The sequence below is a fragment of the Arachis hypogaea genome, chromosome 19, assembly GCF_003086295.3.
Source record: "Arachis hypogaea cultivar Tifrunner chromosome 19, arahy.Tifrunner.gnm2.J5K5, whole genome shotgun sequence".
In the NCBI taxonomy this organism is placed as follows: Eukaryota; Viridiplantae; Streptophyta; class Magnoliopsida; order Fabales; family Fabaceae; genus Arachis; species Arachis hypogaea.
Genome location: NC_092054.1, coordinates 17,884,920 through 17,957,008, shown reverse-complemented (window position 1 = coordinate 17,957,008; position 72,089 = coordinate 17,884,920). Strand labels below are relative to the sequence as shown.

The window sequence follows — 72,089 nt, the reverse complement described above, 5'->3', positions numbered from 1 at the left end:
ACTGTTCCACATACATACAAGAGCCTTGCTCTTTTTAGATTTGAGTAAATATTTTTGTGTATATATATATATATAGACTATATTTATTTATTTATCTTATATTAAAATTCTTTTTTTTTTAGTCAACAAAATCGAACTTTGAATTTTTAGGTTATAAAAAATTCTAATGCTATATCATAAAATCATTTTTTTTAATTTTAAATATATATATATATATATATATATATATATATATATATATATATAAAGAAGTATATGAAAGATTGTTTCTAATAATAAAAGTATCCTTATAATTAAAAAGAATGAAAATATCTATCACCTTGGTCAAAATAAGACACTTGGACATGAAAATTCAGCACTTGGATAACAATTTTGTTAGAGAGTGAAGGTGTGAACGTGCAATAATGGTCCATCCCTTGAGATTCAAGAGGGTCTATAAAGAGAAGGGTTGTCCCTATAAGCATGGCTTCGAACTTTATTTGGGAGGTGACCATGGCATTTCAGACTTTGAACAAAAATTAAAGTATGTATGTATGTGCTACTAATACAAAAAGAAAGAAAAGAAAAGCTAGACAGCAATCCCGAGGAACAAAACAAAAGAACCAATTAAGCATGTATGTTTTGTGAATTTAAAGTGAGAAAACTAAACCCTATAGCAACGGCAAATGCTACAAGTTTCGTGTCTCGTCCCACTCATTCAACTTCTCTATCTATCATCTCTAAAAAGAAAAGCAAACCCACATAATAAAGCACCCTCCTCTTGGCTAGGTTTTTGTACTTTTTTTTTTCTTTCCTCACTTACTTAGTCAATTTTTCTCCTGCCTTCCTTTTTTTTTTTTTTTTTTTTTTATGTTTTTGAAGTTGAATGCGATTTGAGAAATCATATTCTTTCTTGTTTTTAGGTATACATTGAACATTTCTAAGTAGGATGGCTTAGCTTTTATAATGACCAATATAGCCAGTATCAAATTGAACAGTCATGTTATTTTTTTTAGGTTTAATTACTTTGCTGGTTTATATAGTTTCGCAAAATTTTCAATTAGGTCTCTATACTTTTTTTTTCTTTTAATTGAGTTCTTGCACCAAAATTTTTTTTTTTAATTGGGTTCTTACATTTTTTTTCTTTTATTTAGCTAGGTCCCTGTACCAATTTTTTTTTAGTTGGGTCTCTATAAAATTAAGCCAATTACTATTAAGAGGGACTTAATTGAAAAAAAAAATTGATACAGGGACCCAATTAAAAAGAAAAAAAGTATAGAGACCTAATTGAAAATTTCACGAAATTATAGAGATTAACAGAGTAATTAAGCCTTTTTTTTTTTATCAATTTAAGTTTTAGGAAAAAATTTTTATGTTTGAATTGTATATAGAGTGAACCTCAAAAGAGGAAAAAAAAATATAAAACAAATTAAAAAAAGTCCATAAAAAAATTAAACAAATTCAAATCAATTCTTACCTTAAAAAAACGGTTAAATATATAATTATTTATATTATTTTTTTTATCAATTTAAATTTTTAGTAAAAATGGTTTCATCATAGCGTGAAAATGAAAAATCCCTACGCTTTAATTTGTAGTAAAAATGGTTTCAACGGAAACTACTTGGAAAGGATGCCTGGGAGTAAGTTTTCATGTATAGAAAGATACTTTGGTACTTAATAAGATTCTGAAAGAGTAACAAATCTATAATCCATAATCTATAATAGTGAAAAAAGTAGTAATGAGGAGTATGAATCTTCTCAATCTCCATAGTGAATTTCTTATTGTCTTATTAAGCTATATCGCACTTAATCTTAAATTTTCAATTTCTATTAATAATTGATGATTTTGGTCATCCGTAAATTAAAGGAAAAATCTCAATTACACTAATTAGAAACTAATTTAATATCCAGTTTCACATTTTAACGATACAAAAGTTTCAGCATCTTCTACAATAATAATCAACAATCATCAACGTGCAACTTTATAATTATCTTATTAATATAGTCATAATCTATCAACCATACTTAACAATTTGTTAGTACCAACACCACATATAGAAACATGCAAAATTAAACATAATCCTTTTTAATCATAATTAACAACGTAAGCCAACTCTATAACTAACTATAACAACCAATGCAAGTTGACAAAACCAATTTCAACTGAATCTCAACTGCTGTGACTGACTATCTTAACTAGCTCCCACTTATATCCATCTATTCAAGATTCATAAAATAATTACTAAGACAATGGGCAGAGAAAGAAAGATTAATAAACGGTGTATTATATAAATTTTGTTATGTATCATTCTTTAGAATCATAGATATATACAAAGAAAATTCTGTACACCTTATCATAATCCTAATAAACTTGTAAATATCATAAAAGATTCTAATTCTAACAGAATAATTTTGTATGATGAGTCACTACTTCTAGAAGAAAGAGAGGTGAGGAGATGTAAAGATGATTTAATCTAGTTGGGCATGATTTTGTTTGAATTGGGTCAATAAAGGTGACTGGTCCAATATGTTTCCGTAAACGGGAGGATGTTATATGTCAAGAATCCCTAATTTGGACAAATTAATGTAAAAAAGTTGAGTAGAAAGAGGCTTTGTGAAGATGTCTGCAAGTTGATCGAAGGAAGGAACAGGAAGTAACTATTCATTACTCCAGCTTGAGCATTTTGACGAACCAAATGATAATCTACCTCTAAATGTTTAGTGCGCTCATGAAAAATTAGATTTGCCGCAATATGTAAAGCACTCTAATTGTCACAAAACAAAAGAGGAGGGCGAGCACAAGGTACATTAAGGAATTTCAGCAAATTGAGAATCTATAAGAGCTCGCAGGTGGTACTAGTAAGAGCGCGATATTCAGCTTCAATAGAAAAACGAGCAACAGTAATTTATTTTTTAGTCTTCCATGATACTAAAGAATCTCCAAGAAGAAACAATAGCCAGTTAAAGACCTACATATATCCGGACAACCGACCCAATCTAAATCGCTAAAACCGCAAATTTGGAGATTAGAACTCTGAGGAAAGAAAAGTTTTTTGCCAAGACTAGTATTAAGATATCGAAGGATACGAACAACTGCTTTGTAATGAGCTTGAGTTGGTGTAGCTAAAAATTGATTTAGCTGTTGAGTTGCATAAGTAATATCCGGGTGAGTAGTGGTTAAGTAAATCAAGCGACTAACTAAGCGAAAATAAACAAAGAGATCTGGAAGAAGATGATTGTTATCTTAAAAAGGTTTAATTGCACTATCCATGGGAACACTAATGGGATTAGCTCCCAAAAGACCAGAATCAGTCAAAAGATCAAAGTAGTATTTATGCTGTGAAAGTGCAATCCCTTTACTAGGGTCAGCCACCTCAATATCAAAAAAATATTTTAAAATTTCAAGATCCTTAATCCTAAAATGAGAGTTTAAGGTTCGCTTAATGGCTGTAATCTCAGAACTGGAATTTCCAGTAACCACAATATCATCAACATATATTAACAAGATACATACTTCTCTGCCCACAACCTTAATGAATAGGCTATAATAAAAAATAGTCTGTTGATATCCACAAAAAAGAAGAAGAATGGAGAGTTTTTTCATACCACATTCAACTAGACTAGCAACTAATACAAAGATTTGTGGAGACGGCAACATTGATTTAGAAGACTGGAAGAGAGGCCCGATGGCAGCTCTATGTATACCAATTCAGATAAATCTCCATCGAGAAAAGCATTATTGACATCTAGCTGCTGAATTGGCCATTGTTTAATAGAGCTAAAGCCAAAACTATGCGGACAGTGGCTGGTTTGACAATAAGTGAAAATGTCTCCAAAATATTCACTTCTTTAGTCTGTGTGGAACCTTGGCCACCAAACGTGCTTTGTATCTTTCAATTGAGCTATCTGGACGACATTTAATTTTATACACCCATCGATAACCTATGAGTTTCACCTTTGGGGGACACTCAACAAGAGACTAAGTTTTATTTAATTCTAACGCAGCAAGCTCTTTCTTCATGACAAGGTGCCAATGAGAAACTTGATTGGCCTCCCGAAACACTTTTTGTTCATGTTCAGAATGCAATGATAAAATGTAAGTTATGTGAACAAAAAATAGTAAAAAAATTGAAAAAACAGAAGAGAGGGGATCCCGACAACTTGAGAATGTAGAGGGTTTGTTGATAAGTAAGAGAAGAATTGCAAACAAAATATGACAAGTGAATCAGAGGCCGAGAAAGGTGCTAGTTACGGCGTGGACGCGTGGTGGTGGATTGGGCGAGGTAGTGATTATAGATAATTTGGATGAGGGGATATAAGATATGGGTTGGGAAAAAGGAGATGAAGAAGGCTGATGATCATGCATGGGAGAAGAAGAAACTTGAATATCATTTGTAGGAAAGATGAGTTGGGGGGTTGTCGCAGAAGGTGTGTTTCTAGGGAATGATGATTGGATGCCATGAGGAGGTGGGGTAAAGTCACCAAAAGAGAATAGAAAAAATTTGTAACATGTCATTAGATAGAGTGAAAAATGTGGTACTGGGAATGAGTGGGTCAAGATGCATGGGGTTTAAGTTAATGGGCAATGAAGGTTGATTATTGTGTGATGGATCAGAATAAAAAATGGGCTTAGAAGGGGTGTGAGGACTAATGGATTCTTTGGATGATGGACTATTTTTGACAAGAGAAAAAATGAGTTCATAAAAATTTATATTTTTGGACACCAAAATTTTTTTTTCTTATAAAAAAAGATGAGAAATATTGTGTTGGTTGGGTTTTTATTGGATCAAAAGGTTAATGACAACAATATCACTCTATATCTAAAGAAAGCGGTGAGAGGTTATGTCTGACAGCCATGAGAGGTGGTTTTGTGAGAGGGGGAGCCTCTCTTCCTCATGGACTATCAAGAAAAAGGGAAGATGTTGATAAAAGGAGCACAAAAAATGTAAGGAAAGGAGGAGCGGAGAAAGATTTCTCTAAAACAATGGCACTGGCACCATGCATTGAAGACTGGATGGAGGAAGAACAGGGACGAGCGAAAATGGATGACAAGCAGGAGACAGAAACAAATGTAGTTCAACCGATTGCTTTCATGCTGTGGGGATCATTCGCAAAAGCAGTTAGAACGGGAGTTGGAGTAATGGAAGAACAAGAGAAAAACATGGAAACTACTAAGGAGGCTAACATGAAAAATAATAAGGAGGATGAAGAAGACAATGAAATGGATGATGATGAGATTACTATCAAGAAAATGCCTAATGACTTATACAATGCGGTCATTGAAGAAGGCAGGATGAGAGATCTGAGAAAAGACTAGTGGGGTTGCCTTATTGTCAAATTATTGGAAAAAATAATTTCACTCCCAATTTTGAAAAGGAGGCTGAAAATCATGTGGGGTAAACAGGGTAGCATTGATGTCATCGATTTGGGAAATGAATTTTTCTGATAAGATTTCATAGCTCTGAAGATTTAGACTATGCCTTCATGGAAGGATCATGGAAGGTGATGGACCACTATCTAACTATCAGACTCTGAAAGCCAGATTTTAATCCAACAGAGGTATCCATAGACAACATAGCAATATGAGTGAGACTTCTAGGTCTTGTTATTAAATACTACGACAATGCAATCCTCAAGCAGTTTGGAAACATCATTGGAAAAACTTCGAAAGCTGATACCAATACAGCAAAGGTGGTTCGTGGAAAGTTTACTTGAGTGTGTGTTAAAGTTTGGCTAAATAAACTGTTGGTCTCTCAATATATAATTAATGGAGTCACTCACATCGTAGAATATGAGGGTATCCATTAGGTCTATTTTAAATGTGCCAGGATAGGACATGAGAAAGGAACTTGTCCAAAGAACAAACATGGAGGCATCGATGGTGGGGAAAGCAGAATAGAGGGAGGCCAAGCTGATGAGCAATAAGAGAAATCCAGAATTGGATAAGGGTAAAAAAGTGATTACTAATGAAGATGAACCGTTTGGTCCTTGGATGCTTGTACTGAGACAATTTCGTGGCAAAAAAGAGAGCAAAACAAAGGAGGGTACTGGTGCGGTATTTGTAACCCACTAACTTACCAGCAAGTGCACTGGGTCGTACCAAGTAATACCTTACGTGAGTAAGGGTCGATCCCACGAGGATTGATGGATTAAGCAACAATAGCATTTGATAGGATTATTTAGACAAACAGAAGATAGCGTTGAAAGTTCAAAAACATTAAAAAGTAAATTCAAAGTTTAAAGATAGGCAAGTAAATAAGTTGGGAATAAAATATGGAGAAAATAGTTAAGGCTTTAGAGTTATCTATTTTTCCGGATTAACTTTTCTTACTAACTATTTTAAACATGTAGGATTTAATTTATGACAACTATATGTGACTAGACCTTAATTCCTTAGACCTTTCTAGTCTCCTCTAAAATTCATCAACAGCCAATTCCTTGGTCAATTAATTCCAATTAGAGGGTGATGATCAATTTCCAGTTTATATGCCACAAAAACTCTAATTACCCAAAAATAAAATGATTATATGTCACGTATCCCGTTAAATCCATAAAATTAAAATTTAGGAGAATATATTTTCAAGTTGTTGTTCAAGTAAAGAGCTTTTCAAAGTTTTACAAGAACTCAAATAGAAAAAGGGTCATACTTCCGTTCTACCCAAATTCATAAAATAAAGAGCGAAAACAGTTTTTAAATTATAAATCCATACATAAATTAAAATAGAAAAAGCAATAAAATTAATCCATAGAAATAGACAGAGCTCCTAACCTTAACAGTGGAGGATTAGTTGCTCATAGTTCAGAGTAGAAAATTAGGATTGTAAATTGGGATGGAATGGGATCCTCCCCAGGACCTCTACAAAGAAAGGAAAGCTTCATCCTTTTATAACTAATCCTAATAAATTTAAAAATCTAATATCTAAAACTAAAAATTAAAATAATATCTTTTTCTAATTTAAGATTTGAATTTAAATTTGAATTAGTTAACAGATCTTCAGTTGATGGGTGGGGACCACTTGTTCTGTCCATTCTGCAGCTTCTAATCTGTGTTTTCTAGGCTGAAAATTGAGTTAAAACAGCCCAGAAATCGCCCCCAGCATTTTTCTGCGTTTTCTGCACGTGGCGCATGTGACGCGTCCGCGTCGTCCACGCGTTCGCATCATTTGTGCAGATTCCAGTCCACGCGTTCGCGTCAGGCACGCGATCGCGTCATTGCGATCTCCTCCATTCCGGGCGGTCGCGTGAGCCATGCGTCCGCGTCGGTATTCGCTGGTCATCTCCTTGGTTTCTTCTCTTTCTCTGCAGAAACTTCATCAAATCCATCCGAATGCTACCTAAAATAAATAAAATTGCACAAAACTCAAAATAGCATCCATAGTGGCTAAAATATAATTAATTCTTAATTAAACTCAACAAATTAGATGCAAATTCACTAGGAAAAGATAGAAAAGATGCTCACGCATCACAACACCAAACTTAAACTGTTGCTTGTCCTCAAGCAACCAAAACTAATATAAGCTTAGGATGTGAATTTGCATGAGAATGAGAGTTCAATTAAGCCCATGTCTCTTCTTATAGTGGGGTTTACAACTGCAATCCTGAACAATTTTGGCATCTCACTTTATCCTTTGAAGTTCAGAATGATTGGCATCCATAAGAACTCAGAATTCAGATAGTGTTATTGATTCTGCTAGTTCAGTATGTTGATTCTTGAACACAGCTACTTTATGAGTCTTGGCCGTGACCCTAAGCATTTTGTTTTCCAGTATTACCACCGGATATATAAATGTCACAGACACATAACTGGGTGAACCTTTTCAAATTGTGACTCAGCTTTGCTAGAGTCCCTAGTTAGAGGTGCCCAGAGTTCTTAAGCACACTCTTTTTGCTTTGGATCACGACTTTAACCGCTCAGTCTCAAGCTTTTCACTTGACACCTTCACGCCACAAGCACATGGTTAGGGATAGCTTGATTTAGCCACTTAGGCCAGAATTTTATTCCTTTGGGCCCTCCTATCCATTAATGCTCAAAGCCTTGGATCCTTTTTATCCTTTGCCTTTTAGTTTAAAGGGTTATTGGCTTTTTCTGCATGCTTTTTATTTTTCTCTTTTTGAATTTTTTTTTTATTTTTTTTCGTAAGCTTCGTAGTTTTCACTGCTTTTTCTTGCTTCAAGAATCAATTTTATGATTTTTTCAGATTATCAGTAACATTTCTCTTTTTTCATTATTCTTTCAAGAACCAACAATTTTAACATTCATAAACTTCACTATAAAAAATATGCACTATTCATGTCATGCATTCAGAATCACAGAAAATACCACCACATTTAAGTAAATAAGACTATTCTTCAATATAGACCCATTTTCTCATGCAATATATCACTCATGTATTTTTTATTTGAATTTAAGCTCAGTGAGTAATACATGAGACATCTTTTTAGAATTAAAGCAATAGGGAGAACTAAACTAGTCCAAGGATTCTAACTAATAAAGGATCATGCAACAAACAAAGAAAAATAGCAGAAAACTGGAACATAACATAGACAAAGAGGGGAGGAATAAAAAATGAAAGGAACTCAACCACCTTAGTTATCCTAGCAGTTGTTTATTCTTCAGGTTGTGCTCCTCAGTGAAGATGATTTGCTCCCTTTTGGTGCCATAGGAATAAACAGAAAACTTCTAAGCGAAGCGTCAACACCAAACTTAAAGGTTTGCTTGTCCTCAAGCAAAGAAGAACTGAAAATAGAAAGAAACAAATATTATACTGAAATAAGAATAAAAGGATAAAAGAATAAGAGAGATTTAGGATTTGGGAGAGAGAATAAAAAAACTAAAAACTGGCGGCGAACTGGTGGAGGTGTGCGGCGCAAGCGGTGCGGACGCGTGAGTCACGTGATCGCGCGATTAGCGCGCTATTGAAGTGACGCGAACGCGTGGGGGATGCGATCGCGTGGATGGTTGATATTGAAAAAAACGACGCGGACGCGTGGGGTACGCGTTCGCGTGACCAAATTTGTGCTTTTCGCACACCTCTTGCCCCAAGCCAGCACAACTCTCTGTCCAAACACTCTTTTACGTCGATTCTGCAGGTCACGCGTTCGCGTGAGTGATGCGGACGCGTAGGGGGCAGTTTTCCCACATGACGCGGGCGCGTCATCAACGTGGTCGCGTGGAACAATTTGTGCCAAAGGCACTATTCCAGCGCCACTCCCTCGCAACTCTCTGTTAAATTTATTTTTTCACACGCACCCACCTGACTGACGCGTACGCATCAGCGACGCGTGCGCGTCGTGTGCTCTTTTTTTTTTTGGAATATAGCTTGAGGTGTTCGGTTCGTGTTATAAAATAGCTGCATGATCAGAACATTAGTAAGAACTTAATAAAAATCAACTAAGTAAAAACTACTACTACGAAAAACAACTAAGAATGAAAAAGAACGATCATACCACGGTGGGTTGTTTCCCACCAAGCACTTTTAGTTAAAGTTCTTAAGTTAGACATGTTGTGAGCTTCTTGTCATGGTGGCTTGTGCTTGTACTGATCCAGGAATCTCCACCAATGTTTGTAATTCCAATGGCTACCGGGATCCCAAACTAGGCGCATAAAGCCTTTGAAGCAAGTGACCAGACCCCAAGAGTGTTGATTGTGAGAATGAATTCCAGGGTCCCAAACCTTGATTTTACACCCGTCTTCTTGTGTATCACCATTGTTTCCACCGGGTGGCAATTGATCTGAATTCTCACAGAGACATCCAAACAACCTTCTAGACCCATTCAATTGAGCTCTACACCAATTCTTGCACTTCAACTTGGAGTATGCAACCATGTTGAACCTTGCTTGACAACTCTTACCACTAACCATCTTCCTCTTACTCTTAATGCCACAAAGAGTTCTAAGTTGACCATCTGTCTCCAGTAGCCCATATTCAAGTGGGAATGTAAAGGTTAAAGATAGAAATTTTACCCACTTGAATGTTGTATTGGATGGTGATAGCTTTGGGAGAGGTCTTGCAAGCTCCACTCCCTTATGTTCTTCTTTGAATTCTTCCACTTCTTTGCAGGCTTCCTCAATTTCAACCTCTTCCTCTTGGTAGCTGTCTTCTAATTCAATCTCTTCTTAATTGCTTACCAAGGGCATGGGAGGTTGTGCATCTTCCTCCTTTATGGGTGTATCTTCCTCCTTTGATTTTGCATCTACCTCTTCTTCCATGTGTGAGGATGGAAAGTTCTCTAGTTCACTGGAGTATGAACTCTGTTGATTGATTTCCTCACTTTCTTCTATAGGATCTTGTATTATATTTCTTGGGAAGGAATTTGCTTGCTCCTCTTCCTGTGACTTGATAATCGACTGCACATGCTTCTCTATATTTTTGACACTTGTCTTTATATCCTGTAAGAATTCTTTCATGAGAAGTTCAAGATCTGATGGTATTTGAAATGAATAAGGAGGAGGTGATGGTTCTTGATAAGTGTAAAAAGAGGATGGTTCTTGATATGGATAGAAAGGTGGTGGTTCTTGGTATGGATATGGAGATGGTGGTTCTTGATAGTTGGAACATGGAGCACTGAAGTTTCTTTGGTTTTGACCTTGCCAACCAAAATTTGGATAGTTCTCCCATTCATAATGATATGAATCACTACTCGGGTGTGAGTAGTAACCCATATGATCTCTCTCTATTATTTTTCCTTAACACAAAACACCAAAAGGGATTAAACGTACCATGTGGTAAATAGAAAAGCAAAGAAGACAGAACAGAATTCTAAAAATTAAAATAAAACGAACTAAGAAACACCAAACTTAATTTCAGAAATTAAAAAATATATTAGTGCTATTGTAAATATATATATAAATATTTTTTTATTTTTTATTTTTTTTTTGAGGTTAAAAATAAAAATAAAATAAAATTAATAAAATATTAAAAGATAAGAAAAATAATGGAAAAAAACGGAATGAAAATAAAAAGAAAATAAAAATAAAAATAGGAAAAAAAATAAAAAAAATGGACGCAGGTTTTGAAAACAAAATTCAAAAGTTAAATGAAGTAGAAAAATTAAAACGGGGGATACGGGGACGAACGAAAAAAAAGGAAAACAAGGGAAATTTTTTTTTTTCGAAAAATAATAAAATAATATTTAAATAAAATTAAAATTAAAACGCCTAATTTAAACAATCAAGCAACTAATAGTTGTCAATCACAGTCAATTCTTGGCAACGGTGCCAAAAACTTGGTGCGGTATTTGTAACCCACTAACTTACCGGCAAGTGCACCGGATCGTACCAAGTAATACCTTACGTGAGTAAGGGTCGATCCCACGAGAATTGATGGATTAAGCAACAATAGCATTTGATAGGATTAGTTAGACAAATAGAAGATAGCGTTGAAAGTTCAAAAACATTAAAAAGTAAATTCAAAGTTTAAAGACAGGCAAGTAAATAAGTTGAGAATAAAATATGGAGAAAATAGTTAAGGCTTCAGAGTTATCTATTTTTCCGGATTAACTTTTCTTACTAACTATTTTAAACATGTAGGATTTAATTTATGACAACTATATGTGACTAGACCCTAATTCCTTAGACCTTTCTAGTCTCCTCTAAAATTCATCAACAGCCAATTTCTTGGTCAATTAATTCCAATTAGAGGGTGATGATCAATTTTCAGTTTATATGCCACAAAAACTCTAATTACCCAAAAATAAAAGGATTATATGTCACGTATCCCGTTAAATCCATATAATTAAAATTTAGGAGAATATATTTTCAAGTTGTTGTTCAAGTAAAGAGTTTTTCAAAGTTTTACAAGAATTCAAATAGAAAAAGGGTCATACTTCCGTTCCACCCAAATTCATAAAATAAAGAGCAAAAACAATTCTTAAATTATAAATCCATACATAAATTAAAATAGAAAAAGCAATAAAATTAATCCATAGAAATAGACAAAGCTCCTAACCTTAACAGTGGAGGATTAGTTCCTCATAGTTCATAGTAGAAACTATGATTGTAAATTGGGATGGAATGGGATCCTCTCCAGGACCTCTACAAAGGAAGGAAAGCTTCATCCTTTTATAACTAATCCTAATAAATTTAAAAATCTAATATCTAAAACTAAAAATTAAAATAATATCTTTTCCTAATTTAAGATTTGAATTTAAATTTAAATTAATTAACAGATCTTCAGTTGATGGGTGTGGACCACTTGTTCTGTCCATTCTGCAGCTTCTAATCTGTGTTTTCTGGGTTGAAAATTGAATTAAAACAGCCCATAAATCACCCCCAGCGTTTTTCTGCATTTTCTGCACGTGGCGCATGTGACGCGTCCGCGTCGTCCACGCATTCGCGTCATTTGTGCAGATTCCAGTCCACGCGTTCGCGTCAGGCACGCGATCGCGTCATTGCGATCTCCTCCATTCCGCGCGGTCGCATGAGCCATGCGTCCGCGTCGGTATTCGTTGGTCATCTCCTTGGTTTCTTCTTTTTCTCTGCAGAAACTTCATCAAATCCATCCGAATGCTACCTAAAATAAATAAAATTGCACAAAACTCAAAATAGCATCCATAGTGGCTAAAATATAATTAATTCTTAATTAAACTCAACAAATTAGATACAAATTCACTAGGAAAAGATAGGAAAGATGCTCACGCATCAGGTACAAATAGTGGAGCAGGAGCAAAAAACATTATTGTTTGTAATACGTCGAGTTTGCTGCTCTAAAAGATCTAACGGGTGAAAAAAATGATATCGCTAATGTGGAGGAATCAAATGAAAAGACACACCAAAACAACCTCTAGACTTCTCAGTCAGCCAAGCCAATCTGACCCCAACCCGATTGTTTCCACTAACCCAACAAATGTTAGCCCAAATGCCATATATAGTGGTACTAACTATAACAGTAACAAAACTAGCCATGTTCCTATTTGGGCCAGCAAACCTAAAGCCCAATCCCAATCCAAAAACCCTTCTACTCTTATCACGAAACAACCTGTCACTAAACCTATGTCTCAATATGAAGCTATGCCCAAGCCCCACCAAAGCCTTTGTACCATATCAAAGGCAAACACCAACTCAATCCTTCACCCAACAGAATTTCAACCCCTTCTTCTCATCTCACCTCCCACCAACCCATCTAAACAACCCCCCATGACACCTGATCCTCCCCATGCTAACCATGTTCACCACTAGGAGAACTGGACAAACCCTTCACTGGATATGGAAACCCAGGATGTGAAAGCTATATTCACCCGCTTGTATGCCAAATTAGAGATATAAGCCTCCTTATCTCCCAATGGTTCAGAAGTGGAATTGAAAAATCAAGATTTTGTTACAGAAAATTCAGAAGAGTTGGTTGCAGCGATGGAGGCTTTTTGAAGAAAACCAGAACTAGGAAAATGATATGGATAAAGCTAGCCCTCTTTAGTCAGAGGAGGAGTTGTTATGTGCTTGAGAGTTGGGCCTTGTCTTTCTAGGCTTGTGATCTTTTTCTTTTCTCTGTTGTAATGATTATTTTTGTCTGGAATATTAGAAGTACTGTGAATAGCGCTACAATTTTCTCATTGATTGATTTTAGAAGAGTTCATAAGCCGAATATTATGCTTCTATTTAAAACTCATTGTAGCGGTGATAGAGCTAGAGAATCAATTAAATAGATTGGTTTTAGACATTCAATAGTGGAGGAGGTAGATGGGTTCTCAAGAGGAATCTAGATCCTTTGGAATGATGATAACCTTTCAATTAATAGGATTGAGTCTCAAAAATAGTTCATTCATTTGGAGGTCATAGAAGGAGATCATAAATAGAATTTAACAGCTGTTTATGCTAGCTCTATTGAAAATGGGAGAAAGGAGTTTCAGGATCAAATGTGTTATATTGCTTCTAACTAATCTATCCCCTGACTCCTAATGGAAGATTTTAATAATACCAAAGATCTAAGGAGAAAAAGGGAGGTGCTCCACTGGATGCCCATGCTTGTAGAAGATTTGAAATAACATTGAGAGTTGTGGCCTGATTAACCTGGGATACTTAGGGATCTAGGTTCACTTGGAAAGGTGGAATCCGAGAGAGTAGAGAAAGAGTCTTTAAATGTCTTGACAGAGGGCTTGCTAATCCAAATTAGAGGTTAGTAAATCTGGAAGTAAAATTGAAAGTTCTTACTCGTATTAACTCAGACCACTACCCTCTTTGTCTTACTACCAACTCTGATAGAGTGGACAGAGGTCATAAATTGTTTCGTTTCGAAGTAATGTGAAAAATTCGCCCATCTTTTAAAAATTTTCTTCTCCAAAACTGGAGAGCCCTTCTCCAATACCCTAACTTACCTCACCAACAGCCTTAAGAGTTGGAATAAATGTGTTTGGTGACATATTCAGGAAAAAAAGAAGAATCATGAATAGACCAAAGGAGATTTAATGTTCGCCATCCTATGGAAGGAACCAATTCTTAGATGAGCTTGAAAAAGAATTTAACAAAGAGTTGGACACTATTTTGGAACAAGAAAAATATTTTTGGCTCCAAAAATCTAGACAACAATGGCTTGCAGATGGAGATAAGAACACAAGATTTTACCATACCTACCTTGATCAGAAGAAGGAAAAATAAGATTTACAAGCTGAGAAATCCTTATGGCAACTCGTGTGAAGACCAAGATCTCCTTAAAAACATGACCTTTGATTTTTTCCAAAATATTTATAAAGAGGAGAGGAACAGACCTGATTTGAGCATACAACATCATTAACCTCCCTTGAATGAAACTCAAAGTAAGTTTCTTATCCCTTCTCCTTCTATGGCGGAGATAAAAGAGGCAGTGTTTGGGATAGGCTCTTTGAAATTTCCGGGATAGGATGGTTTCCTTGCTCTTTTCTTCATGGAAAATTGGAATATTCTGGCTGATGATTTTTGCTCCTTTATCCAGACCCTTTGGCTCTCTCATGATCTCATTAGTGACATCAACCAAACTCTTATTACCTTTATACCAAAGATTTCTCAGCCCGAATTTATCTTCCAGTTTTGTCTAATTACTCTATGTAATGTTGCATATAATTGTATTACAAAAATTGTTGTTGTAAGAATTAAACCACTTTTGCTTGAGAGAATTACCCCCAATCATGACGGTGAAGATCGACTTCAAAAAAGCGTATGATATGTTGAATTAGAATTTTCTCAAGAAGAGTTTGATTGATTTTGGATTCCCCTAGTGTTTTATAGATATCATCATGGCATGTATCTCATCTATTAAATGCAGGGTGCTTTGGAATGGTTGCTAATCTGATGAGTTTGTTCTCCATAAAGGTATAAGACAAGGGGACCCAATCTCCTCTGACCTTTTTGTGATTTCTATTGATAAACTGTCTCAAATGATTAAGCAAAGTGTGGATTTGGAAAGTTGGAAGCCTATGAGGGCGGGCAGAGCAAGACTAGATATCTCCCATCTTCTCTTCGCGGATAACCTGCTCTTTTTTGCTGAAGCATCAGTTGAGCAAATGCATTATATCAATAAAATGTTGGAGTCTTTTAATGAAGCTTCTGGTTTGAAAGTAAGCATTGTTAAAACTTTTATCTTCTTCTCCAAAAATGTTAACTCCAACCTGATAAAGAAAATTTATCGTATTATTGGATATAAAAATATTAACCAGCTTGGCAGATATCTGGTTGCGTTTTTTACAAACAGCAGAAGAGGCAGAGAAGTGTACAAAAACGCTATTGATAGGGTGAAAGGTAAGCTTAAAGGCTGGAAAATAAATTGTTTATCCTTTGCTGGGAGAGTGACTCTTGCTCAGTTAATGATATCTCCAATTCTTAATTTTGATGATATGATGTACTCCCATATCCGAAAAAAAATCTGTAATGAGATAGAAAAAATCCAAAGAAGCTTCATTTGGGGTGAAGAGGGGAGGGGGGGGAGAAAATTGCATGTTATTTGCTGGGAAAACTTTATGCAAATCATAAAACCTAGGAGGTTTAGGTTTCAGAGACCTCCAAATCATGAATGAAGCTTTCTTACAAAAAATTTTTTAGAGAATGCTTCAAGAGGAAAATGCTCTTTGGGTGCAAACCCTCCGAAACAAATATGGCAGAAATTTGGATTTGTTTCACTTAACTTGAATAAAGAAAGGTGACTCGAACTTGTGGAAAGGAATAGTAAAAGCTGCAAAGTTCTGCAGGCAGCATATCTCTTTCTCAATTGAAAATAGACGAAAGGCTAATTTGTGGCAAAATAGGTGAATTATAGGAGAACCAAGCTTCTTGCAGTCCAGAAATAATCTCCATCAAAAGATTGATTTAGAGGCCAAAGTAATAGAAGCTGTGAACATAAATGGAGAGTGGGATTTTAACTTTTTAGCTCGTCACTTACAAGAAATAATTATCAACAAGATAAGAGCTATATCCCTCCTTGTGAGGAGATAGGACAGGACATATGTTGTGAAATCTTTCTCAAGATGGAATATTTATTGTTAAAAGTGCTTATATAGAGTTGAAGGGATTTGGTAAGACCCAGGACCAAATTTGGAATTTGATTTGGAAGTGGAAAGGACCACAAATAATTAAGAGTTTCATGTAGATGGTAGCTCACAAAAAATCGATGACGTCTAAAAGAAGACATAGATTGTTTGGAGCAAGCTCTTCTTATCATATCTGTAGCAATACAGAGGAAAATCTCAGTCATGTCTTTGAGATTGGCAAGCAGTCACCACCTTTTAAGCCAAAATCATAGCCCTCTCTCACCTTTAATCTTTCTTTAGAGCTCCCTTTGATGCATGAATCTGTTGGAATTTAGCATTGGATTTAGTACATTCCAAATAGATGCCATGGCAATTAGTGTTCATGGTAACGTGTTGGTGGATGTGACGATGGAGAAATAGAGATTTTCTCCCCTCCTTTTAAGCGACTGGAAGATGCTTCTATAGTTATATTCTCCTATATCAAGAATGTGGAAGAGACCTGCAAGATCTCTAATCTTTATGGAATGAGATCAACAAGAATTAAAGCTCATATAAGATGGATCCCGCCGCCCCTGGGTTGGGTTAAGGTTAATTCTAATGGTACAATGAGAAACAGTCAAAGGAAGGCGAATTGTGGTGGAATTATTAGAGATAGTTAGAGAAGATAGATTGTAGGTTAAAAAGCTAATTTGGGATGAGTAAATTCCAAAATGGTCCTCCAGATTGGGCCCGTGTACCAATGTTGCCCCTCAGTTTTTAAATGCTCTAAATGCACCCTCCAATTTGAGCTTCGTGCGAAATCCTAATCCTTCCACCCAATTCCGGCATGACTCAGCAGCCGGAGCGCTGAGCTGGCGGTTCCAACGGAGCCACTACCCTTCTCTCTTCTTCCTATCCTCATTTCCTTTTCTCCCTTCCTCAAGCATTGTAGCCCTTTCCTTCTCTCAGTTCACCAGCCTTCAGATCACTACCTCAGATTCTCAGAACCACTACCGCAACCCTTTCTCTTTTTTCTTCCTCTCTTCTTTTCTCTTCTCCTCTGCCCATTGGTCTAAGACTGAACCACCACCGCGAGCCACTATAGCCTCCACCATCTGCGACCACCGCGTCCAACCTCCTCCCTCTACCCTCTCCTTCTCCGTCAGGTCCAGAGATGTCGAGCTTTCTTCTTGGTGAACCACCTCCGTCGGGCCCGAGCTTACTGTCGCCGCCAATCTGCCATCTTCATCACCCTCTTCTACGCACCGAACCCTAGCCCTATCACAACTTCCAGCATCTCCATCGCCACCACCATCACCTCCGGCCTTTACCCAGCGCCGCCACATCTTCCTCCCCCATTTCCTCTTCTCAGCTAAAGAGTCGAGTACCTTCATATTTGTTCCTCATCACCAAACTACTGCTACTGCAATAGTCGCTGCAACCGCTACTCTGTCGGTGTCCTCCCCTTGTCTGCTTCTCCTTGTCATTTCCATCACCCACGATGACTAACCCTCCTCTCCTTCCTCACGTTTCAGTTTGCCTTCTTTCCCTATCTGACCACCCCAACTTCCCCTATTAGTTTAGGTTTATTTAGAATTTAGGTTTAATTTTCACCAGTTTTAGGCTTAGTTTAGTTTGATTTTCTGTTTTAATTGATTTTAGGTGGTTATGATAGGTTAATTTAATTTGTTGGATTCTGATTGTTGCTGAAAGTGTATGAAAATATTCTCCAAGCAACCTTTCAATTCCCCTCCATCACAAAACGACACCGTTTTGATTCATCCACCCCCTCCAATGGACAGAGGAGAAGAGAAAAGAAGAGAGAAAGAAGAAAAGAGAAAGGGTTGCAGCGGTGGTTCTGAGGTAGTGATCTGAAGGCTGGTGAATTGAGAGAAGGAAAGGGCTACAATGCTTGAGGAAGGGAGAAAGGGAAAGGAGAATTGGAAGAAGAGAGAAGGGTAGTGGCTCCGTTGGGAGAAGAGGAGGAACGATGGTGATGGTGGAGGATGATGAAGCCTATGTGGATGTGGAACCGCCAGCTCAGCACTCCGGCTGCTGAGTCATGCCGGAATTGGGTGGAAGGACCAGAATTTCGCACAGAACTCAAATTGGAGGGTGCATTTAGAGCATTTAGAAACCGAGGGGCAACATTGGTGCACGGACCCAATCTGGGGGACCATTTTGGGGATTTACTCAATTTGGGATATTGTACAACCTATAGAGCAGAGCTATGGGAGATTTTCAATGGACTTCGAACTGCTTGGGAGCTAGGCCTAAGAAGGGTTATTATGGAATCGAATTCCAGTGCAGCTATTGCTATGCTCCGCCATAGAGGTAAATTCTTATGTAACCCAGATAGCATTACTAGACATATAGCAAGGTATATAGATAAATGTTGGGAGCTCATGTTTCAGCATACTCATCGAGAAGATAACAGATGCGCAGGTCATCACCTTGCGAGATAAGGCATAATAGCTAGTGCCGGATGTCATTTTATTGATCTTCCTTCTAGTACTCTTAGTTTGATAATTGATTATGATTGTAGAGGGGTTTGTTTATCTCGGAACATAGTTATTTAGTTCTATTTTCTGGATTTAGGTCCCGTTTTTATACCAAGTTTTTTTTATTTAAAACATAAATAATATATCCTTTAAAATTATATTGATAACAAAAAAAAATTTATTTTGTATGCTCTAGAATCAAATATAGAACGATTATTTGTCAAAATAAAAACATAACACAAACAACCAAAAATTCTTAAGTAATTGAAGTTGGATGATTTATTAAACAAAATCTCAAAAAAAGTTTTAAATTTAAAAATTAATAATGGTACTCTATTTATCAAATAAATCGCATGATTAATGACAAAAACAAAAAAATTGAGAGAAATACACTCAACACTAAAAGCTCATATTTATTATTGGTGTCAATCAAATCTCGAATCTGAGTACTCATGTTGCTAGATAAAAATCATTACGACTAGATTAAAGCCTTACATGCAAAGTATTTAAATTTAAAGTAACTGAAAATGAGTCCACTCATATAAACAAGAACAAAATTATATTAAGTATGTAGATTATCTCATATCCTTTTCTTTTCAATAGTATATGTATTTAAAGTAATTTTAACTAGGAGCAACTAAGCACTTCTAACAATAATTATTTCACTTACAACATTTTTATATATGCCAATGTAGTCAAGGTGACCACTATTTCCTCACATAAAGCAAAATTGGACTCAAATATATATATATATATATATATATATATATATATATATATATATATATATATATATATATATATATATATATATATATATATATATATATAATTGAAAGCATTTAGTGTAATAACATCTAGTGTAATAAAAAGAAAAATAAATCAAAACTAAAATAAACATTTGAAGTATATATATTTCAAATATTGTTATTAGAAGCTTCTTTTATGTGCGATGATTTGCTTAAAATTATTTTTTACAATTGTATTTTATGTTATATAAGTAAATATATGAGACATTTTGTGTGGATACTGGATAATACATTATTGATATGAAAAAAATGATCGCATTGAATATGAACATTTTTTATAACATTAAATATTCACAACATAAGATAATATAAGTTCAAAAAAGGCTCACAAAAAATCTTAAACGGATTAAAAGTAACTTAGATATTTACCGTTAATAAATTATCTGATATACAAAGCATAAAGAACCTTAATGCATTCAACATATCTTTTCAGATCATATTGATGGAGTTTGTAACATTCAGTGTTGCAACATTCTTGAATGCATTTTGTCCTCTTTACTAGATGATACGGATAATGTTTTTGGCATTGCATCCTGAACTGTGTCATTGTAGATGAAATATAATCATTCATGAATACAATGTTATAGGATTCAGCAGCATTGGTAGAACAAATAAGCATTTCAATTATCAACATTGTAATTGGAAGTGTCACACTGATCTTAGCCATATGTTTTTCCTTTTTTTTCTTTTTTGTGTTCAAATATTCCGATCCTTAGCTTATTGTTGTTATATACAATATGATTCTAGAACTATGATAATTCTCACTTATTAGTTCGTCTCTTTTCGTTATATTATAAGTTACCGCTTACCAATATAAATAAAATAAAAGCTTTTCATTAAATAAAAGTGTTGTTTTTTAGTTAGATAGTTACTATGATAATTTTTACTTAGTTCGTGTCTTTTCCTTATACTAAAAGTTACCAATTACCAATATAAATAAAATAAAAGCTTTTCAATAAACAAAAGCATTATTTTAACTAGGATAGTTTATTATTCTGGTAAACTTAGATTCCTCGTTAATTCAACGATTTCAAAAGATAGTCATCCTATAGTAATGCTATTATTGGTTGTCGAATAATATTAAAATTAGAGTTATTGAGTTAAAAAATTAACTAACATAATTGATGATGATAAACATTAAATTATTAGGCTAATTACCCAATTAGTTTTAATTGAATTTGGTTAGGTGTTGCAGGCCAAAAAGAAAGAAAGAAGCAGCCCAATAGGATGGAGATCAAACCAGAAATACAAACGGGCTATAACTCACTTAAAGCCCAAATTGATTGAGAAAGGAATTCAAATGGGCTGAACTAGGAAAGAGCCGAACCAAGCCCGATTTGATATCACTTAAGGCTGATCCCTCCATTTTGCTTTCAGTAAAGCAACGTTCACTTTTTCCTATTCAGTCAGAACTCAGAAAGAGAAAGAGAAAGCTTAGTCCCTAAGTTGTTCACCAAAGAAGCAAGAAAGAGAAGGTTAAGCAAAAAGGTTGAAGTCTAATCACCCACATCATCAAGAAGTCAGAAGCTAAAAGGTGATTTCATTTCCTTATACATGTATCATATCTTCTTCTCTTCATCTTCAACGTTCTGCCAATCCATTCTAGGTTACATGGGAAAGATGATCTCTGTTCCTATCTGCTGTGCATCTACGGTCATAAGTGTGTCTTGGGGACCAAGTAGTGTTTCAATGGCCAAGATCTGGGTTTACCATTGAAAATATTTGTTTCTGCTGTCTTGTAGCTTTTGGTCACAAGAGAAGGTCAGAACCAAAGTTCCTAATTTGAGGATTAACTGGAAAAGGTGATGTGGTGAGTTGGTGAAGCACACAGCTCAAAGAGTTGACCTAGGAGAGAGCAACTCAGCAACATGCAAGGAGATACAAAAGAAGATTTTTTGATCATTCAGAAGCTAAGGAGAGATAACTAGTGTTTTGAGGTTCATGTTCTGAGAAGAGTTCTCTGAAGAAGTTCATCTACTTGGACAATGCTTCCTAGTCAAAGGAGCATTCTGTCAGAATGAAGAACTGAATCAGAGGCTAACAAATCTGGTTTATTACATAGCAAAGAGGCTGCTGAAGCATTAATCTCCTTCATGTTTTATAGATTGTAATTTACTTTTCAGTGTTTATTTTTCTATAATTTCTTGACGTAAAAGGCTGAATGAGAGAGCCATTGAAAGAGCCTAAGAGTGGAAAGAAGCAGAGAGATACACATGAGTGAAAAGTCTAGAGTTATTTCAGATTTTTTTAGGTTAAGTCTCTGTCTTGTATCTTGTACCTGTGAGGTAACCCTTTCTAAGTTAGGCACTAAGAGTGAAGAGTTAGGTATTAGCATAGCCAAGTCAAGTTAGGTTAGAACTTGAGTGAGAAAGGATTGTGTCAATCCTGTGGAATTGGTGTATGTAATACTTTAACTATAGTGTAGGTTGCATAGTACAAGGCAACCGAACCAGGATACATGATGGTGTCAGCTTCTCTCTTCCCTGCTCTGTTCTGTTTTCTGATATTCATGAGACAAAAATAAATTGTCTCATAAATTTTTCGCTGCTGAGTTCAAATAGATTCAGATTGATAGTTTGTTTTAAAAGGGTTATTTTAGTAACTTAAAAGAAGGTCATAGATTCAACCCCCTTCTCTAAGCCTTCTACAACCTTCAATTGGTATCAGGAGCTTTGGTCTCAAGAATCAAGCTTCACCGCTTGGAGCAAAGGTCCAATGGCGAATAACTTGAGCACAACCACGGTGGCCTACACTCTAACTGAAGGCCAGTCAAACAATAGGCCTTCCTTTTTCAATGGGAAGAACTATGCCTACTGGAAAGAGAGGATGAGGATCTTCATTTAATCCATTGATTACAACATATGGAAGATTGTTGTAAGTGGTCCCAAGATCCCAACAAAAATAAGTGCTGATGGAGTGGTGACTCCAAAAGAAGAAGCTGAATGGAATGATGACGACAAGAAGAAAATGGAGCTGAATGCTAAAGCCATCAACCTTCTTCACTGTGCTATCAGCTTTGAAGAGTACCGAAAGGTGTCTAGATGCAAGACAGCCAAAAAAATCTGAGAAAAACTCCAGGTTACACACGAAGGCACTAAACAGGTCAAAGAAACGATGATTGATATGCTGCGAAAAGAGTACGAGATGTTTAATATGAAGGATGGAGAAATCATTGATGAAGTATTTGAGAGATTCTCAATCATAATCAACAACCTTGATGCTATGGGTACAAACTACTCAGAACAAACCCTAGTGTGAAAACTCCTTAGAAGCCTCACAAAAGAATGGGAAACCATTGCCACTGTCCTAGCCGAGAGCAATAACCTAAGGCCTATAACCTATGATGAGCTGAGAGGAAAACTCATTGCCTATGAAACCACACACACAAACCCGGACTCAAAGAAAAAGGGAATAGCCCTCAAATAAAAAATAGAATCAAAAGAGAGTGAGTCTAGCGATAGTATTTTAGATGATGAGCTTATATTTTTTGTTAGGAGACTTAGAAGGATGATGAAGAACAAGGGCAAGTACAAGGGTTCAAGCTCAAAGGAACATAAGATGGACTGGAGCAATGTGACTTGTCATAATTACAAGGAGGCTGGACATTTCAAGCAAAACTATCCGAAGCTCAAGAAGGAGGACAAAGGAAAGAAAGATAAGAAGAGAGTGCCATGGCATCTTGGGAGGAGCCTGAAAATGATTCGAATGAAGAAGAAGATTCTGAAGGTGAAGACAAAATCTGCTTTATGGCTGGTAATGATCATCTTGATGAGGTAAATTATTATGACTTGTCCATAGATGATTTACGTGCTATAATTGATGATCTTACACTAAATTCCTCAAAACTGTTGGATAAGTACAATAAATGCATATCTAAAAAAGGTGTTAAAAGCTGAAAATGATTTTTTAAGAGAAAAGGTAAAGAAAACTGAATGTGCTTTAGATATTATTGAAGAAAACAGATTTTTAAAATCTGAACTTGAAAAACTAAAAGGAAAGCACATTGTGGATCCTTCTCAAGAGCTTGTTGCTGAAAATGAAATACTGAATGAAATGATTAAAAAGTTGAATGGTGACTTAGCAAAATTTGCTCAAAGTTCTTGTAACTTGGACAAATTACTTGCAAGTCAAAGACCATTATTTGAAAAATCTGGTTTAGGCTATGTAACCAAGGAAAGTGTAGTTTTTAATAATTCCTCTATGAAATTTGTGGCTTCTTCATCAAATACTAAATCCATATCCAACAAATCTGGTATTGGATATGTTCCCACACTTGAGGAGAAATTTGATGAAGTTTACACCAGTGAAACCGAGCATTCACCAAGAACCGAGGCTACTTCAAACAGGTCAGGTTTGGGATACACTTCGAATAATGAGATTGCTTTCAAAAAGCCACTATTTTACAACAAAACCTCATATTCGAAAAGTCCAAAAGTTTTCAAAAAATTTTGGTTGGAATGCCTTTGCAAAGTGGAACAATTATAACAAAAATCAGTTTGTCAAAAGAAATGCACCTCTTCCAAAAACTAAAAAATTTTAGTCCTTTAATCATTTCAAGCAAAATAAATCACCTCAATTTCAGCAATATGCATCAGATAATCACTGTTTTAATTGCAAGAAATTTAGTCACTCATATCTACAATGCTTCATTGAAAAAAGAATTATATTGTAGGAAACCAAATTTACAACGTTGTGTGTAATTTCAATGCACTTGGGCAACCAAGATGGATTAACTTCAAAGGATCCAAATTAATTTGGATACCTAAGGTTACTTGAAGTTTTTATTGCAAATTTGCCTAGCATCCAAGAACAAAAGGGATATGTGGTACTTGGATAGCAGATGCTCAAGGCACATGACTGGAAGGTTAACTTTCTTCATCAAACTGAACAAGTATGATGGAGGTTTTGTGACCTTTGGAGATGATGGTAAAGGTAAAATAGTGGTTTTTAGAAAAGTAGGTAATAATCTCTCCACTTTCATTGATGATGTCTTTTTGGTAAATGGCTTGAAGCACAACCTTTTGAGTATAAGTCAACTTTGTGATCTAGGATATTTAGTGACTTTCAAAAGACTTGAATGCTGTGTGGTAAATAAAAATACCAATGAAGTACTTTTTGTTGCTAAGCGTTGCAATAATGTGTATGGACTTACCCTTGATGAACTAAAGGATCAAAATGTAGCTTTTTTCATTCTAAAGAATTTGAAAAGTGGCTATGGCACAAGAGAATGAGTCATGCAAGTATGTTTCAAATAAACAAACTCTTAAAGAAAGGTTTAGTAAGAGGTCTTCCTTTGATAAGGTTTGACAAAGACATCACTTGTGATGCTTGCCAAATGGGAAAACAAATAAAAAGTTCATTTAAGTCAAAGGAAGACAGCTTTACTAAAAGGCCACTTGAATTGCTACATATTGATTTATTTGGTCCAACAAGAATTCAAAGCCTAGGTGGTAAACATTATGGCTTAGTGATTGTGGATGACTATACTAGGTTTGGTTGGGTTTTATTTCTTGCATACAAAAATGAAGCCTTTTCAGCCTTTGAAGCTTTTAGCAAGAAAATTCAAAATGAAAAAGATTTAAAGATCTCTTCTATCAGAAGTGATTATGGAACTGAATTTGAAAACCATTTGTTTGAATCCTTTTGTGAGGAATTTGGAATATCTCACAACTTCTCTTGTCCAAGAACACCACAACAAAATGGTGTTGTGGAAAGAAGAAATAGAAGCATTCAAGAAATGACAAGAGCTATGCTTTGTGAGAGAAATGTTTCAAAATTCCTTTCGGCTGAAGCGATTAACACAGCTTGCCACATTTTGAATAGAACCATCATAAGAAAATTTTTGAACAAAACTCCTTATGAACTTTGGAAAGGTTACCCACCAAACTTGGACTACTTGCACATCTTTGGATGCAAATGCTTTGTTCTTAATAACAAAGATAATTTGGAAAAATTTGATCCAAAGGCGTATGAGTGTTTGTTTGTAGGATATTCCACAACTAGTAAAGCATATAGGGTTTATCATCAAGATGCTAGGATAATTGAGGAGTCCATACATGTTACATTTTGTGATACTAACTTGGTTCAAAGTATTTTGGAAGACTGTGATGCAGGGAATCAAGCTCAAAAGGATGATGAAACTGCACAAAATCATGAAGATGGAAATTCTGGACAAGCTGAACCAGAAACTGCAGTTGCTGAAAATTTAAGAGACAATTCCATTATGTCTCATGAATCTGAAGGAGATCCTGAAACCACCAGTTCCCTTAATCCCTTGGTGACTGAATCTGCCTCCAAGTCCACCAGACCTCGTGAATGGAGATTCTTGAAGAATTATCCTGAGGAATTTGTCATTGGGGACATCTCTCATGGAGTTAAAACTCGGTCTTCAACTAGAAAGGCAAGTGAATAGTCAATCGTTGCTCTTCTCTCTCAAATGGAGCCTAAGAATGTCAAGGAAGCCCTTGATGACCCTTCGTGGGTAAAGGCAATGGAGGATGAGCTTCATGAGTTTGAGAAGAACCAAGTTTGGACATTAGTTCCAAGGTCGAATGGAAAGAAAGTGACCGGCACCAAGTGGATATTTCAGAATAAGCTAGGAGAGGATGGTAGCATTGCAAGAAATAAAGCAAGGCTAGTGGCACAAGGATATGACCAAGAAGAAGGAATAGACTTTGATGAATCCTTTACCCCTGTTGTCCGAATGGAAGCCATAAGACTTCTATTAGCGTATGCTGCCTTTTGTGGTTTTAAATTATATCAAATGGATGTGAAATATGAATTCTTAAATGGTGTGATAGATAAAAAAGTGTATGTGAAGCAGCCACCGGGTTTTGAAAATAAAGAATTTTCCAACCATGTTTTCAAATTATCAAAAGCTCTCTATGGTTTGAGACAAGCTTCTAGAGCTTGGTATGAGAGACTTAGCACTTTTCTTTTGAAAAATGATTTTCAAAGAGGCACCACATACACAACTCTATTTATCAAGAACTCTAATGATTCTTTCATTATAGTCCAAATATATGTTGATGACATTATTTTTGGATCAGCCAATGAATCCCTTTGTACCGAATTTGGAAAACTCATGACAAGTGAATTCGATATGAGTATGATGGGTGAACTTAATTTTTTCCTTGGGCTACAAATTAAACAAACTGAAAATGGTATTTTCATTCATCAAGAGAAGTATGCCAAGGAACTAGTTAAGAAATTTGGTATGGAAAATACCAAACCCATGGGAGCTCCCATGCACCTTAATTCAAAATTAGATAAGGAAAAAATTGAGAAAGATGTAGATGAGACTAGGCATAGAGGAATGATTAGCTCTCTTATGTACTTAACTTTCTCTAGACCTGATATTGTGCAAAGTGTTGGAAGATGTTCAAGATTTCAATCAAAACCAAAAGAGTCTCATCTTTCTACAGTTAAGAGGATCATTAGATATGTTCATGGCACATCCAATTTTAGTCTTTGGTATCCTAAGATTGATGATTTTTCTGCAGTTGGTTATTGTGATGCAGATTTTGCCGGTGATAGAGTTGATCGAAGAAGTACATCAGGCTTATGTTGCTTTCTTGGAAAGTCTTTGAATGTTTGCTCAAGTAAGAAGTAGCCAACAGTGGCTTTATCCACTGCAGAGGCTGAGTATATAGCTGCTTCTTCTTGTTGTTCTCAGCTCATGTGGTTAAAAACACAGCTTGTTGATTACAAGTTAAATGCTGAAAATATTCCTTTGTTGTGTAATAATATGAGTGCCATTAATATTTCTAAAAATCTAATTTTTCACTCTAGGACTAAACATATTAAAGTGAGATTTCACTCAATAAGAGAACATGTTAAAAAAAAGGGATATTAGCATTCAATTTGTTAAATCAGAGGAGTAATTAGCAGATATTTTTACTAAACCACTAGCTAAGGACAGATTTTGCATGCTTAGGACTAGTCTAGGGATTTTAAGCTATGATTCATTGTTTGAAAGTTACTGATGTGTTTGTTGGAGTTTTTGTCTCATAAACAGGTATGAGACAATTCTGGGATATGAAGAACCTTCTCTAATCAGTGTTCTCTGGGCTTGTTGCACATGCAGAATAATCTGGGCTAACCTAAAAAATCAGAACATGGGTGGTCCTATATGTTTCCTTAATTCATACCACCTCTGGGCCCAATATGGATGATACATATTTTTGTTGTTTTTTTTTGGCTTGTGTGTTCAGTTTATTTTTTGTCATTTAGTCCAAAAAGGTTTAAAATTTTAAAATTAATTTCTATTTTAATTTTTTAATAAAATCAAATCTTTCTCTTTATGATGTCAAGTCCTTTCATGTCAAATTAGAAGTGATGCAGTTGCATGGTTTAAGAAATTTTTTTTTGGGTACAGTTACCAATACTTCTTCTTCTCCCTCCATAACTCCTCTAACCTTTCGGTTTCTCTCCACTACCTTTACTGCATCTCTTCCTTCAAAAATCAGAAACCAACCAAATAAGGAAGAAAACTGTTTCACAAAAGCTACCACGTGAAAAGATATACAAGCTTCCTGCAAAACAAAAACCCTCAACTTGCTCTCAAGACTGAACCTTTATTCCATCTCCTTCTCCTCCTACCTCACCTCCTCGGTCTAATCCCAATGGCTCGCACTAAGAACCCATCAAGGTTTCCTCCTTCAGCCAAGAAGACGCCACCACCGAAGGAACCTCCATCAAAACCTGGTTCGTCAAAGCCAAGTTCATCAAAGGGAAAACGCCTAGCTGTTACCGAACCTACCTCTGAGCCCACTCAACCTAAGACAAGGTCTGTTGTCTTGCGTTCTCAGAGAGGTAAACCTCGACTCCCTCTTAAATCAGTTTGAGAACTAGACATTGATCCCTTTGCACATAAATCCCATTTCATGACATCTCACTTCAACTATAACCCTTATAGATTTAAGTCTGCCATGAATAATGACTTTATGAAGGAGTTATTAAGTACCGTACCCTGTGTCTATCTTTTCTTGCTGATTTGCCAAACCTAAAAAAGAAAGGCTTTTCATTTGTTGAAAATTTGAAATTTTTAGACTGGAATCACCTTTTTAACATCAAAAAGCCTGTTTACCCACTTTTGGTCAAAGAGTTTTATGCTAACATGACATACCATGAAGGTAGTGTTTATTCTTATGTCAAGGACAGAGACATTGTGCTAAATAATGAAACCATCAGTGATTCACTGAAATACACTGATGTTGGGGCTTGTGCTTATACTTCTGTTAAGCGGGATGAAGGAGTTGGTATCTCTTTCAATGATGCTTTGGCTCATATCTGTGAACATGTTTCTCTGATTGATGGCATCACCCCCACTCATAAAGCCCTAGGATATGAACGTGCTCGATTGCACCGAATTGTCAACCACATCATACTTCCTCAAAGTGGTTCATATCAAAGGGTTTTTTATACTGACACTCTTGTTTTATATGTCCTGCTCATTAAAACAGAAATTTTATTTGCTTATTTGATGGTTAGATACATGTTTAACTCTGTTAGAAGTGAGAAAGACAAAGCACTTCCTTATGGCATGTTTCTAACTTGTATTTTTGAGTATTTTGGTGTTTACTTGTCTAATGAGGATTATGAAAATAGACATTCATATCTAAAGGGAGGTGGTGCAGTGAAACAGCAAAAAGGACCTACCCATTCTGAGAAAGTAGTTCTAGATGATGAAGATGATGAGTTCATTCCTGAGGAATCTCCTCCTCCTTCCACTGAAGGCACTTCCATCTCCACTGGACAGAAATCTGCTCTGTTTAATGTTGTTCATGATGTGGTCCAAGAATTTGTCTCCCAATCCAATCATATGATTGCCATAAGTAAGGAACAGAGGAAGTTAGCAAGCAAGCATGAGAATTTCCTCCGAAAATCGAGAGATCGAGTAGCTGTGTTCATGAAGTTCATTGATAATCTTCAACAAGATGAAGATCATGCCACTAATGCTGAAGAGGAAGCTGATTCGGAGGAAAATGGTTTAGATGCCTAGATTTGTCTCATGAAGCTGCTGCTGTCTGCTCACTTTTGCTCACTACTGTCTATTATTCCGGATGACTGTAACACCTTAACTACTGCTGCATTTACTTTAAATTAATTTGGCATTTTATACTGTGCATTAACTCTTTCTTGTAGGTTTTAAGGTCCATATTTTACTTGATTTTGACTATGCTCCACCCTTGATGACAAAAGGGGGAGTAATAGCATGAGCAGCATGAATATGTGTGAATTTTTAGGGTGAATTTAATTGCTGCTACTGAATTTTTGTGAATTTTATTGTGATTTTTGATTGCTGGTGCCACAATGGTTTTGGCATGAAAATTTGATTTACAATTTTTGCTACTGCTGTGAATTTTTTTGGCATAAAAATTGGAACTTGCTTTATATGATATGTTGCTGGTTTGTCCTTGTTAAACTTGATGCTTTGTTTTGTTGCTGACATGATATGTTCAGTATTGGGTCGGATTTGTGTTGCTAGTTGTTTAAACTCCCTTAGTCAAGATGAATTTTGTGTAGCTCTTTATTGTGCTCTCTATAAGTATAATATAAACAGGAACAAAAAAAAGGAAGAGAAAAAATCTAGGGGGAGCTACCCTTGAAAAGAAAAGGGGGAGCAACACATAAGCAAGAAACATCATTCAAAGGGAAGTTTCTCAACTTTACTAAAATTCAATTCCTTTTGGTAAATGTTTATTTATGTTTGTCATCAAGGGGGAGATTGTTGAGTTAAGAAATTAACTAACATAATTGATGATGACAAATATTAGATTATTGGGCTAATTATCCAATTAGTTTTAATTGAATTTGATTAAGTGTTGCAGGCCAAAAAGAAAGAAACAAGCAGCCAAATAGGATGGAGATCAAACCAGAAACACAAACGGGCTATAACTCACTTAAAGCCCAAATTGATTGAGCAAGGAATTCAAATGGGCTGAACTAGGAAAGAGCCAAACCAAGCCCGATTTGATATCACTCAAGGCTGATCCCTCCATTTTGCTTTCAGTAAAGCAACGTTCACTTTTTCCTATTCAGTCAGAACTCAGAAAGAGAAAGAGAAAGCTTAGTCCCTAAGTTGTTCACCAAAGAAGCAAAAAAGAGAAAGTTAAGCAAAAAGGTTGAAGTCTAATCACCCACATCAAACTGTATCAAGAAGTCAGAAGCTAAAACGTGATTTCATTTTCTTATACATGCATCATATCTTCTTCTCTTCATCTTCAACGTTTTGCCAATCCATTCTGGGTTACATGGGAAAGATGATCTCTGTTCCTATCTGTTGTGCATCTACGGTCATAAGTGTGTCTTAGGGACCAAGTAGTGTTTCAATGGCCAAGATCTAGGTTTACCATTGAAAATATTTGTTTCTGCTGTCCTGTGGCTTTTGGTCAACAAAAGAAGGTCAGAACCAAAGTTCCTAATTTGAGGATTAACTGGAAAAGGTGATGTGGTGAGTTGGTGAAGCACACAGCTCAAGGAGTTGACCTAGGAGAGAGCAACTCAGCAACATGCAAGGAGATACAAAAGAAGATTTTTTGATCATTCAGAAGCTAAGGAGAGATAACCAGTGTTTTGAGGTTCATGTTTTGAGAAGAGGTCTCTGTAGAAGTTCATCTACTTGGACAGTGCTTCCTAGTCAAAGGAGCATTCTGTCAGAATGAAGAACTGAATCAGAGGCTAGTAAATCTGATTTATCACATAGCAAAGAGGCTGCTGAAGTATCAATCTCCTTCATGTTTTACAGATTGTAATTTACTTTTCAATGTTTATCTTTCTGTAATTTCTTGAGGTAAAAGGCTGAATGAGAAAGTCATTGAAAGAGCCTAAGAGTGGAAAGAGGCAGAGAGATACACATGAAGGAAAAGCCTAGAGTTATTTCAGATTTCTTTAGGTTAAGTCTGTGTTTTGTATTTTGTACCTGTGAGGTAACCCTTTCTTAGTTTGGTAAGCACTAAGCGTGAAGAGTTAGGTATTAGCATAGCCAAGTCAAGTTAGGTTAGAACTTGAGTGAGAAAGGATTTTGTCAATCCTGTGAAATTGGTGTATGTAATACTTTAATTATAGTGGAAATTTCACCACTGTTGTGGTGGAGACTGGATGTAGGTTGCATAGCACAAGGCAACCGAACCAGGATACATGACGATGTCAGCTTCTTTCTTCCCTGCTCTGTTCTGTTTTCTGATATTCATGAGACAAAAATAAATTGTCTCATAAATTTTTCGCTGCTGAGTTCAAACAGATTCAGATTGATAGTTTGTTTTAAAAAGGGTTATTTCAGTAACTTAAAAGAAGGTCATAGATTTAATCCCCCCTTCTCTAAGCCTTCTATAACCTTCAAGAGTAAATATTCAATTTCATCCTAACGAATTTCAAATTAAATATCTAGTCTCTAACAAATTTTTATTTGTTAGAAATAAAAAAAAAATTATTTCTGCCAGACTAATTGGTCTTTTTGTTATTTTTAATCAAATTTTTAATATACAAGTTCGATAAATTTTATTATAAGACAATTAATTTTTTAAAAATATCATTATAAGAGAAATTATTCTCCTTTAAAATAATGGATTGGAGAGACTAATCTGTCTGATAAAAGTAATTCTTAAAAATTTTTAAAGAATAAAGTTTTATTAGAGAACTGATAAGGTGAGTAAGTTAGTTAGGTAGTTATGCTAGCTTAGCAGAGCTTGTTAGAATGGTTAAGAGTCTGTTATATATTTAGCTAAGACAATTACAATTAGTTACGTTACTTATGCTCTACACTAAAACTATAAAAGCCTCTCATGTTGGTCACTCACTAATCAATCATTCATAAACTCATTTTCTCATTCTCTAGAAATATCTCTCCCTCATCTCCCCCTCTCTTTCTCTCTCTCATCTATCATATATTACCTATTGATACCTTTCATGGTATCAGAGTTTCAAATCAGAAATGACAATACCAACGAATGTAGCAGCAACACTGCTGAATCAGAATGATGACAATAACAACAACACTAAAGAAGTTCACAGTTTTTCAACTCTAATTGCGATCAAGCTAGACGAAGAGAATTTTCTACCATAAAGGAACAAGCAAAAGCCACAATCGAAGTTCATGAACTAATGGATCACATTGAAGGAGTTAACGTTCCTCGCCAATACAATTCACCACAAGACAAGAGTGTTGGATGAAGCTCAGTAGAGTACAAAATGTGGAAAAGACAAGACGTGTTGCTGAAATCTTGACTTTTGGCATCAATGAGTGACTCGTTTACTGCAAGAATGGTAGAATGCATGTTTACACACTAGATCTGGGCACGATTACAGGTATTTTTTGCTTCTCAAGTCACGGCCAACATTCGTCAATTAAGGAGAAAATTAAGTAGCACAAAGAAAGAAGGATCTATGAATGATTATTTGCTGGAAATAAAAAAGAGTGTTGATGCATTAATTTCGGTTAGAGCACAAATGGATGAAGCTGCACATATTGAAGTAATCTTGGAAGGGATATCTGAAGACTATTGTTTGTTTATTACATCAATCAATGCAAGAGACAATCCAATTTCCGTAGGAGCTCTTGAGGCACTACTATTTGCTCAAGAAGAATGGTTCGAGAAATTCAAGAAAGCTTATCCGATTCAAGCAAATCTTGCTCAAGCTGGAAATCAATGAATATTTGAAAAAAGTAACAGTAGTAACTACAATTACAATAAATTAAGAAGAGGATATGGTAGAGGACACAGTCATAGAGGAAGCTTCCATGCTAGAGGAATATATAGATTCAACTCAAATAAGAGTTTTGGTCACGAAAGAGGTTAAGGAAGATCAAAATTCACATGCCAAGTGTGTGAAAAATCTGGCCATACAGCAATTGAATGTTAGCATAGATTCAACAGAAGCTTTGGAATAAATCAAGGTAGGCCTCAAGTAAACATGGCTATAGAAAATATTGCAGTAACTCCATCCACTGTGTATGACCCGAATTGGTATCCTGATTCGAGAGCAACTTATCATATGACACCAGAGACATCAAACTTTTTTGAATATGGAACCTACAATGGTAATAAACATGTGCTTGTAGGTAATGGTGATTCACTGCAGATCTTTAAAATTGGTAGTTCTTTAATAAAACCATTTTCATCAAATCGCTTCTTTAATTTACAAAGATTAGTGCATGTGCCTGATATAAAAAAGAACTTGTTAAGTGTTCATAAATTTGTTTGTGATAATAATGTTTGGGTTGAATTCTAGTCTAATATGTATTTGGTGAAATCATAGATTTCAAAGAGACTCTTCTCCAAGGAACAGTTAAAAAAGGTCTATACTCATTTGGTCCAGCTTGTATAAAGAGTCCAGTGAATAGTGTTGCTGCATTTAATATTAGTGTGACTAATTCATCTAATTTTTTACTATGGCACCTGAGATTGTGTCATCCTTCCCTTGATATACTGTTAAAATTTTTTAGAAGTCATAATATTTCTTTTACTCCCTCAAACTCTCTCTGTAATTCTTGCTGTCTAAGAAAGTCAAGTCAACTTTCTTTTCCTACTTCAAAAATTGAAATTAATTCCCCTCTAGAACTTGTATGCACTGATATATGGGTCCTGCCCCAGATTCTTCAATAAACGGAGCTAGATATTACTTGAACTTCATTTATGCTTTCTCTAAATTTACCTGGATTTATTTGTTATATAATCCATCTCATTTGCAAGCAGTCTTTGTACAATTCAAGAAAATAGTTAAACTTTAATTTAATGCTAAAATCAAATATGTTTAGTGTGATAATGCAAAAGAATACACAACTTTGGCAAGATTTTTGCAGATTGGAGGCATTGTTCCAAGATTTTTCTACCCTTATGTTCACCAACAAAATCAAGCAGCTGAATGAAAACACAAGCACATTACCACAATGGGGCTAACACTTCTTGCAGAGGTAGCTTTACTAATGAAGTTTTGGAGTGATGTGTTCATTATAGCAGCTCAGCTCATCAACCTTCTCCCAACCCTAGTGTTGAACTATCAGTCACCATATGAAAAGCTTCTTCACAAATAGCCCTCACTTGATACGTTAAAAATCTTTGGGTGTTTATGTTATCTCCATATAAGATCATACAACAAGCACAAACTTCAATTCCGATATGAATCATGTGTTTATCTTGTCCTTGCTACTAACTATAAAGGTTTTAAGTGTCTCACTAGTGATGGAAAGATCAACATTGCAAGAGATGTCAGATTTCAAGGAGATGTGTTTCTATACAAAGCTAATTCTTTTGGCTTTAACAACACTCAATTACCTTACACTCAATCTCTTAACTCCCAAGTACCTTAGATACCTACTCTCACCCCCATAGCCTCGATCTCCTCCTTTTCGTCTCTTTCCAAGTCCTCCACACTAAAATCCCATAGCCGAACCTATCTCTACTTCTACATCAACCTCTTCAACCTTATCTCATAAAGTTGTTGCACCTCCCAATCCTTAAGCCATTGATATACCAAAGCCGCAACCACTTCCTCCACCTACTCCTATTCGACCTTTTCTATATCAATCCACAATTCACCAAGCTCCCCACATTATACCTTCACTACCTCATTTTCCATTTATTCAACAACCACATCCACGACCGATTAATTATTATCCAATGATCACAAGGGCCAATAACGGTATCACAAAATCCAAAACTTTTCAAACACACATTTTCCAGGACTTTGAACCTAAGACTGCCAAACAAGTACTAGAAATTTTGCATTGGAGACAGGCCATGAATGATGAGTATGCTGCGCTAATACAAAATAGGACTTAGGTGTTAACTGCATTGCCTTAGGGAAGATTTGCTGTTGAAAGCAGATGGGTTTTTAGAATTAAACAAAATTCAGATGGTTTAATAAGCAAGTACAATGCATGCTTAGTAGTTCAAGGATTTATTCAATGACTAGGTGTTGACTTCAAAGAAACATTTAGCTATGGGATCAAACCAGTGAGAGTGAGAATTATTCTAACTCTGGCGCTCTCAAAAGGATAGGACATTAGGCAGCTCGATGATAAGAATGCATTCTTGCATAGTAATCTTCATGAATAATTTTACATGCAATAGCCTCAAGGGTTTGAGATTGGTGGCTCTCAGATAGTGTGCAAACTCACTCATTCTAGCTATGGTCTCAAACAGGCGCCCGGGACCTGGTTCACTAAGCTTTCTACTATTCTCATTTGACTTGGTTTAGAGCAACCAGATCTGATTCCTCGCTATTTGTCAAGAAATCGAAAGGTGAAGTACTCTTGTCTACATAAATGATATCATCCTCACTAGTTCTTCTTCTCAAGCAATCTGCAATGTAATCTAGCAATTGAACAAGGCCTTTTCTCTAAAAGGCATGGGTCATTTACACTTCTTTTTTGGAATTGAAGTAACTGGTTCCAATTCAGGTACTTTGGTGTTAACTCAAACAAAATACATTGGTGACATTCTCAAAAAGGCTGATATGAAAAATTGTAAAGTTGCTCCCATACCGATGACCTCAAATTTAAACCTCACAGGATGGTGATCTATTCAACAATCCCAGCCTTTATCATTCTATTATAGGATGTTTGCAGTATCTCACAATCACCAGGCCTAAATTGTCGTTCCCAGTCAACAAATTTTGTCAATTTATGAGGCTCCCAGATATTCTCATTGGAAAGCTGTCAAGAGAATTCTTAGATACTTACAAGGGACTCGATCACTTGATTTGCAATTACAACCGTACACCAATCTTCAGGTCACCGGGTACTCAAACTCAGACTGGGCCTTTAACATTAAAGATAAAAAGTCCATAGCAGGATACTGAGTTTACATAGGGAAGAATTTAATGTCTTGGAATTCCAAGAAGCAATAGTATGTCTCCAAGTCCAATACAAAAGCCGAATACAAAGGTATTTGTGCTGTTTTTGTTGAGTTGCTGTGGGCGAGGAAGCTCTTTGCTGAGATTCATATTGCTAGTCTACCCAAAGTCTACTGTGAGTCTGTGACAATTTGGGGGCTGTGCGAATTCAGTTTGGCACTCTAAATCCAACTATTTTGAAGTTGATTTAGGGTTTGTTAGGAATCATGTTGCTAAAGGGGATATTTCAGGTGCATCACATTTTTAGAGATGCCCAAGTTGCTGATGCCCAAGTTGCTGATATAATGATAAAAGTAGTCTTTTTAAGAAAATTTCATGAATTTTACAGTAAATTTAGAATTTGCGAAGCTCCAATCCTTCGTTTGAGGGGGAATGATAAAGTGAGTAAGTCAGTTAGGTAGTTACGCCAACTTGACAGAATTTATTAGAGTGGTTGAGAATCTATTATATTTAGCTAAGGTAGTTCCAATTAATTATGTTACTTAATTATGTTGTACACTAAGACTATAATAAGTCTCTCATGTTGATCAGTCACTAATCAATCATTTAGAATCCTCTCTCTCTACTATTTTTTGGTAATCTAAACTAAAATAAACAAACTTGTGAAGTATATGTTTCATGTATTGTTATTAGAGACTACTTTTATATATGTGCGATGATTTGCTTAAAATTCTCTTTTGCAATTGTTTTAATTTTTTATGTTATATAGGTGAACATATGAGATATTTTGTGCATAGAATATTAACATTTTCTATAACATTAAATAATAACATAAATTCAAAAAGACTCATAATATAGAATCTTAAACAAATAAAAAATATTTAGATATTATTTACCATTATTAAATTATCTGACATATAAAGCATTTTCAAACTTTTCCATCTCATCCTGATGAGGTTTGTGAGATTCAGCATTGCAACATTCTTGAATGCATTTTGTTCTCTTTACTGGATTATTATAGTGTTTTTGACATTGTATCATACACTCTATCATCATAGATGAAACATAATCATTCTAGAATACAATGTCATAAGATTCAGCAGCATTATTAGAACAAATTATAAATATTCCGGTTATCAACATTGTTCTTGCAAGTGTGGCATTATTCTTAGCCATAGGTCTCTCTCTCTCTCTCTCTCTCTCTCTCTCTCCTCTCTCTCTCTCTCTCTCTCTCTCTCTCTCTCTCTCTCTCTCTCTCTCTCTCTCTCTCTCTCTCTCTCTCTCTCTCTCTCTCTCTCTCTCTCTCTCTCTCTCTCTCTCTCTCTCTCTCTCTCTCTCTCTCTCTCTCTCTCTCTCTCATAAGTTTGCAATAAATCTTGTTTCATGTAGGTTTAAAATCTTCCTTACTAATATATAGAATATGATTTTAAAAGTATGATAATTCTAAATCTTCCTTACTAATATATAGAATATGATTTTAAAAGTATGATAATTCTGATTCAAAACTTGTTTGAATGCTATTAAATTATTAAAAAAATTTAATTATTATTTAGTGTATTTAGTAAAATTTTAATAGTAAAAATAAAAAAAAAATATATATATATATATATATATATATATATATATTAAAAATTACGATTTATATTTTTTTAACTTAAAAAAAGAATTTTTTGAGGAGTGCTAGGGGCAGCACTTTTGTTAAATTATAATCAGCACTTAACCATAAAAAAGAAATTGAATGATTCTATATCATTAGATACAATCTCACACCATTAAAAACATCATTGATAGCTAATTGATGGCTAAAAACTACAAAATCTACTAGCCCCTAAACTTTTTTTTACAGATATAAAGAAAATAAAAACTTTTCATTAAACAAAAGCATTGTTTCAGAAAAGTTTATTATTCTGGTTAAGCTAGATTGCCTCTTGAACTCAACAATTTCAAAAGATAGTCATCTTATAGTAATGCTAATATTGAAACTATATATCTAGGTGCCGTTTGTGGTGGCAAAGTGGTGGCTATATTATTCTAAGCATCTTGCTAGAATCTTGATTTCTTCATCATGACCAGGAAAATTTGAGATTTTCTACACAAAAAGTAAATAATTATTTTTAATTACAAAAAATTTGTACGTTGATAAAAATTAACCATAAAAAATAAAATTACTATTTTTTATCTATAAAATATAAATTTTGTTTGACAAATTACCTACTTCTTTTTAAATAATAGTTACATAAATGATACTAATATTTTTTTTTCTTAATCACTTACGTAAAAGATTTTACTTCTTCACTCACATGTTAACCATAGAAGATTTCTTACTCGCTCATTTATATAAATGACACTAATATATATTTTTTTAAACTCATTAATACTCATTAAAAAAAATAGAAGAAGCTAAGCTTTGCTCAGTAAATATTTTCATTCATGGAACTTAATTATATCTATGTTACATATGCTTGTTTTTATATAGACAAAAATTTCTAATAAATTAAATAATAGTTCTTAATAACTAAATTATTCCTAATCATATATCTGGCTATACTATCTATACAAGATTACAAGGTTCTAGTGCGACAAATTGGAATGATCATTATGGAAAATGTGAACAAATGATCACATAGAATATTAAACGAGTAAAAGTTACCACTTATCATTATAAACAAAGAATTTAATTTTGATGTACTTTCAGTATAAAATAATTTTATATATATATATATTTAATTATGTAACACTATATTATCAAAATTAAACTAAAAAAACACTTTTCATTAAACAAATATTTATTATTCTGGTTAAGCTAGATTGCCTCTTGAATTCAACAATTTCAAAACATAGTGATCCTATAGTAATGCTATTTGGTTGTCAAACAATATTAAAATTGAAAACTATATATAGATTATAAAGGAGTGAAAGAATAATATAATTGAAAATGTAATATCAATGTAAATTGCCCTATGCAATGATATTGAGGACAAAGAAAAATGTCATAACTATTTTTAATTAAAGTTACATTAGATACAATAAAAGTAACGTAAGCTATTGTTCTAAGCATCCTGCTAGAATTCTGATCTCTGTGAGTAAACAAAATTAATTTTAATAATTAAGTAACTTGGTTTGAATTAAAAGAAATATATAAAACTTTTAAAGGGGATCTCAATTACATTGTAATGAATTCAAAATCAATTTAGAATGAAAGATGAAAATTTTCAAAAAAGTGTGACATATTTAAAGACGATAATTCATAATCAAATATTTCAACTTTAATTTACTTACCACTCATATAAATTTGCAACTTCTAATACGCATGTTGATTTGACAAGTTATTAAGTTGATCAACATGACAAGTTGATAAGCTTAAGAAATGATATTTTTCTTCTATACCACCATAGAAATAGTATAAATAGGTGGTTAGGTTTAAACTAGTATATGAAATTTTTATGAATTATAGTAAGAGTTGTTGGGGGGCTAGTAAATTGATGTTGTGTTTTTATATTTATTTGCAATCAACCTCTTTTAAAGTGAAGGAGTTCATAAAGAAAAAGTGAAGAATTAATCACTCTTTAATACAGACAATAAAATTCACATGTAAAAATAGTTATAAATTTAATAATAATTAAATTCGATATTTTTTTTTTCTGTAATGTTGATATTTTCTCTTTATATTTAGATTGAGCTTGAGCGTTTACACTATTTAATTTAGTATTTTTAGTATAATTGAGGCTTAATTTTTTATGGAATATCACAAATTACTACACTTTATATATCTTTGTGTAAGAAATTTAGTCTGGGTAGGGTAATTATAAGTATATTGCACTTCTCCTCGATAATTTGATGAGTTATAACTATAGTAGCTTCTTGTATGACAGTGATGAGCTTGCATTAAGTTTGATTTAATTAATAAGACAGGGCCTTCTCTTCTCATCTTCCTCTATGCTATCTTTAAAAGTATATGGTAATGTGAATTGGAGAAGTTGTGTCGAGACTAGTGTTAAATAGTAAATGTGAGTAGTATAACTATAAAGAATGGTTCTACATTGAAAAAGATATACTTATGAAGAATTTATAAAATAAAAAACTCATAAATTTAAGGTCTTAAAGTTTTGACTTAAATATGATATTTTTTCTTTTAATATTCTCCTATTTGGTTTTCTCTAAGATATTTTCAGTGGTGGAGAACTTCACACGATGGCTTCACAGCTCAGAGGAGTACCACTGTATTTTCTGATAGTAGTGCTGCAATCCACATTGCTTTGAACCTAACCTTCCATGAGAGAATGAAGCATATTGAGATGGACCGTCACTTCACACGACAATTAATGCAGCCTGCTTTGTTTAAATCATAGACATCTTCTTCCCTTCCATTTGTGATATAAGGATTTAAAAATAGGAATTTTGAGTAGTGTATTCATTAATGAATTGAAATAGTATTTCAGTATAGATACAGAAACAAGTTAATATACATATTTTTGTATACTTAGAGTCAAAGACTATAGACAATGAGTGTTACTCATGATTTTATTATTCATTTATTATTGTTATCTCTTCCTGTTTGAACAAGTCCACTCTTGTTGCTTGTGCTTATGTCATGGATGACAACATTGTTAAATAATTGGAGGGTGCTTCTTATCTTAGAATTCAAAGTTCTTTGAACCTCTCAGGCCAGGTTATATCTGTTGGCTGGATCTACTATATAACAAGCACTATCTTATTATTCTGCACACTAACTGTTTGATAAAATGTTGCATCGATCAATTTGGTAACAACTATCATTTCAGGTTTGAAACAAAGTTTGTCAAATGTTTCTTTTATTTTCCATGTTTTAATTTGTGGCAACTTTGATCTCAATTCAGTAGATGTACATATTTATGCTTCCTAATTGTGATATTGAATGGTGTAGAAGCAAACTGAGGCAGACAAGGTGCACTTCTTTATCTCCAATGGCATCTTCCAAAGCTTTCCAAATAAAACTTGTTGTATTTGTTGGTCTCTTGTTTGTCTCAAATTTAAGGGCATGGAAGAAAATATGATATCTGAAAATTCTTATTCATATACTGATAAAACTTTAACTTTCCGAGCTCCTCAAATAAAATATGATGTCTTTGTTAGCTTTAGAGGCACAGATATTCGCCAAGGTTTGCTGAGTCATTTGATTAAGGAATTTCATCGAAAACAAATTTTTGCCTTTGTTGATGACAAACTTGAGAGGGGAGATGACATATCACAGGCACTTTTTGGAGCAATAGAAAAGTCGCTGATTTCATTGGTGATATTCTCACAAGACTATGTTTCTTCGAGATGGTGTTTAGAAGAACTTGTGAAAATAGTCGAGTGTAGAGAAAAAGATGGACAAACCGTAATACCTGTTTTTTACAAAGTAGATCCATCAGATGTACGATATCAAAAGGGCACCTTTGCAAATGTGTTCGCTGAACACGAGGAAAGGTATGATATGATCAAGGTGCAAAACTGGAGAACTGCTTTGAAAAATTCTGCTGATTTATCAGGATTTCACTCGACAAATTTTAGGTAAGTCTTTTCCTGCTTTTTTACATAGTTATATGCATCTACCTTGTAAGCAGTTATTGCATAAGTCTGGAGATTAACAATTGAAATGTAAATTGATTGTATATTAGGTAAGTCAATGATACATTGAATGATGATAATGTGATATATGTATGGCCTTGTGTGTACATGTAATTTTCTTTTACTTTGTAGTTCTGAATTTCACCTGTAGAAGCACATAGTAAAGTTAGTCTTCTCTAGGTTCATATTCATGAAGCTTTTAGATTGCTAATAAAAGAAAACAAAGGTTCCAAACTTCCAAATTAATAATAAATGTATATTTTCTTTTCCTTTGTTGTTGTATAGGAATGATGCTCAGCTTGTTGATCAGATTGTTGATTTTATATCATCAAGATTAAATGACATGCATCAGGTTAAATCAAAAGGACTTGTTGGAATTCACAAACCAATTGCACAGTTAAGAGTCGTTGATGCTCAAAGAATCCGAAGATGTACGTGTTATTGGAATTTGGGGTTTGGGCGGTATTGGTAAGACAACCATTGCAGAAGAAGTATACAACAGAATGTGTGCCGAATTTGAATCTTGTTGTTTCTTGGCAAATGTAAGAAAAGAGTCAGAAAGAGATGGAATAATGTCTTTGAAGAAGAAACTCTTTTCTACACTATTGAATGAACAAAATTTGAGAATTGACTTACCAAAGGGATTGCCTGATTATGTTGAGAAAAGGCTTGGGCGCATGAAGGTTCTCATTGTTCTAGATGATGTGAATGATTCTGACCAGTTAGAAACTTTAATTGGAGCTCATGATTGGTTTGGATTAGGCAGTAGAATCATTATAACAACTAGAGATAAGCAAGTGCTAGTTGGAGAAGCTGAAGAGATATACCAAGTTGAGGAATTGGATTGTGATGAATCTCTTGAACTCTTCATTCTAAATGCCTTCAAACAAAACCAGTTTGAAATGGAGTATTGTGAGCTGTCAAGGAGGGTGGTCAGGTATGCCAAAGGCATTCCATTAGTTGTTAAAGTTTTGGCTCAACTTCTTCGTGGCAAACGAAAGGATATATGGGAAAGTCAATTGGAGAAACTTAAAAGAATGCCTAATAAGAAAGTTCATGATATAATGCGGCTGAGCTATGACGATCTTGATCGTCAAGAGAAACAGATTTTCTTAGACATTGCCTGTTTTTTCAATGGATTGAAGCTCAAGTTGGAATACATAAACGTTTTACTGAAAGACCAAGATTATGCAGTGGCTGCTGGGATGGAAAGGCTGAAAGATAAGGCTCTTATAATTATTTCTGAGCACAATATTGTATCTATGCATGATATTATTCAAGAAATGGCTTGGGAGATCATTAAAGATGGCTCTGCTGAATACCCTGGAAATCAACTTCGGTTATGGGATTCTCACGACATATATCAAGTATTGAAAAACAACAGGGTAAAACTCAAAAGTTTGGTTATTTATTTATTTCTGGGGAAAATAGACTTTTAATGTTGTTTGAAATTTCTATACTTCTTTGTTGATAGGGGAGTGAGGCCATTAGAAGCATATCCTTCAACTTTTCAGCAATTAAGGACCTTCAGTTAAGCCAAGAAGTCTTTGCTAAGATGAGCAAACTACGATTTCTAAATTTCTACAGCAACATATCTCAAGAGGCCACGTATAGTTCTGATGGACTTCCATCTTCGTGGAACAAAGGCCTGTGTCTTCCTCAAGAACTTGATTCTTTGTCAAATGAACTAAGATACCTTAGTTGGATGCATTACCCTTTGGATTCCTTGCCAACCAACTTTTCTGCAGAAAATCTAGTAATATTGGACTTGTCCTTCAACCGAATGGAAAAACTTTGGTGTGGGGTGAAGGTAAGTTGTATATATTTGTGTCCTATTGTATGAAATTTCCATTTCATATATACTTTAATTAGCTGTTTGATTCTTTTTTAAAATTGTTCTAATTGGTGCAGAATCTGGTAAATTTAAGGATCCTTAGATTATATAATTCCTTACACCTGACCATGCTGCCAGACTTGTCGAAAGCCAGAAACCTTGAAATACTAGTTATTCGCAAGAGTTTCAGTTTCCTTTATGTACATCCATCTGTTTTTTGTCTCAACAAGCTTGAGATATTGGATCTAGGAGGGTGCGTTTCCCTTAGGCAGCTCCGAAGCTATATCCATTTGAGCTCTCTCCGTTCTCTCTCTCTTGCCGGCTGCGTAAGGCTACAGGACTTCTCAGTTACCTCAGAGAATCTGGAAGATTTGAACTTAGAGCTCACAGGTATCCAACAACTACCGACATCCTTTGGGCGCCAAAGCAAACTCGAAACATTACATCTAGGATTGTCTGATATTCAGAGCATTCCTGAAACCATCAAGAATCTCACAAGGTTCAAGTATCTTAGCATCAAATATTGTTGGAACCTGAGGGATTTACCAGAGCTTCCCCCATCTCTTGAGTATCTAGATGCCACCGGATGCGCATCACTCAAGACAGTGTTGTTTCCATCATCGGCTGCCTTGCAGCTTAAGGAAAACAGGAAAAGCATTTTGTTCTGGAATTGCTTGAAATTGGATCAACACTCCCTTGGGGCTATTGAATTGAATGCACGAATCAACCTCATGAAATTTGCATACCAGCATTTATCAGCATTAACACATGACTACTATAAAGATAATGACAATGAAGCCATCTATGTGTATCCAGGAAGCAATGTTCCAAAGTGGTTGGAGTATAGAACATCACATGATTATGTAAATGTTGATATCTCTTCTTCGGCTGCGCCACATTCCCCTTCGTTGGGCTTCATATTTTGCTTCATTGTTCCACGAATCCTCTCGGATGGTTCTACTTTCAGGTTTACCATAAGTGTTGGTGAAGATGAAGGAAACAATGTCAAATTTTACTTGAAGAAACCACTTGAAAAAATTGTTTCAGATCATGTGTTTCTCGTGTATGATCACCGGCTTACTCACTTCCTTAATAGCAGAAGCAATGTTGAAGTTCAACAGAGGCTTAAAATTAAGGTTGCGGTGGTGACACAGACAGGTAAATCAGATTATGTGCCTCTGAAGCTAAAAGGGTTTGGGATCAGTCCAATAAAAGCATCAGAATATCAAAATTTCATTCAGAAAATGGAATTGGTTGATAAGAGGACGAAAAGAGCTGGTTCAGTTACTTTGGTTGGAAATACTTCACTTGAAAGATTTTGCTTCCAAGACCAGAAAACTTACTTTGACTTCATTCAAGAAATCAACTACGTTGATGGTTGTTGGAAATTCAAACACCATCAATTCACTAATTATTCATATAGGTATTTTATTTGATTTTAGGTGCATTAATAAATAGTTTTATGTTTGAAAAGAGTTTTTGAGGATGTATTATGTGATTGTATTTTGTTTTATTATCCGTAGATAAATTAGACATTTAAATCTCTTGTATTAGAGAACTACACTATAATTAGATATAGAGAAAAAAAACTCAGACATATATTTTTCCTAGTATAATATGCTTCTCTCTTCTCTTATAAACATAGTTGTTTACAGAGCTGCGCATTGCGCAACACTTCTTAAACTCTAAAATTTAAATTTTAAAATTCTTAAATTTTAAACTCTTAATTTTAAATTTTAAATCTTAAATTTTAAATTCTAAATTTTAAACTTAAAATATAAATTTTAAATTTGAAATCTGTATAAAATATAATAAACAAAGAGTTAAGATAGTCACCAAAAAAAAAAGAGTTAAGATTAATTTAATTAATAAGAAATACAATTTTGTTTATGGACTGTTTTTTTTAGATATGAATATAATGCGTGTGTTATGCATGGCTATGAATATAATAGGTGTTTTCTTTTTTTATAGAGATTATTTTTTTTTTTTAATTTGTCACTAACAAATTGGACCCTCAGGTTTTTGGATTATAAAAATATGAATGCAAATTTAAAGGTTTGAATTCTCAATGCACTATTTTAAATTTTGGGATACACAAATAAGAGGGTAGGATTAGCACATTTTAAAAAATTTATAAATCAAAATGACAAATTTAAGAATTAAATTTGTATATTTAAAAAGAGGTAAATACCAAATCGGTATCCAAAAGATTCTGACGCTGACAAAATGGTACCTGATTTTTGTTATTGACAAAATAGTCTTTGAAAGATTTTAAAATTTGACAAGCGTACCCACGAGTTCGCCGGAGCACATCTCCGGCAAGCACAATGCTGACATGGCCACTACAATTTGATGATATGGCAAAAACCGTCCCCAACCATAATCCTTCCCCCCCCAACCATAATCCTTCCCCTCCAACGCACTTCTCCTTCCCCCTCCCCATCGCACTCCCCCCTTCCCTTCCCCTTCCTTAATGCACTCTCCCCCTCCCCAACCATAATCCTTCCCTCCGCTTCCCTAACCCTAATCCCCCTTTCCCAACGCACTTTCCCCCTCCCCAATCCAAAATCCCACCTTTTGAACTCTAATCCTCTTTTCTTGCCCCGTTGAACCCTAATCCCCTTTCTCGACGCATTGTCTCACACTCTCAATTTACCCTCCCCAAAACGACAGTGGAGCTCAACCTTCTCAGTTTTATAGAGCTAGTGTCACTAACACCACACTGTTGCCATCGTCGGGTCTTCTGCGTTCATCAGCGTCGTCTGTCTCCTTTATTGGCCTCGTCTCCGTCACCTTTGCTCGCTACTCACACTGCCAGTTGCCGCTTGTATCTGCTTGTTGCTCGTCCCCAGTCACTGTCCTGCCTCTTCTGTCTGTGTTCTATCTTGGCTCTGTCATGTCGTGCTTCCTCTGTCTCTGGTGTTCTTCTTCTGGTCTTGTCTAAATCGGCTTCTTACTTCGGTGGTGTCTGTATTAATCTTTATTTTATTTTATTTTGATTAATGTATATGAATTTATTTGTTTTCTCTGGGTTTTATTTTTATTAATCTTTTTGAATTATAAATTAATCTAAAAATTTGGGATAATTCATGATTTGGGACAATTCTGTTGATATTGAGGTTATTGTTGCTGCTAGTGGTGGTGTTGAGAGAATAAGAGGGGAGTGTGTGTTGGAAAAGGAGGAGTGGTGGAGATTGCTGTTACTGTTGATGTTGAGATTGTTGTTGCTGCGAGTGGTGGGGTTGAGGGAGGGAGGGGTAATGTGCGTTGGGGAGGGGAAGTGGTGGAGGTTGTTGTTGCTGTTGATGTTAAGGTTGTTGCTGCGAATGGTGGTGTTGAGGGAGGAAGGGGGAGTATACGTTGGGGAGGGGGTTGTGATGGGGCGGGGACTACAATGGGGGAGAAGTGTGCGTTGGGGATGGGGGCTGCGACGGGGAGGGAGAGGGAAGGGGAGAGAGTGGGAAATGGATTCTCTCCAATTTTTTTAACACTTGAGAAAATGAAGTTTGATCTCTCACCATTAATATTATAAGTGAGACCAAAAATAAATATGAGAGAGAGAGAGTAATGAAGGGAGAGAGATCACAATTGACACCATCTAATTTTTTCTTCACTGGAGAGGATCCACTCCCGAGAGAGTGTGCGTTGGGGAGGGGGCTTTGGGGTGGTTTGCCAGGTCACCAAAATACGTTGGCCACATCAGCATTGTGCTTGCAAGAGATTTGCTCCAACGAGTTCAGGGACACGCTTATCAAATTTTAAAATCTTTTAGGAACTGTTTTGTCAATAATAAAAATCAAGTACCATTTTGTCAGCGCTAGAATCTTTCGAGTACCGATTTGGTTTTACCTCATTTAAAAATGAGTCTCGCTACACATCCAAGCAATTTTACATCCAAGATCATTCAAGTCATTTAGTTTACGTTGCGGGACTTCATCTTCTTCTTCTTCTTCTTCTTTTTCCTTCTCCTCCTTCTCTTCTTTCTCCTTTTTTTCATCTTTTTTTCATTATCGTCATCGTCACCACCACCATACTACCACATCCATCTTCTCCTCCTATTTCTTTTTTATTTGAATTTCTTTAATCCCCTCCTTCCTTTTCTTGTTTCTCCTCCATCATTATTGTTGTCATCATCAACAACACCAACATTTTGCTAACATCTTTATTGATTCTGATTTTCTATGGAGATCGAAAAAATAAAAAATATTATCAAAACAAAACTATTGTATAATACCAAATGAACAAAAAATGGTCCATTATATAAATTCGAATTCAGAAACACACGCGTCTCGAATGAACAAAAAATATTATCAAAACGAAACAATTATATAATATCAAATGAAGTAAAAATTGTCCATTATATAAATTCAAATTCAGAAATACTTACGTCTTGAATGAACCGAAAATTAGCTCAAAACGAAACCATTGTATAATACTAAATAAACCGAAAATTGTCCATTAAATAAATTTAAATTTGATGATAACAATAATGATGATACGTATTAGAAGAAGACAAGACAATGACGATAACGATGATGATTATGAAGACAATGATGATGGAGGAGAAGGATGAAATAGAAGGAGGAGACGAAATTCTAATAGGAGGAGGAAGAGGAAGGGGAAGAGATGTTGGTGATGACGATAACAAAATTGAAAAATAATAAAAAAGAAGGAGAAGAGGAGGAGGAAGAGAAAGATGCATTGTTGGTGACGGCGATAACGAAATTGAATAATAAAAAAGGAGGAGAGGAGAAGGAGGAAGAGAAAAAGGTATTGTTGGTGACAATGATAATTAAATTGAAAAATAATAAAGAAGAAGAAGAAAGAAGAAGCATAAATTTAAAAGAAGAATAAGAAGAAGAAGAAGAAATACAAAAAAAAAAACGGAAAAAAGAAACCACTCAAATATTGGATAAATTTAAATATAAAATTGCTTAGATATAGAAAAGTACTCTTTAAAATTTTTTAAAACAAATCTAAGAGTTAGATTTATAAATTCCATATTATAGTAAAACACAGCAAACTTCAACAAAGCTAGAAAACACCGATAGAAAGTCAATATCAAAATAAAAAAAGTGTTGTTCATCTACTATTTCCTTTTTCTACTTTATGGCACATGGAGTAGAAAATTTAAGGATCAAAATTAAATATTTCAAGGAGTTTGAAATATTGTACAAATTTGTTGGACCAGGGTCCTCTGAGGATTGACCTTGTGTTCTGAGGCTGCAAAAAAATTATTTGACACATTTTTATGACCTTAGCCAGTTAGATCTTGAGATGCCTCTCCAAATAGCTTGAGATGACTATGAATATTAGATGAGATGATGATTCAGGAATCAACAGAAACCAAGATGATATGGTTATTTCCATTTGGGGAAGCGGCGGCTTGGTCGATCTGACTCCGGCACAAGGGGCAGCCGGTATGAGAGCCAAGCCACCTATCAATGCAACATGTGTGGAATACGTGCTTGCAACTGTGAAGCTTCCGAACACTCTCTTCTTCTTCGAACTGCGCCAAGCATATAACACACTCTGTTTGGTTCCTTCCATCTACAGAACCACCTACCTTGTACTGGAAGGTAATGGAGTGCGACTCCAAGCTCGCGCCGCCGCAGCCGGAGAACTTGTTGTCCAAATATATTCCCGGTGGTGCCGGCATGTCACTAGTGTGACTACACCATCCAAGCATGGTGAAGCTGAAGAATGTGAAGGCAATTATGAGTGCTCCAACTATGAGTATGCCAAAGACGATGTTCATTTGTTCCGGTGACATGGTCATGGCGACACAAATGAAAATGGATGAAAAGGAAGAAGGGAATATCTATGCAGACATTTATTGTTGGAACTTGTCAAAGATGTTTGTTGACGATTACTATGTGAGGGAAGCACCAACTTAGTAGTTCTCAACAAAGCTAGTAAGGTAGAGCAGATAGAAAACATTCTATGTGTATTGAATATGATCTTTCGTAGCTAAATATGACAAACAATAAAGTATACTTATAATATTAAATTTTTGTAATAACGATCTTAAGCAAATAAAGATGTTGTTATAATCTATAAAAATAGAATATTAGTAAAATAAAAAAATTTAGATTTAATTATTTTGTTGGTCCCTATAGTTTTACTAAATTTACAATTAGGTCTATATATATTTGTTTAATTAGATACTTACACTGCTTTTGATTTCATAATTAGGTCATTTCTGTATAAAAAATGTTAAAATTAACAGAATATTTCTCCTAAAAAATATGTGATTAAAGATCTAATTAGATTCTTAACTGTAGGTATCTTCAATTTATGAAAAAATATTTTATTAATTTTAATATTTTTTATATTAAAAATTACTTAATTACAAAATTAAAAATAATATAAATACTAAATTAAAAAATATATATAAAGATCAATATAATAATTAAATCAAAATTTATTATAAAACAAGTCCAAGTTTACAATATTTGGTTCACATATGGTAAAAAAAATGTGCAAAGGGAAAATTAAATTTATTTTGAAAATAGTAAAAAGTTATATGAGTAAACAAAATTACTTATTAAAGCAATTAATTTATACAATTATTTATCTTAAAAAATACAAAAAATATTTTAAAATCATGCAGAAGAATAAAAAATAAAAAGGGGGACCTTTCAAGAAGTAGTTGTGGCGTAGAAGACATCATAAATACTAAGATGATATGCTTCGGATTTGGTTAAAACTAGGAATCTAGAACTACTAGTTCCTATATCGGGCATGCAAGAAAAGAGTTGACAATTACGAAGAAGGAACATATGCATATTAATTACTTGGAGCTTTTAATAAGGATCTTATGGCGGCTTCAGGGCATGGATCTGATTTTAATTAGTTTTAATATATACACGAGCAGTAGAATAAGAATTATAACATTAATGATTTAAGTATCTTTGTGGTTGGATTTAAAAATGAAATATTATTAGAATATTCTATTTTCAAAAAGGCTATGTTACACATCGAGTTAAACTCTAAAGTAGTTCCTGAGATTCACAAAATGCACTAATTTAGTCTCTGACTTCCCAATTACACTATTTATGTCCTCGAAATTGAAAAAAATGCACCTAGTTGGTCCCTCCCCCTTTTTCCATCTAAACTCCTTTCCAGCAATAGTGATGTAGCAATTGATTGCCACGTTGGAGTGTGTAACGGTTACAAGATGTGGCAATCAAAAGTGTGTAACCCAATGTGGTCCCTGAGCCTCTTTTTAACCCTAACTGCTGATGGAGTAGCGTACCACTTCTTCTTCTTCTTCCTCCTCCTCCTCCTCCTCGCTGTCCGTTTCTTCGTCGTTGCTGTGCTGGTTGGAACGATGGTTGGACGTGCAAATGAAGAAGACGGGAGTTCTATTCGATCAACGACAAGGACGCCTAGTCGCAGCAGAGCTTCGCGAGTGCCAGAGCGGTGTGGGTGTGGGAAACGCCCTGTGTTCCGATGGTCTGGAACGGATACCCAACCAAACAAGCCGTTCTTTAGACGTCCGAATTACAACGTAAGTTTGTCTTTAAGAATTGTTGTTGATTTTTTTTATGCCAACTCTGAAATCCTTAAATTTACTGCTCACAGAATAGTGAAAAAAGGTGGTGTGAGTTTTTCCGATGAGCAGACATTGTAGAAGATGATAATGAAAATTTTGAAAATGTTGCAGCATATAACAATGAAGAAATGAGCGTGAGTCTTGCTTTGAGGATTGGCAATTTGGAGGTTGAATTAAGGACCCAGAAATATATAATACAAATGTTAGGATTGTTGGTTTTTTTCTTATTAGTTGTTGTACTAGTTGTGATTGTAAAAATGTAACAACTGTGTATTGTTTATGAATGTATGTGCAGTGTTTGGATTATTGGTATGTAAATAGATTACAAAGATAATAACGAAACTGAATAAATAGAACAGAACAAATAAATTGATAATAGCATATTTTGATTATAATTAACACATTGTCAAACACAATCAATTGAGTAGCTCCTGATAAACACCATAATGCAGCCACCAAAAAAGAACACAATTAGAACTCCAAATTTAAAGGTGTATAACTACTAAAAGTAAAAATAAACCGTACAGTCTGGTTATATGCTTTTCCTGAATGAAAATAACAAAAAAAATAACTAATGCCTAAATTCTATATGTAATTGATCAAACATCAACAGCTAGTATATCCAATTATTTAGTATTTTTCTTCCTTGGTGCTTTGAACCCTAGAGTTGGAACAAACTTCAGAAAGCTTACCAACTTAAAAGATGTTGCTACACTTGCTCCTTGCATGGGATCAACAGAAGCAGTTACTGGTGGTGGTGAATTTCTCCTTTTAGTTGCTAATTTATGTTGCCTTTTTGTTGGTAGTGGTGGTGTTGGTGCCTGAGTAAAGTTAGGAAACTAGTGTGAAAAAAGAGCAATTACAAAATTGTCAAAAATAAATGATAGAGGACATTTTTACCTCATCTTGTGTTTTACCATAGTTTGGTTGAGATAAGTCAATCTCGGCAGCAGCCGCTGGTGGTGGAAGGTTGTCTGTAACATCCACATGAGGAGGATTTTGGACACCAACACCAAGAGGAGCTTCAACTGCTTGTGGTGCTTCATTGGTGGTGTTGCTTGCTTCAGCTGCAGGTGTACTCCCAGTTGGAGTAGTTTTGGACTTGGCAGCCGCAATAGCAGCTGATGCAGCTGCAAGCGCAGCAGCAACCTCATCAGCTTTCTTTTTTTTTTACATCCCCTCTTAGTGTGGCCCTTTACTTCACAATATGTGCATGTGAACAGCTTCAGCTGTCTCTTTAGAGTAACGGTTGGCTTAGCTTTCTTGTTTCCACTAGTACCCTCATCGGCATCCTTTCTTCTTTTGGTTGTCAGTTTTTCTGGTTTTCGTTTAATGTTAGGAGCTTGTGGCTGATTGTAGACTGATTTTTTCCACAGAGATTGGCCTGGGAGAAGATTGATGTGATGTTCATATGTCTTCTTGTATGACTCCATGGTGACCAAGGAATGACAGAAATCTTCGGGTCTCTTGTTCACCCGTGCAAGAGTAGCACAGGCATGAACACAGAGAATGCCTATAGTAAATAAACAAACAAATGATCAACTCCACATAAACCAACATAATAAATGAAGAGAGTCAAGAGTATGGTTCACTAACATATATATATAAAAGACAGGAGTAGAGAGTCAAGAGTACAAAATAACAAGCTCCTAACTCAGTCTGCGAAGCTAAGGCTGGCCGGATGAGATTTACATACATATATACATACCCCAAGGTCCAAAATACATAAATAAAACCCTAGTTCTCCTGAAACCTCTAAGAGATGCAAAACAAAACAAGTTGTTCGGAGAGTTATATACATATGACCATGTATAAAATATACATCAAAATAAAGTCCCAAAATATACTTTGCTGCAGAACTCTAGACGCCTACTGAGGTGCCTCTCGACCTGCATCTGAAAAATAACAATATTGTGTGGAATGAGAACCGAGGGTTCTTAGCATGGTAAAGGTGCCACGCACATAAGATATAAGGTCCTGGGAATGCCAGAGGCAATCCTAGAACACCGACACTCAGATTATAAAACTTAAAGAAGTAAAACAGAAACCATAAATCAAGGTGGTTCTCTAAGGCTTTCTAAACTTAACCAATTCCTTAAATCTAACTAATACTAAACTAGAACCCTAAATCTCTCAGCCTTTCCTCCGTTCCTCCATCTCCGGTGAAATTACAGAGACAAACAAGCAGACAATGACAAACACAGGTAGAACACAAATAATACAGACAGCAAATAAAACACATAGCATATTATAATTACTTAGGCAATCCCATTTAATGCACAAGCAAGCAAATCAAACAATATGCATATGATGTATGCCTGTCCTATGGCTGTTGATACCAACTGTCGGTTACGTAGCCAGTCCAACATGTCTCGATAGCTAACCGCGGACAGTTCCTCTATACACGTAGCCCCAATATCAGAAATTAACCATGGAAAGAATTCTAAGCTGACATGGGGGAGACAACACCCCAAGCTCAATGATAACCATGGGCAGAATCCCAAGCTGACATGGGGGAGACAACATCCCAAGCTCAATATTATCCATGGGATGAATCTCAAGCTGACATGGGGGGACAACACCCCAAGCTCAATAATACTCAATCTTTAGCTTACATATGCATCTCCGGCATACTTGCAACATTACCATACTTCCTCAATAAATCATAATCACTTACTCATTAATCATATATTTTATTATTCTCAATTAATTAACTTCATCAATTCTCTCATACATCACTCTCAATTTTACATTATTCTCTTAGTTGCCTCATACACCACTTTCATCATCTTTATCAAATCAAAAACCATCTTCTCTAACCACATATGACCTTTTAAAAATCTTCCTTCATCTTCAGGTTACCACCATTTCCTAACTTCATCCTATTACTAGGTTTACTAACCAGATCTAGGGCCAAAGGAATGAAAATAGAGGCTTAGAAGTTCGAAATTTAGTTTTAAAATACAAAACTTTGAGTTGTTGGAACAGGGGCCAGGCGTACGCGTGGGTCACGCGTACGCGTGGGTGCGCGTCTGGACCAAGACGCGTATGCATAGCCTTTCTCACGTACGCATGCGAACCAGGCAGAATCGACTGGTCGCGTATGAGAAATTTCACGTACGCAAAAACCCCTGGTCACGCGTTTTATCAAAAATTTTGGCTAAGTCTAAAACCTGTAGAATTTCAATTTTGAATCCCGAACTTCTGACGTGCAAAACTTTTTCGTTTTAAAACATTTTTCTTCCGTTCTTCGAACGCCGTAAACTTCACGGACCCAGTTTTCATATAAAATAAGTTTGAAATCATTCGAGAGTCCGGAAGCAGAGTTATGGCCTGCCGAAGTTCGGACAAAAACCAACTTTACACAAAACCTCAAAACCTTAATATTCATTAAAAACCAAATTCAAATACAACTTACTAAACATATATACAACACAAAATAACCCATATCACACTAATGAGATACCACACCCTCTCATCACTCACCATACCTTATTTTCATAAACCCTATACATAAACTTCTCAAATTTTCCAACAATCATCAATATACAATCACATATATACACCTTCATGATCACCATTTCATCAATCATTACCATACCCTTATTCATCATTCCATTCCCAATATAATCAATTAAACACCATCACATACTCATACCATATTATCATTTATTATCACAAGCACTGAGCATTTAACATACTTAATCGTTCCACCCTATCTTATGATCATCTAACCTAAGTTTTCACAAGACATTATATATTAAATACGAGAAACCTAAACCATACCTTAGCCGATTTTCACGTATAATCCGAAACACCACTCAAGAGGCACCAACCACAGCTCCAAGGATCCAAAATCCCGAAAGTAATGGCATCCAAACTCCACCAAGCCACCAATGTATACAATTAAGCTCCAATTTTTATACATACCAACCTAATTCACATATATGACACATTCATACCTAAAATTCAATACCTAATATACTTAATTTAGGAATTAGCTAAGGTTCTAGAATTCTTACCTTACCCAAGCGTCATTCAAGCAAGAGTGAATATTTTTCTCAAGCTAATCGAGTTCTATAACATCAAAGGAGCAAAATATCACCACCACCCTTAATAATTCTCAAAAATCAAAGGGGATAGAGAAACTAAAGCAAGAGAAAAGTTTACCTATGAAATTATTCCAATAGATTCGTAGAGCTCGACGTGGTAGCCAAGTGGCCGCAAACAGTGCGGCGATCGGAGCTCGGAGCGAGAAGTTGTGGTGGTTTGAATTTTGGTGTTAGGGTTTATCTTTCTTCTCCCTCACCTTGCATTGCTTCAGCGTCTTGGCTGAAGGGAAGAAGAGAATTGGCTCTTCTTATATGTGGTTGGGATGATAGGTTGGGCCTTGGCCCATTTCAGGCCCAGTTCAACCGGTTTGGCCCATTCGGCCCAATTTTGGGCCAAATTATTTGAAATTAGTGTCAAAATTCTCGTTTTAATGTTCTCTATCATGTTAAACTTCAAAATTTTATTTTATAATTTTCTTGATTAATAATTAATTTATTCGCTAATTATTTATTAATCTCTTGGGTTTTACATTTCGTTCATTCAGTACTATACAATTGTTTCACCATGAGTACGTGTTTGGTTCATTATGCAAAAAGCTGTTCGAATTTGAATTTATATAATGGATAATATTCCATTCATTTAATACTATACAATTGTTTTACCATAATAACATGTTCGGTTCATTTTTGTTTTGCACAATTCAAAACTCTTCCTCCTCACCTTCCACTGCTTCTTTTCTTCACCAAGGAGAGAAGGAGGAAAAGACAAAAAAATATAGTAGCAACAACAACAAAAGAATAACGATAAGGAGAAAACACGTGAAGAAGAAGGAACGCGAAAAAGAATGAGGAGGAGGAGGAGGAGGAACGCGAAGAAGAAGAAGAAGAAGAAGAAGAAGAAGAAGAAGAGAAGAAGCGCGGGAAAAGAAGAAGAAGACGAAGAGAAGAAGCGTGAGGAAAGAAGAAAGCGGAAAAAGCGCGTGACCTAAAATTGCTTAGATGAACTTGGATGCCAAAATTGCTTGGAAGTAAAATAATGTATATACAAAAATTAATCACTAAGTAAAATATATATATTGAAATATAAAATATATATTAAAAATAAGTTAAACTATATATGTATTTATATATAAATATATAATATTAATTTTGATGGCTGACTTTAATATGTAAATAATATTTTTGTTCTTAGACTTAATTATAAATTTTAAACATAAAAAACTAATAAAAAATTTGATAAAACTAATTAAATATTCAAAAACGTTCTACATCCAAGTCATTTATCTAACAAAGTCTAACTAAGTTGTTATAATGTGTTTCTTGTTCACGCGCTTCTTCTTTTTCTTCTTCTTCTCGTACATTGCTGCTGCTACTGCCTCTTCTTATTTTCTTCTTTTTTCCTTATTTTTCTCTTTCGTTATCGTCTCAGTCGTCACCACCACCACTACCTCCTCCTCTTTTGTCTCCTTTCTTTCTCATTCGAATTTATTCTCCTCCTTCTTTTTTTTCCTCCTCCTCCTCCATCATCATCATCATCATCATCATCATCATCATCATCATCATCATTTAAAGATATTTTTTTTCACGGTTTGCGCCACTTAGAAACAATTTTTTTTACATTCTTCTTTACAATAACGGGCTCCATCTAGATCAACTCTTACAAGTCTGGTTAACCCTAAGGTCATAATTCTTATCGTGAGCACCTACGTGATACTCGAAAAATAACAAATATAATCATGATCAGTTTACAACAATATAAATAATAATCCTAATAAATTATAATACAATTCTAGTCAATATACAATAATAACCATCAAATTATCTGGACCATCCTCATAAACCATATCATTACTTGGACCAGATTCATCAACCACATCATCACATGTATCAAACTCATTAACTACACCCTTACCAAAACTAGGCCGATCAACCTCATCTTCACCTGCACGAGTCTCATCAATCGCATCATCGTTCTCTTCCCCGTCACCCCCAGGTATAGGAATTCATATTGGGGTTTGGTAACATCCAATCTCCCTATGAACACTCCTAACCGAATCAACAAAAATTCTCGGTTTAGAGTGCCCAGAATAGGACCGCAGTGGATGTCCTGCATCCAAAGATAATCGTCTGACAATACATTATGTGACATTTCACATAAATTTTCTTACTTACTCGATCAGTCAAATGTTGGCGCCGCTTTACGGTGTGGAACCATGCCAGCTTGATTCCATTTTCTCTATGGTCGTTTGGCCCAGGAGCACTACCAAATTGAGTTATGTACTTGTTCTCTAACCCACTTGTGCTGTGATTAGTTGATCCAGTCAATGAAAAACTGTGAATTTGGAGTCCAAAAATCATGGCGACGTCCTCCAAAGTAATCATGCACTCGCCGTATGGAAGATAAAACGTGTGCGTTTCAAAACGCCACCTTTCAACCAGTGCGTCTATAGTCAGACTGTAAGACATGATCCTCCCAATCTGAGATATATGATAGAACCCGCTCTCTCTCAATTGTTCTTCCACCCTAACATCATATGAGTCTATTTGGTGTAAGTATCTCGTATGAAAATTTTTTTAACCCTAAAAACAAAAATAACAATTAACAGTGAATCACTATAACCAGTCCATAACTACTATTACTAACAAAATAAATTAATATTTATTTTAGTAACAATTATATTAATTAATTACTAAATTACTACCGACTCTAATAATTAATAATTATTAAATAAATTATTAATTATTAAATACTACAGTTGCACACAAAAATTACTTACATATATAAGATATTAAAGATATTTTACAATATAATCTTCAACATATATGATGTCACTTTTTTTATTTTCGTATTTTCTAAACTCTACGATAAAAAAATATACAAGTATTTAAATATAATTATAACCGAAGAACTAATTATTAATCTTTTATAATCAATATTTAAAAATATATATTTAAAATTAATAACAATTCTAACATAACAATTAAAAATTATACTATTTTTTAACCAATATTTAAAGGGTTATTTAACAATAAATATTTAAGAATAAAACTAAACTAAACTAAACTAAACCTAGTTAACAAATAATAAACCATGAAACTGTTATTTTTTTAATTAAATATTTGAAATGAACGATATTTAAAAGTAACATCACTATAATTAATTCTATTTTTTTAATAATAATTTAGATTTAATTATTAAATATTTTAATCAAAACTAACATCACTAAAAATATAAATTAATAATAATTGAAACTAATGTTTTATGTAAAATAAAAAAATTTCTAAAAGTTATTAAGTAATTCTGTTTTTTTAATAATAATTCAGATTTAATTATTAATATTTCAAGCAAAACTAACATCACTAAAAAATTAAAACTAATTTTTTATGTAAAATAAAAAATGCCTAAAAATTAATAAATAATTCTTTTTTAATAATTAAGATTTAATTATTAAATATTTCAACCAAAACTAACATCACTAAAAATATAAATTAATAACAATTGAAACTAATTTTTATGAAAAAAAAATTTCTAAAAATAAATACTAAACATTAATAATAATCAACTATTAAATACATAAATAATACTGTTTTTGAAAAAAATTATTAAACTAAAACTAAAATTACTAAAAATATATACTGCTACTACAATAACAAAATTATATTTCCTAATCAACTAACAATTAATTTATTTACTATTAATTAACAACAACAACATCTACTACTACTTCAACAATAACAAAATCATATTTCCTATCAACTAATAATTAATTTATCAATCCCGCTACGTTACCAACAACATTTCTGCCAACTTTTGTCAACTCTTATTTATAACTGTGTTTAATAGAAGTGTCTTTGTAGATGTGTTTACTAAAAATGTCTTTTTCATAACTGTATTAAATAGAAATGTCTTTATAGATATATTTTCTTGATGTGTCTCTTTATATATGTATTTAAAATATAATAATTAATTATTATTGACAATAAGTTGACAGATAATATATTAGTACCCTATACTTTTTCTTAATTTATTTACTATTAATTAACAACAACAACTATAACAACTACCACGACGACTACTACTACAATAACAAAATCATATTTCCTAATCAACTAACAATTAATCTATTTACTATTAATCAACAACAAAATAATCTAAAAAAACTACAAAACCCCTAAACTACTATTTAAAAAACATCCAGTTCAAAAAAAAAAAAAAAAAACAGCAATAAACAAAAAATAAAACACTTTACCTGTATGGCTTTGATTTAGTAGAGTATATAATCTGCTGTCGTTTTACTTGCTTTGGTGGGGTAAAGAAGTTGAAAATGATGGAAGAGAGTTTTGTGGAGCCTTGGACGAGAAGAAGAAGAAATAGAGAAGAGAAGATGGTCGCTAGAGTTAAAGGCTCTCACGGTGGGAAGAGAGAGGCTAGCGTCACGTGTCGTGCATGCACACAAAACGTCAACGACATTTTATGCAAGAAAAAGTATAGGTAATCAATAAGATTTTTGAATAATGTGTAAACAATGTGAATTAATAGGATTAAAAGAGTAAATTTAATTAGTAGCATTAAATTAGGGTATAGTGTATTTTCATTTGATTGGTGGTTGTTCATGTTGTTCAAAATTTTCATTGTTCCCCTAGCACTCTCCTTTATACAAAACAATGGCAACGTTTTGTGCAAAACGGCAGTGATGCATTGCGCTAAATGGAGTCGACGTTTTTTCTGCGTCAGTCAGAGCTTCCCTCAACGGTGACAAACACGCCTCTTTGGGTATTTTGGTAAGATACACCAATCGAAGCCCAATATTAAAAGAAAAAAAAAAACAGTTCTCCATATGTCAACATGTTTTTTCTTGGACGTTTTTTTTTTGACAAAGGTTGTTATCTTGGGAACAGAGAGAATCCTTACAAAAAGATTGCTCTATTTTGATGAGCGAAAATCGAATACGCTCGGATATTGGCAAGTACACTAAATCGCATCAAATAATATCACAATGAGTAGATATCATTTCCATAAGGATTAACGGATTAAGACAAACAATGTTTAATTAGATCAATCAAATATTGACAAGAGAAAATTGGATCGTGAATTAGAAGCAAGAATAGTGAAAAAATTTTAACATTTAAGATGATTGTAGAATGTAAATGGGAGATGGATTAGAGAATTAAGAAGAAATTAAGAATGAGAATGTTGAAGGTTCCAGAGATATTTGATTCTTAGAAAGAATAGTGACTGTGTTTTCTTACTTTAACTCATACAAAAATATTTTCACAATAAATCATTTATAACCAAATTCCAATTTTTTAATAATTTAATTTCTCTTAACTTAGTTAATCACCAATCCCTTGGTCAACTAATTAAGAGAAGAGGTGAAAAATAGTTTCGATTTTAAGTCAAACAATATTCAAAAAACTATCCATAGCTGAATTATATATCACGTATTCAAATACTAGTTCTAAATAAATGAAGATTATGAGATAGATTTCAAGCTAATCTGAAATTAATTTTTCTAAAGTAATAATAGAATTCAAGATAGAATTATAATATTTTTCAATACTTCTAACCATTAGTGATGAAGAAAGAAACTCAATCTTAAAATGTAGAAAAGCATGAATTAAAATAAAGAAAGCACTCACATTATAGATGCATAAATCAAACAGTGCTCCTAATCTTTAATAATGGAGGTTTAGTTATTTATGATAATGAAGGAAACTAAAAAGATGAGAGAGATGTTGATGCTAGGGATCCGAGAATTCTCAATCCTGGATCTTCCTCTCTTGTGAACTTTGTTTACTTATTTATATTCTAAGTCTACCTAAAATTCAAATTCAAAAACTAAATTTTATATTCTATGTAGGGAGAATAAGATAACTAATAACAATAATTCAAATCCTAACTAAAACTAAAACCAAATCAGAATCAAATCAAATCTTATCTTAACAGAATCTTTCTTAATTTGACCGAAATTACATCTCTGAGGAGTGGGTTGTGCTAAGTATTCCGGACCTCAAATTAAAGTGAATTTGCTGGCGTATAATTTTATAGGTTTAGCGTTTAACTTTGATGTAGTGGCCCTTGATCAGGGATGTCAACGGGGCAGGGTGGGAGCGGGGATACCTCCCTGCTCCCCATCCCCACCCCCAGATTTGCTCCCCGTCCCCATCGCTGTTCCTCACCGTGGGAGAATATTGCTCCCCATCCCTATTCTCCACAGGCCCCATTCCTCCGAAGACCCCATTCCCCATCTATCTGATAGTTCTAACTAATTATTAATTTCCATATAAATAGAGCTGCAAGTATCCATCCTATACAAAAACAGCAAGATTTTATACAAAAAGTCTAAACGACAAGATGGTAACTTTTTTCGAAATGACACAGTGGGGGGACGTAACGGCGAGTCAGAGGACAAAACAGTGGACAAGGCGGAAGACATGGAAACAGAAGGGGGAATAGACACGACGGCAGAGTTACGGAGCCACAAATAGAGAGCACGACGCAGTGAGAGTGATGGCACGGTGAGGTGTGACGATGCGATGAGAAGGGAGAGTGGCGAGGGGGGTGGCTGCAGAGACGTTGGATGGATTATGGAGTATGAACAGTGTTAGTGATCTCTGAATTGAAGAAGGGTTATGCAAATGAGGACAAGGAGTTTTAGGTTTCTATATATATATGTGTTTTGGGTTTCGGAGACTAGAGTGAGGGAACGGGGTGGGGATCCCTACGCCTGCCTCGGGTGAATTTTATCCCCCGTTCCCATCTCCGCAGAAAAAAGTTTCCACAGTTAGATCCCCATTCAGAGCAGTTCCCGCAGGGATCCCTGCGTCTCGAGTAATTTTGCCATCCCTACCCTTGATTGGCGTTGCACTTCAGTTTTGGCATTGGACGCCAAGTCTTTGAGACACTGAGACTTGTCCTTGGAGTTTGGTATTAGACTTGGCATTGTGGCGTTTAACTTGGACTTTGAATTTGGTCATGAGCATTTAACTTGGAGCCCCAGGCCTTGAAGGTCAGTTTTCTTCCTCTTTTGGGCGTTAAATGACAAGTTGTGGTGTTGGACGCCACCTTCATTTCTTTTTTTGGGCGTTAAACGTCTTGTTGTGGTGTTGAATGCCAACTTGTTTGGCCTTGAATACATTAAATGCCTAGCTTGATTTTATGGCGTTAAATGCCACCCTTAGCGTTGCACGCCTAGCTTGATTGTTTTTTGATCGATTTAGATAAAAAAAAACTATAATTAATTTAAAAAAATACACAAAAAATACAAGAAAAACTACTAAAAATGCATATGCATCAAATTTTCAGTGGCAATAACAACGAAAATGCAATAAAAAATTCAGTGCCGTTTTCGCACTAGCACAGTGTAAATTTTGTAATTTTTTTGTTGGTAAAAATATAATTAAATATTTAAAATGCTAAAATTGTATATTACAATTTATTTGAGTAAATAAATAATTTGTTTTATTTAAATTGAAAAAAAAAAAGGCCCGCTGCAAGCCACCTCCATATGACAACAGGTTTCTCTTGGACGTTAAACAGGTTATTACTTATGTTAGGGCCTCAATTTTTAACACGCCCCAATGTATAGCCCACCATGTAGCATAAGTTAAGCCCAACTTATTGTGGAAGAAAACTTAATTTAAGGACATGAGCGTTGTGATTAAACATAGATCCAGAGCCCATTGAAAATAAAAAGACTCCTTTTTTGAGTTTGGTGCACGAGCAATGGTGAATGCTATTTCCAAGTGAGACCAAAAAAATAATAGCATTTGGAAGCTTTGTATTGAGAGTATGAGGGTGTGGTGAGACATGGAATCAAAATCATGAATCATAATTGGTGTAAGCCATATTACCTTATCCATATATATCCACATCCAAATCCACACCACCCATCTAAATTCCAAAATAACACCTCTTCCTGTTTCATCTCATCCTGAAATGGCAATGGCAACACAAGCTTCCCTCTTCACCCCACCCCTCTCTGCTCCCAAGCCCACCGACCGTGCATGGAAGCAAGCAGCCGCAGTGTCCTTCACCACCCCCAAGCTGAACCTGAGGTTCCCAAGCATAAGAGCTTCGGCTGCAGAGGAGAAAGTAGAGGCTGCTGCAGCAGAGAAGGAGAAGGAGGAGGCACCAGTGGGGTTCACCCCACCTGAGCTGGACCCAAACACGCCATCCCCAATATTCGGAGGAAGCACTGGAGGACTATTGAGGAAGGCCCAAGTGGAAGAGTTCTACGTCATAACATGGGATTCCCCGAAAGAACAGATCTTTGAGATGCCCACAGGTGGCGCCGCCATAATGAGGCAGGGTCCAAACCTTCTCAAGCTTGCAAGGAAAGAGCAGTGCCTTGCACTTGGGACAAGGCTTCGCTCAAAGTACAAGATCAAGTACCAGTTCTACAGGGTCTTCCCCAATGGCGAGGTCCAATACTTGCACCCCAAGGATGGTGTCTACCCTGAGAAAGTCAACCCTGGTCGCCAAGGTGTTGGTCAGAACTTCAGGTCTATTGGCAAGAACGTTAGCCCCATTGAGGTCAAGTTCACTGGCAAGCAACCCTATGATTTGTAATTCAGCCTAATCTCTATTGTACTTACTTATTATAATCATATTAATCTCCGTACCTTATGTGTTTACGTATTTCTATTGTTGGGTTTTATGATTAACTATGCCAGCGTTTGGTTTATGTCTTGAAATAGAGGCATAGAGATATAAATATTAAAGATATAGACACAAATTATTAGTATATTTTTTATTGTGCTTGGTAAAATATTGAATAAGTACAATAAAATTAGGGAAAAAATTCATATTTTATAAAAATTAATAAGAAATAAAAATATAAAAAATAATTGTATAAAATTTAATAAAAATTAAAAATGTAAAAAATTGTGTTCAACTGATTACGTTTTTATGTTTTAACATTTTAAAAGAACACTATATATATATATATATATATATATATATATATATATATATATATATATATATATATATATATTTTATGTAGTAAGATGTTTATAAAAAATTTGTATTTCAACAAACAAATAATAAAGTACTTGCGTGTTGTGTCTTGAAACCAAACGTTGCCTATAGTTGGGTATTGTGCTATTTTGCTTGATTCGTGCTGGGACAAGAATAATTGAATTAGTTGCTTCTGATTGAAGATATATACAATCGTAGAAATTCATATTACAATAATAATTAGCTATTCCGCTATTCAATTATTATGGTATGATATATATAAAATGAAGAAGCTAAGTAGCATTGGTTAATTATATTCAATAAGATGAAGCTGAAGATAGTGGTGGCGTTGGTGCTGTTCCAAGCACACTCTCAGAGCTCAACCTTGTTGGAACCATAATCACCAATTTATACCCAGCTCATCCGATCTAACCTTTCAACACGTGGCATATGATGAACTCGACAAGCCACTTGAGCAATAATCTGATTGACCTCAATCTATGATATTGAGGTGCTATATAGAGGATTCATATCACAACTTACTTTGAATGTGGGGAATATCGCTTTGGACAATCTGCATCTTGACTTGAGCGGCTGAGCCTCTCACAGATGTGGCAACTACGACTATGTTATTGACTGGGAGTTTAAGCCAAGTGGTAGTATCAAATAATTAATTCTAGTCGATGCTGATTTTTAATTACTAATTAATTAATGACAATAATTAGGGATGAAGGGAGAGTGAAACTGCTGAGTTGGCAGTGGTGAATTCTAACAAAATTTTTGTTTTTGTAAAAATAATTTATAAAAATTAATGAAGGAAGCGGCTTGACCGTGCACTTGCAAACGGTAAGTGGATGGATTGTTTTCCATCAGTCTCACTGTCTCAATCCGTAGAAAACGGTTTAGATCATGCGCTTATCCTCCTTAATACAAATTCAGTCATAGAAAAATCTAATCGGATGATTAAGTTTTAGGAGAGATGATGTGGTTTAGAAGAAATTCGGGTAATTATTACTGAAGTTTGGAAGGAATGGGTGGATGACTCAGCAATGTTTATTTTGGCTCATAAATTGAAACATTGTAGGCATCGTATTATTCAATGCCAGCAGCAGAACAAATCTAATTCGAAAAAGGACATTGGTGAACTCACATTTCAACTTGAAATTCTTAGAGAGGAGGGTATTACACGGAGAGAATAGGTTGAAACCTTGGAAAATAAACTTGAGGATACTTACTTTAGGGAGAAAAGCTATTGGAGGAAGAAATCTCGTGTAAAGTGGCTAAAAGAAGGGGACAGAAATACAAGTTTCTTTCACCAATCATTCCAATCCAGAATCCGGAGAAATAAAATTTGGAAATTGAAAAACAATGATGGTACGTGTGCTACCACCCGTGAGGAAATTGCACAAGTAGATGAAACATACTTCAAGAATATCTTCACATTGATTAACCAAACTAATCCGACACATGCATTCGAAGATTTTGAAACCAAAGTTTCAGCAACCATGAACAAAAAATTAACTAGACCGATCAGTTTTGAAGAGGTAAAACGTGCGGTCTTTAGTGTTCACCCCAGAGCATCCCTGGTAATGATGGATTTACGGCTAAATTCTTTCAATTCTACTGGAGTTTAGCAGGGGAGGATATTTTTAAGGCTGTTCGCATTTTCTTTGTCAGTGGTAGACTACTAAAGAGCTTCAACCATACACAAATCTATCTCATTCCTAAGATTCCTTATGCAAATGATATGACACAGGTTAGACCCATCAGCCTTTTCTCAATTGGGTATAAGATTATTTCTAAAGTACTAGTCCATCGGCTACAGAAATTTATGACTTCGCTGATTAGCCCTAATCAAAGTGCCTTCATTAAGGGTAGATTGATTTCAGACAATGTCCTAATCACTCATGAATGTATGCACCATCTAAAGACAAAGAAGAGGAGCCTATCGAGTGAAATGGCTGTTAAATTGGATATGAGCAAAGTCTATAATTGTGTTGAGTGGCATTTTCTTTGGTTCATTTTGGAGAAGCTGAGATTTGAATCTAGGCGGATTGGTTGGATACAGGAGGTGGTGACTATAGTTTCTTACTCTGTCGTTGTTGAAGGTCAACCTTTAGGTTTCTTTTCTGTGCAGAAGGATTATCCTTTTTGCTAAACAAGGCAGAGTAAAACGGTCTCATTGAAGGTATTTAGATCAACCGAAGATGTCTTACTGTTAATCATTTATTGTTTGCAGATGACTCAATATTTTTTTGCAAAGTGTCAGAAAACAGTTGTGAAAATATTCTCAATCTTCTTCAGTCATACGAGGGGTTCAGTGTCCAAAAAGTTAATTTGTATAAATCAGCTCTATTCTTTAGTAATAATACTCCTCTCGCTGCTCAATTACTACTGACTCGGAAATTGGAAATTGACCATATTGGTGCACAGGATAAATATTTGGGTCTTCCATCTACAGTTCAAAAATAAAAAAGGCCACCTTCGGAGAAATCAAGGACAAGGTGAGGAAGCGAGATCAAAGGTGGAAAAGAAAATTTCTCTCCTCTACAGGTAGGCATGTTCTAATCAAAGCTATTGGGGAGGCTATCCCAATTTATTTATTATTATATTTCTGTCTTCCTGACACTTTAATAAGGGAGATTCACAACATACTCTCCCAATTTTGGTGGGGTCAAAAAGGTACAGAGCAAAAAATGGCATAGGTTAGTTGGGATACTATGACAAGACCGAAATTGGAAGGTGGACTAGGTTTTAAGGACCTAGGGCTCAGAATTTGGCTCTAGTAGCAAAATAATGTTGGAAAGTTGTCTCTCAGCCACAATCACTCCTATCTAAACTCCTCAAAGGTAAATATTTTCGTTACAGTTCTATAATGAATGCAGAGATCGGAATAGTACCTTCGTGGGGGTGATGTATCATATTGGAAGGGCGTAAAGTTGTTGAAAATGGGCTGGTTTGGCGAGTTGGTGATGGATCCAGTATCCGAATCTTCAGTGATCCTTGACTTGCTCCTCCACATCCTTATGTTGTTTTTTCATCTAAAACTTCCAATCTACAAAATCAACTACTATTGATGGTCAAAGACTTAATACTTTCTAATGGCCAGTGAAATCAAACTCTAATTAAAAGTATTTTTTCTGAGGACACTAGTCAGCGTACAACAATTGGGGGTGGAGAAGATAAAATTTATTGGGCCCTTAATAAAAGTGGTTTGTATGAAGTGAGTATTGGGTACCGTATGACTTGTGGGTTATCGCATCCTCCCATTGAATTTTGCCCAGAGATTATGAGACAACGAAATTTGTGGCGAGAACTGTGGAAGCTGAAAATTCCAGGGAAGATTAAGATTTTTCTCTGGAGGAGCTTCCATGAAAAGCTTCCAGTGCTGCAAAAGCTTCATCATCGCATCCCATCGATTCAACCTATCTGTCGAAGATGCATACAATTTCTAGAAACAATCAATCATTGCATCTTCCATTGTGTAAAATCAAAGAAAATTTGGTCAAAAATGGGCTTACCAGCTACTAGAAGGAGACCGAAGACTTTGATTTCTATGTTGAGTGAAACTTGAGAATGGGAGTCTTGCGTACCCAACCCAATAGCTCCTCTTAGAGAATGATGATGGTGATTTTGAGCTGGTCCTTATGAAAGGTTAGGAATAGGCTCATCTTTGATAATGTATCAACTAGTATGGAAGAGATAATGGCGTCGGCTTTGAAGCTATAGAAAGAACTTCAACAAATTCCCACTTCCTAATTGATGAGCACTTTACTTTTTTATCTCCCTTATTAGATTATTATATGATGTTACTTCTATAGTAGAGCGTTGGAAGTCCCCCATTTCTTTTATTTGTCTCACATATAGACACCTATATGTTTCTTTCATTACATGAATGGAATTATCTGACTTTAGACAAAAAAAATTAATTTCTAATTTTTTTTAAATTATAGTATCTATATTTAATAAATTAAATTAAAATAATTTTTAATAAATACAAATAACAATAAGTATATTTGCTAAAATAATTTTTAAAATTTAAAAATATTATAATAGATATTAATATAAGAATTAAATTTAGATATTAATTAATGTATGGTATTATATTAAACTTTTTAATTTTAATAACCATAAGCCAACTTTAAAAAATTTCTTTTTTATTTAAGAAAATAGCCTAACGACACTTACAAATCACAAAAAACACATAGATCTAAAACTAAGACAGAAAATAGATAACTTCTATGTTAAACTATAGTTTAAAAAGAGACACAGGATTCGATTATAAAGAATTTTATAAGACAGAAACAGAGATAGATTATAATTTTTATTGTTTCTAAAACTACATATGCTGCAGCACAGAAACATAATAGATATGAAAGTTTCCTGAATCTGAAAATATTTTCATGAATGAGATATTTTCTTAGTTATATCTTCATCCAATACTCGTAATACCATTTTTAAAACACCATAAAAGAAATTAATACACCACAAAAAAAAAAAATAATCACAAAAATTATTATAGATTTAAATTTGGATCTCATATCTAGATTTTAGAAGAAAAAAAACAAGAATAAAAATTACAACTAAAAAAAGATTGTCGCAGGTGTAGACGATGGGAGAGTAATGATAATGGTGGGATGTAATAGGTGAAGATGAGAGGGATGGAAGAGGTGGCGACAAAGGTGTGGACGACGGGAGAGTGGTGGTGATGATGGGATGCGATAGGAGAAGATGGAAATTAAAAATGTAACTGTAAAAATGTAACAGTAAATTGCCCTTAATTTTACTTTAAAAGAATTGTATGTAAAAAAATTTCATATTACTAACAATATAATGATAAAATTTAAATCCTTTTGTAATTTAAATTGTAGAGAAAAATATTAAATTAAATATGCAAGTACCTCATGGAACAAGTTATGAAGGGACTTCTTGTCAGAAGTATTATTGTGACTTGTGAGGTATCTCCTCTAACTTGTTATAATTAGTAGTCTCAACATTATTTTCTTGTATATCCTCATCCTTTTCCTTATGCTATAGCTCATTCTGGTTTATCACAGACTCCTCTTTAATATTATATTTTTTTAATAAATTTTTATAACTATTTAGAAAAATGTAATTTATTTAAATATTTTAATAAAAATTTGTATGATATAATAATATTTTTAACAAAAGAATCAATAAATTTAAGATAATAATGTAATTGTTTATCAAATAATATAAAATTTAATTAAATTATTATTTAGACTTTAGAATATTATTTTAATATAATTTTATAATATTATAAAAATTTTATTACATGATAATTAATCATAATAAATAAAGATTTATATTTTGATATTTATATATTTTTTATTTTTTATTTAAAAATAAAAAATTATATTTTTTAAAAAATATTATATATTAAAAAATATTTATTTATATACTTGAGATGTCTAATATATTTTATATTTATTTTAGTTTATCAATGCTACTTTTTTATAATAATTTTTAATTTATATTTAATAAAATCTAATAATTTATAAATGTGTAACATATTTAATAAGTACAAAATTATTATACTTATTTTAAATGTATCCCTTATTTTTAGTAAGTAATTTATTGGGAACAAAAAGAGTTAAAAGCATAATTAAAATATTAACCAGTTCATAATGCTTTGTTATGCCAAAATGCCCCCGCCCCAAAAATTGATCCCATTAACTGCCAAAAATCAAAAGAGTCTAAACAAAATTGATTAAAGTAGTAAATACACATTCAATTATATACAGCAATCCATTAAAAAATATAGTATACATAGAATCCAAAAAAAAAAAAAAAAATGAAACAATAGCGTCTCATATATATATATAGGAAAAATATAAGTTTTTTAAGAATATAATCTTATCATTATTTAAACTTTATAAAAATTTGTACAAATAATTCATAATAAATGATTATTATTTAACCGTTGAAATCATATAACATAAATTAATTTGTGTGTGTGAGAGAGAGATTAAATGTATTATTATAGGTGAGACTGTTTTGCTCTCCTGCTTTTTGTGTGCTACAATGGGAATAATTTGAACAATTTTCATGACAGACATATAGGGAGTGTTCATAGATCGGATCGTATCTTTCTACAAATTTATAGATTCGTACACTTATAATTAAAAATAAATAAATATATATGTTTGGTATTATATTTACTTATTTGTATATTTTAGTTAGTAATTATTATTCATATATTGTATTATTTTATTTTTGTTATTTAGAAAGAATTTGATTAAAAATATTTTAGGAATAAATAAATTTAAAAGTATAAAAGAAATATTTTTATTAAATTTTTTTACATAGAAATATGATTAAAAAGAGAAGGTTTAATTATGCAGATGCGGATATATCCGATATCCGATCCGATCCGCACATTTGCGGATAGGATCGAGCACTAAAAAACGCGGATATCATATCCAATCCGATCCGATAAAAATTGTTCAGATCAGATCGAATTTTCGGCCATATCTAATCCGATCCGATCCGCGGACAGACATAGAGGTGCTGACTTCGCTTCAATCGATGTCTCAATCTTTGGATTTTTTTATTATAAAATAAAATAAATTACTTTTTAAAAAATTATTAAAACTTCAAATTCTAGAGTTCAATTTTTTTTTGAGACTATGGAACAAGTCCGTCGTACTCACAGTCAAATTATATAAAATTCATAAAGTTTGTAGGTAAACTTCAACTTCTTAAGTTTTTTTTACATATTGAAAAGCACAATTTCTACTACACTATTATTCTATGTCATACATATGATTTTATTTAATTTTTTTTCTATAAGTTTTCAAGAGTATGTATTTCTAAAAAACTAATGTAAAAGTACAAAAATTTTAAGTTATTTTTAAATATGACTTATTCTTGTGTACTCTCATATACTCTTATATATTCTTGTAGACGATATGATAAATATAAATCAATTAATAAATTATTAAAATTTAAAAATAATTAAATTAGTATAAAAATAATTTAAAAAGATACTTATTGTAAAAAATTAAAATTTTATATAATTATTTAATTATAACTTGTCTAACAGTTCAACCAGTATTCTGATCGAGTTAATTACCGGTATAATTGTATAAATATGCTCCAAAGTCCAAACAAAATCCTTTCTCTTTTTGAACATGGATTCAGTAGAGCACAAGAAGAATAGAGAGCTAGATCAAGTCAAAGCTCAACTTCGACAAATCGAGATGGACAAAAGCAAAGCAGTTGTATCCCAAGCACTGGCTATAGACCCATTATCCATGTATCCTAAACCATATCCTTCTTACTCACCTGTTTTGTTCCCTCCAACATATTCACCACCAGAAACCCCAGATTATGATTCCATTTTCAAATCCACCTACCATTTAGCCAGACAAGCAAACATAAAAAAATCCATCTCTCCCCAAGGGCGGAGTTATTCATCCTAGTCTCAGCCTTCTTGTCAACCCAAGCCTCATCCTCCTTGGAAACCAGAAAATTTTTTCAGAGAAGAAAATGTTCCTACAAAAGATAAAGGCATCAAAGAAGGGTCGCCTGCTCCAGGTCGATCAATTAATATGATCTCTTTGGACAATCAATCA

The 72,089-nt window shown here is 34.3% G+C and overlaps 3 protein-coding genes across 3 annotated transcripts; 2 read left to right on the top strand and 1 right to left on the bottom strand.

The window, feature by feature from the left end:
• The first annotated feature begins 41,221 nt into the window (after positions 1–41,221).
• LOC112776244 (disease resistance protein RPV1) lies at positions 41,222–45,532 on the top strand. The gene is given in 6 exon segments (XM_029295862.2): positions 41,222–41,420; positions 41,609–42,028; positions 42,371–42,485; positions 42,487–43,470; positions 43,560–43,895; positions 43,997–45,532. Coding segments are annotated over 6 exon segments (3,279 nt in total). The 5' UTR covers positions 41,222–41,355; the 3' UTR covers positions 45,356–45,532.
• A 3,716-nt stretch (positions 45,533–49,248) lies between these two features.
• On the bottom strand, positions 49,249–49,698 carry LOC112778036 (RING-H2 finger protein ATL34-like). Its single transcript, XM_025822406.1, has one exon. The coding sequence runs from the start codon at positions 49,696–49,698 to the stop codon at positions 49,249–49,251; it is 450 nt and encodes a 149-aa protein (XP_025678191.1).
• Positions 49,699–63,074: 13,376 nt separating this feature from the next.
• LOC112776959 (photosystem I reaction center subunit II, chloroplastic) lies at positions 63,075–64,170 on the top strand. The gene has a single exon (XM_025821241.3). The coding sequence runs from the start codon at positions 63,469–63,471 to the stop codon at positions 64,099–64,101; it is 633 nt and encodes a 210-aa protein (XP_025677026.1). The 5' UTR covers positions 63,075–63,468; the 3' UTR covers positions 64,102–64,170.
• The last annotated feature ends 7,919 nt before the right edge of the window (positions 64,171–72,089 follow it).

Coding starts and splice junctions, on each gene's coding strand:
- LOC112778036 (XM_025822406.1), bottom strand. CDS start 49,698: ATGACCATGTCACCGGAACAAATGAACATCGTCTTTGGCATACTCATA.
- LOC112776959 (XM_025821241.3), top strand. CDS start 63,469: ATGGCAATGGCAACACAAGCTTCCCTCTTCACCCCACCCCTCTCTGCT.